Below are 51364 nucleotides of genomic sequence, written 5' to 3' on the forward strand. Positions count from 1 at the left end.
AGGGCCATTGGAAAAAACAAACCTCACCACTATGGCGTAAAAAATGTTTAACATGTCAATCGTCAGCTTTTAGACTTAGCCCACCACTTATCTCGGCCTCACCCCAATCATAAAAGTGTTTTATTATACCCTTCCCTTCCCCCACACAGCTATGTTGTTTGTAACATTGCAACACTTGATATACTCTGGCATACAGCACAGGAAAATCGTTTGGTTTATCAAAACCAGACCACAACCAATCACACTCCGGATTGTATTTCTTCTTCGCTCCTCGGCCAAGCTCTGCCTTTTGCTTAATTGTGCCAAACGATTTACACTCACGCCAACTCGCAATACAAGTCTCTCGCATTAACTAATTCGCAGATTAATTCCTTTCAATGAATTAAAATAAAATGTTGAGAAACTTGCACGGTTTCTCAAAACCAGACCACAACCAATCACAACTCCACCGCCTTTGTGGATGAAGTGGATGAGCGCACTGTGAACCCACCAGCTTCTAGGCCACAGCCGACATCAGTAGTGACTTACATTAGAAATGGTCGTAGCCAGTTTCACGACCAATATTGTTCAAATATTATTTTTTAGTTAGATCGTGTAAATATAAATGTGTCGTTAACCCACCACCACCTGAAACAGCCAATTGGTAATTAGTTACTACTTCAGCTCACCGTTTGTGTGTCCAAAGAGTAAATTCACAACATTTACAATTTGAGTACTCTGACGTTTCGCTGGTAATTACATCCAGCACTCGCTATTTCTCCATCAAACTGCACTGACCATCGTACAGTGTGGTAAAGTATGGCCAGACAACCCTCATGACTATCACAGCACACGACGCTTGAGAGAACCTGTCTGAGTAACTTACTGTTGCTGGACAATTGGTACTTATGGGCGGGCATCTCGAGCTGTGCGCTGCAGCAATTGTGATGTAATAAAACACATGGGGCGATTTCCAGGAAGGCCAATAATTGATCCTCTGTGAAAAAAACTCAACGAAGAAATCTAGATGACGCCGGGCTTTCACTGAAATGAATCAGAGCCAATCGAATTGCCGCTGATTACAATGTCTTTGTGGGTTAATTGTGATATGGACATATTGGTGGTACACCGGTGTAGCATAACACACCAGTGCTCATGAAACTGTTTAAAATCTAAATTTGAATTAGCAAATCTGTTTATCCTTCTTTAATTGACACTGTCGTCAAGTTTGACGTGATTCGAAGGTTGATCCAGTCTGCTGAGACTTAATTTTTTTTTAAAGGTCAATATGCACCATTGATTTTGGTCCGGGGCACACGAGTTTTTGGGCCGAGGAGGAGGGCGAGCACCTGGAGCAACAGCAATAGCAGCAGCTTTCTTGCGTTGCCTTACGAGCCTGAGGTGGGACTGCAGCATCATCTTCGTCATTGTCTTGAACTACCGATGCCACAGTTCGCCAAGAAAATATTCCGGAAACGATTCGAGGAACCGTCTGACCAAGTCTAGGCCACGAGTGAAATCTGCCTTTGGAACACGGAGCAGCCAATCGTCATCAGGCTGGGTGATGCTATACGGCCACAGACTGTGAAGCTTCGTGTTCAGCTGCTTATAACATTCGTCTTTCGACTGCTTTAACATAACGAGAACTAATTTTGATGCACCAAGCAAGATTTTCTGACTGGGGTTCCCAATTTACTGCAGTTTAAAACTCTGAAATAATTTTTAAGGGGACCTAAAGTTCATTAAAACACAAAAAACGATCCGATGTTTACACGAAATGCAATCGCAAACTTATAGGAATTGATATCATAATAATTGCGCATATGGTGAAATATAAAAATCAAAAGGTGATCAACTATAACGCAGCAAAGACACAAAATTATCGCCCCAACACCCCAATCATTCAGCTAATTTTTTCGTCTCTTCCCTCCCTGGCCTCCTTCACTAAGCTTTGTACTTTGTACAATCTGACAAATGAGTAACCCTAGCACTGCTCACAGAACAATGGTCCATGGCTTTCAATCATTACCAGACTCGTGTACGGCAATAATTGGGCTGCTACATGGAGCAATTCCTTTTGTTTTTATAAATCCAACACCACAGAAATTAACCCAGCTACTACTTGATGTCAACTGCTGGCCGTGACTTGCTACTGATATCTTAACCAGTCATACATGTACACAAACAAGCACACGTAATGGGACATCTGCACATACAGACGTTGAACGCATTAATCCGTCGGCTTTTAGGCTTAGACCTCCACTTGCAATCTCATCTCGCGCCGACCATAACATTGCTTTATTACCCTTCCCTTTCCCTGAGCCAGCTGTGTACTTTGTAACATCTTACAAATGAGTAACCTGTTAGTGTGGACGAATACTTTCGCGCTTGGGTGAGCAGGGGTGACCAAGGTTACATTATGTAAGGGTGGGTGAGTGGTTATGGGGGGGAAATCACCCATAACCCCCATTTCCGGAAGCCAAGGCGCCACAAAGTCTGGCTTTGAAAGTGGGCAGAGCACGAGTTGGCCAGTCAGCGCAAGCCAGTTGGCGTAGTGTAAGGGGTAGTCGACAGGGTTTTGAGTGATAGGTAGAAGGAATTATGTAATAATATAAGAACATTTTAATGTTACTGCGTTCTGTTCGGGACGTGCTGCACGAGCCAAGTTGATTGATGGAGGCTGTGAGGGTGGGAATAAATGTCTGTATTAAAGTGAGCGCCACCCGTGTACATGGGCGGTGTGTTCGAGGTTCGCCGGGGGTGGTCTGCGTTCGCCAGGGCAACGGGGGGGGGGCTCCCACAGGGGGCCAGCCTTTGCGAGGAGCCGCTTTCATATGGGCGACTCAGTGACCGGGACTGTTGCTGTAATGGGTCGTTGCGGGCACTGCTGCAGTTATGTGGGTGGGCCGGTGTATGGTGCTGCTGAGTTTCCGAGCACTATTGGAAGCTTCAAAAACAAGTTTGGAGACTGCCGTTACATACTCTGTGCTTCTGCTGCGTTGTATTGCCACCCAAGAGTAAAGCATGCGTGAGGGTTGGTGCGAACAGTCGGCACGTTTTTGTATCTGTTTCTCGCCATGGTGTTCTGTGATTGTCAACACGCGGGGGCACTGTGTCAATAAGCTGGTGAACTACATGATTATGTACATGTGTGCTGTTACTGTTGCCGAGAGTTTTTAAGAGGTGGTTGTACTTTGTTGTCAGGAAAGTATTATCCACCACAGTTGGTTCATGTCCTTGTGCAAAGTGCATCAATAGTGCATAACTAACCAAGGCATAGTTAATAAATTCCATATCTTGTTAAAATTATATGTTTTCTGGATCTAATTATTGCCTATCTTTCTGTTGCTGTTAAAGCAAATTTCAAAATCTGCGTTGCTGCCCTATAAAGTATTGAGGAAATTCCATGGGAGAGAAAATGGATCCTAACTCTTCTCTCTCTCATATTAAAACAAATATCAACCCTGACACCCTGCGCAGCATAATGGTCCATGGCATTGAATTATAAGCAAACTTGTGTACGACAACGAATGAGCCGCGACATGGAGAAATGTGTTTGGTTGTATAAACCCAAACAAACTAAACATAATCTGGCCACTTGATGTCAATTGCTGGCCATGACTTGCTATTGATATCTGGACCAGTCTTTCCTGTACACAAACAAGCACACATATTGAGGCATCTGCGCGTAAAGATGTTAAACATGTTTATCGTCAGCTTTTAGACTTATACCTCCACTTACAGTCTCATCTCGGCCTTGCTCCGACAATAACATTGCTTCATTCTCCTTCACAAAACCCAGATATGTACTTTGTAACATTCCATCTCTTGATATAACCTGGCACACACCACAGGACAAACATCTGTAACCTTAAACCAATTGCAGACTCGTGTATGACGACGAATTGGGACTAAATATGGATGAACTCGTTTGGTTTCTCAAATCCAGACCACAACCAATCACAACTCCATTACATTTGTGGATGAAGTGGCTGAATGCACCATAAACCTACTGGCTTCCCAGCCACAGCCAACATCAGTGGTGACTGACATCTAAACCAGTCGTCGTCCCCATCGCTCCCTATCCCTGCATTAACCCGCATTGACCAGCATCCAGCGTGGTGAGATATGGCCGGACATCAACCACGACCGACAAGGCACAGGGAGTTTGAGAGAACCTTTCTGAGTCTCCAGCTATTGCTGGCCGTTTGGTGTGGTGGGTGGCCATATGGAGTCCATTCGCAAGGATTGTAGTCTTATTTCCTAATTCTAAACCAAACTAACTGGTGTAGTCAAAGATGATTGCACTCATAATGGTATGGTAACAATAAAACGATTTAATAATAATAAAACACGTGAACAACCACAAAGAATGGTTCACTCCAACTCACGCCACAGCTCTGCCCTCAGCCGAAAAAGGCGGGAAGAGAATGGCTCCGCCCCTTTTTCCATGACGACAAATGTAAGTTGGCTACAGGTTTGTCAAGTGAACACAAAGTACAGATCCAATTTACTACTACTTCAGCACCACCGGTTGTGTATTAGAAAGCAGACCCATACCATTTACATTTGAGTACGACGTTTCACCAGTGATTACAACTAGCATCATCAGGCGATTGGCAGAAGTTTGAAAATGTTTTTCAGTTCAAAATAACGGAAGGTGATGTCATCACTGTGCACCTACAGGTGCGATATACCGAAGGGGTTATTGTGTTGGTATAAATTGTAGTAAATTATGTTAATATGACATTATACATGTATAGTGTAATAGCGCCGTCTGTTGTTCAGCAACAGCAACTGCGGTGGACGAGCAGTACACATGCCGGTTAGCATATACGCGGGTGTGTTGGTAGGGCGGATGAACTGGGGCAAAGGTCATAAAGACCCCGTCTGGAAGCCCCTGGAACCCGCTAGTGGGTTCGAGAAGAGAGGTGCATCCAGGGCAGAGCCAGGCCGCACCGGGCAGCATAAAAGCAACGGAAAGTGGAAGCTCGTGGCTGCCGGTTGTGGGGAAGTGGACTCGTCTCATCGTCGCTGTCGTCTTCGCCACCTTCGTCACTGCCTTCTTCGCTAGATATTGCGCGGCCGGATAGTTGTTGGCTGTCTCGGTCGGCGCCTCGGAGTAACACAGTCAGGGTTGTGTCAAGGCTAGGCTAGACAACTTGGGAGAAACGAGGGCGAATCTGTGAACCTAAAAGTGTTGAATAAAGAAGGTGCCTCCTCAAGAACCTTGTCTCCCGCTCCACTGACACTACAACTGGTGTCAAAAATGGGGTACGAAAGAGCCCACCTTTGGTGTCTTTGAAGGATGGGAGCAGCAGAACATTTGTCCCTCTGGCAGCCCCGGGACCCAGTTACGAAGCCTGTGGGCAGCAGCGGGAGAGCGGCTGCGGAATGGCAGGAGAGCGGCTATGCATCAGCGGGAGAGCGGCAACGCATCAGTGAGAAAGCGGCTGCACATTGGCGGGAGAACGGGGCGCGATTTTCTACGGTCATGCGTCGACCACGTGGCATGGCCGGCGCATCGAGGAGAGTGTGGGGATGGCGCAGGAGGTGCGCAGCAGCCAGCGGTGCAGAGAGGAGTCACGGGGAAACCCTGGCTGGAGTTTCCATCGGAGTGGGAGCGGAGGAGCCCGGGATGGAGACCATGCACATGTTGGGTGCCATTTTGCCCATGGAGGGCCTGGCATGGCCGGTGGGCACCATTCTAAGGAGAGCGCGGGACTGCGTGGGAGGAGCACAGGTGTCGGCGGCAATGCAAGGGGCCATTTTTGGCCTGCCACAAGACGCCTGCATGAGGTTTCTCCAGAGGAAGCGAGGGGAGGCCAAGCCACCCTATGCTTTCCGAGAGGCGCTGCTGGTGCTGGGACAGAAGGCATACCCTCAGATGAGTGAGTGGGCACTCGACTCCCTGGCAGTAGAAAGGCTGATGGTGCTGACACAGGAGTTGTAGATCACCTTGCCCTTCGCCGATGACGCGGGGATCTTGTCCCTAAAGGTATCCCAAGAAATTCAGGTCTACGAGGGCCACCAGCATTAGCCAAAAGTATAAGCTGGGCCATTGCGGCTGGAGGACATGATGGCTGTGGTGGCTGGCCGGGGGATGTGTGGAAGAAGGTCTCCGCGGGTAGATTGGCAACTGGGGCAGCCCCCTCCACCCTGGGCTCCCACGGCCGAATGTTTCAGGTGTGGTCAGTCGGGCCACATCACCATAGTGTGCCGGGGTGTTACGGGGGTGCTGGCCGTACCACCGACATCCTCTGACCCGCCAGCAATGTCTTCCCAAGCTCCGCCGGATCCAAGTCTCTGATATTTTCCGAGACCACCATGTGCGAAATGTCGGGGACTGGATCCGAGGGGGGGGCTACGGGGGAATCCACGGAGGGGCCATGCCCTTTAGGCCATTCCGCCACGCCAGGGGTGACTGGTGCCAGGGACCAGCTCACGCGAGCAACGTCCAGTAAAGGCGGACTCTGCCTTGCAATGTGGGATTCGGGGGGGGGAGAATTGCGCAAATTGCTGTGTTGCATGTTGTCAGCTTGCGGGAGGCGCTGCGGTTGTGTTGCATGGTGATGGTCCGCGGAAGGTGCCGCGATTGGGCTGTATGGTCACGGAAAAGGTTTCGACCAATGTTTATTGTTGGGGGTTGGTTCATGGTGAGTTGTGTTGATGGTGTTCATCGAGGTTAGGGGTTGCTCTGTCTGTCCACCCGCTCGCTGTTGCTAGGATTTCAGTCGGGACGACTGTTTTTTTTTAACAAAGGGAGCGGGTGATGTAGTGTAATAACGCCGTCTGTTGTCCAGCAACGGCAACTGCGGTGGACGAGCAGTACACACGCTGGTGAGCATATACGTGGCTGTGTCGGCAGGGCAGGGGAACTGGGGCAAGGGTCATTGAGATCCCGTCTGGAAGCCCCTGGAACCCGCTAGTGGGTTCGTGAAGGAGGCGTGGCCAGGGCAGAGCCAGGCTGCGCCAGCCAGAATAAAAGCAGCGGATAGCAGGAGCTTGTGGCTGCCGGTTCTGGGAAGTGGACTCATCTCGTCGTCGCTGTCGTCTTCGCCGCTTTTGTAGCTGCCGTCTTTCATAGATATTGCGTGACCGGATAGCTGTTGGCTGTCTCGGTCGGCGCCGTCGGTGTTCCACAGTTAGGTTTGTGTCAAGGCTAGTCTAGACGACTTAGGATAAATGAGGGCAAACCTGTGAACCCGAAAGTGTTGAATAAAGAAGGTGCTACCTCAAGAACCTTGTCTCCCACTCTGCTGACACTACACATGTAACAGGTTGGGTTAGTCACAGTTAATCAACATACTGAGATTATTCGTTACATTAAATGGTCGACAGTAATGGATTTACACTGTACACACGCACACACCGAAAAACACACAAACACATGTACACACACCTCAACACAGAAAAAAATACGTGTACACACACCTCTACATACAAACACACATGTAAACACACGTGTATACAACAACAACCATTCGCCACTAAGTGGTGGTGACGTCACCACGATGCTTGTGCCAGGCTAGGTGCACGTTGAGGCCACGTGAAGTGTCGAACGCCCGCTGGCAGGAGGTTACAGGGCAGACCCAGGTGCCACGGGTCGACTGACTGAGACGACTGGTTGATGTACCACCTGTGCCCCTTACTGTCCCAACTTTCTGTGATTTAGTCACCCGGCGCTATGCTCATTGTTGTCCTCCCCACTTCGTTGTTGTTGGAGGTGCGTTTTCCTCCAACTGCCCAGTAGCGTCCTTCACTGAGGCCAATCTTGACACCGATGGTACCAGTCATCGGCAAGTCCACTCAGCTCCACATCCTCCTGTACTACATCACTCCATCTCTTCCCTAGCCGTGCCGTACCTAGTTTAGCCCCCTTGATCAGGCCGAACAAAATCTGTTTAGAGTGGATGGTGGTTGTATGTATGCTAATCGTAGGTGTGTGGGTGAGTGGGTAGGTGGGCGAGTGGGTTAGTGTGTGGGTGAAAGGGTTAGTGTGTGGGTGAGTGGTTGAGTGAGTGTGTGGGTGAGTAGGTGAGTATATATGTTCAACTTATTTCGCAGCGTACAAAGCCACTCGTGCTAATCAAAGGTGCGAGTGAGTGAGTGGGTGGTGGTGGTGGAGGTTAAGTGAGTGGGGGGTTATTTGGTGAGAGGGGAGATAGATGGGCAGGAGGATGGCGTGAAGGGTGGGCGAGCAGGCGGTGAGGGAGGGCTGTAGGAAGGGTGGCTGGGAGGGCGTGCGGTTGAGTGGTTGGGTCACAGCGAACAACCCCTGGCTAAACGAACATCGTCGTTCATTTAAGCTCATTATCTGTATGACTTTCACTGTATTATGTAAAACAGAGATTTTAAATCTTCAATCTTCATAACATTAAAAATATATATTCATCACCTATTGTTAATGTTAACATTTTACATCCTGGACTCGCTGAGTTTGGCGGATTCTATATATATTGAAAACATGTATTTTACCAGGCAGCTCTTTTCAGAAGCGACTTGGCCACAAATGATAGCTCAACGACGTGGTTTATTACGTGACCAATTATAGCAGCCAAACACTGTCTAAACGCACGTTTCTAAGTGTGGCGGGGGAGGGGGGAGGGAAATTGGAGGACCCGGAGACAAATTCAAGCCACCACGGTGAGAGAGACAAGCAAACTCCAAGTACACGTACAGGCGTCAGGGCCGGGATCGAACCGACGCCCTCCTGTATACCAGGCGAGGTAGTTAACATCTTCCAGCCACCGCGACGAGATGTAAAAAAATCACAGCAGAACAACGAACAAGGAAACGAGCTGACTTCACCTGCAACTAAATTATGAACACCACGAGACGCGCCCTGGAATGTTGCACGCGGCAGCCCGTACTCACCTGTGTAGACGTGGCGTCACATTCACACACACACAGTGTCAAGGTTAAAGAGTCGCAATTGATTTATTTTTACAAAAACCCCACGGTAACCATGAAAACAGTGATGATTTGTCCTACAGACTGGTTACACCCGCTTGGCTGAGGCTGTGTTTTTCCACTGTAAACCTCACCGTGTAAATTCTTATTAAAGATTTAAAATAATAAATAGGCTATCGCGACCAATATTATCCATAAAACGTGTTTTGGGGGTAGATCGCTTAAATATGAAAGTGTCGTAAAACTCACCACCACCCGACACAACCAATGAGTAAGGTTTGTCACGTAAACAAAATAAGTAATATTTAAAAATACTTTTTTTTAAACATGCTCTAATGAAATGTACCCTTCTCGTAATGGCAGAACTCGACGACTCCAGGAAGTGGCCCCGAAGCTTGCCACAACGTAAGAGACCGTGGTGATTTACATCCAGTTGAGCGTGGACAATTAGACCCAAGCCGAAACATAACATGTAAAAAATTATGTTTAAAAATACTTGTTTTTACAGAGTATAGTATTGTCATCAGTATGACGTAAGTACTGTATACCAAGTTTGCAGTCGATACCACATTGGGAAGTGGGTTAAAATTGAGTTACAAGATTTGAGGATACGACAACAACAGAGCGAGTTAAATAAAAGCGTGTATTAATAATAAAAACATTCTGGCGAGAGTGAGGCTGTGCATTTTGCCCAGCAAACCACACAGCTGTCAGTTTGTATTCAAGGTTTAACAAAAAAAGATTCCCCTAAACCAGGGGGTTCAGAAACCAAAACAAGGAGAGACATTTTTTCTTATTTTTTACAATTCAGTAAGTTAATATTTCAAGAGCCGCAATGCAACGTGGTGTGAGTACGAGACACGGTGGTGGTCCTTGATAAATAAGAACGTGGTGAGTACGAGAGACCGTGCTGGTGGTGGTGCTTGATGAATAAAAACGTCTCACGAAGCAGCCGTCCCTCAAAGAGCCGCACGCCGCTACGGAGCTGCAGGTTGCCGACCCCGTGCCCTGAACCAACTGGCGTGACCGTCAAGTAATAATAATTTGAGTAGTATAGTTTTATTATGTTATTATAATAATTTAATTATTATGTAATTGGAAATGGATAATAATAAAATGATTTGGCGTTTTTTTCATGTATTAATAACTTCATTATAATTAAATAACTGTTTAATACTGACACCTAAACAATAATTAAATAATAAATGGCTGTGCTATAATACTTTTACGCTAATAATGCAAGAATAGTATTTTAATAATTAAATAATACATTTCTACTGATTACATAATCATTCAGTAATGGTAATATAATAATTAACATTTACAAAGCGCCCTTAAATAATCGCTCTCGGGGTGCTATGCATGCTAAGTCAGAAAATAGTGAACATCACCCAAGGAAAGAAGTGAGAAGGAGATTTGAACATCACTAAAGGGAGAAAGCCATTTTACACAGAGACGGCTTTAGTGGAGATGTGAAGATGAGCAGCGTCTCGGAAGTCCCCTTGACCTCGAAGGGCAACGAGTTGCAGAGTTTAGGTGCCATAATTGCCAACGCACCTCCATGTGTGTAGCCTGGAGACGGTGGGACAGTGAGGAATGCACAAGCTGAGGATCTTGACGATCTTGATGGAATATTCGTGGCTGAAGGAGATCATGAATGTAGGAAGGAGCAAGTCCATTTAATTTATTGGTTCTTTCGGTAAAGTCACGTAACTTTACCGAAAGAACCAAAAAATAATAAAAATAAAACAATTATTTTATTATGTTTTATGTTTTATTATTTTATTACTTCCCTTCTACGTGACTTTACCGAAAGAACCAAGAAGGTGAATCCCTGCAGTCACGAAAGCTTTAAATCGAAAAAGTCCGTTTAAGGCGAAGGCGAGTTGGTTGGAGCTGCCTTTTTCTCGTTTGTGTCATTGCCTCTTCCTTCTGCAAGGATTTGTTTTTACACTTTGCAGTTCTTACTTGGTCTCATTATCTTCATCAGAATATCTGCGAAACGGGTTTATTCCTGGGTGAGATGTTCCCCCTGGTTAATGGCGGCTGGTGAGTAGTGTGTGTGGATGGTGAGTAGTGTGTGTGGATGGTGAGTAGTGTGTGTGGATGGTGAGTGGTGAGTAGTGTGTGTGGATGGTGAGTGGTGAGTAATGTGTGTGGATGGTGAGTAGTGTGTGTGGATTCTGAGTAGTGTGTGGATGTTGAGTGGTGAGTAGTGTGTGTGAATGGTGAGTGGTGAGTAGTGTGTGTGTGCATATGCGATGGTGAGTAGTGTGTGTGGATGGTGAGTAGTTTGTGGATGGTGAGTGGTGAGTAGTGTGTGTGGATGGTGAGTGGTGAGTAGTGTGTGTGTGCATATGAGATGGTGAGTAATATTTGTGAATATCGGCTGGTTTGTCGTGTGTAGATGGTGAGTGGTGAGTATTTGTATCAGTGCTCGCAGACAGACAAGAAACAAGGATGTAAAATTACTTTACACGGGGTTACAAACCTCACGAGGTACCCCCATGGAATGTGCTCAGATGTTTAAGGAATGTAAAAACAAGCCCCGCATCACAAACACACAACGCTGTCTAGATGTACCTGTAGATTCGCGCCCTTGGCTTTAACAAGTACCAGCGTGTGTCACGCTAACGCTCATTATTTCCCGCCTGTTGATTGGCCAAAACAACATTTACAATCGGGGATGTTTACACGAAAAAAAAGTGTTTCTGTATTTAAAAGTTTAAATACAATAACATGTTTAAAACATACTTTAAAGTTGAATTACAATTGAATACAATTATTTGTCTTGCGATGACCCACGGAGAGAGAAACCATGACCAACCACAGGGGTGATTGAATGCCATTATTTCACAATGTCACGAATAAAACTTTACCCTATTCCGTCGATTCAAATTGTTATGTAATTATTGTATAATAACACTTACAGTGATTTTATCATGCTGTGTCTTGCTTTGTTTTTTATGTTTTAAAGTAAAAGTTAATGCGATATTGTTGATATCCCCCCCTTCCCGCTGAGTGAGTGGTACATTCCGAACAACCCAACAGCTACGGTGAGCAATGTGGATTAAAGCAGATGCCGGTAACGCGATTTGTTATTATCACATATGTTAATTTGGCATCTTTGAACTGACGTACATCAGAATCGGAATATTTATACTGCAGGAGGAATCCGATGACATGTAAAGCTCTTTGTAACAGATGTCCAGTAGGGGCACGGGGTAAGAACGTTACAACAAACAGTACACAAACATGATAGTAGCTCAAGTACAAGGAAAGTTAACACATCACCATAACACACCTAACAGTATTCTTAGGTTATTTCGGTAAAATCACGTAGGTAAAAAATTAAAAATTAATAAAAGTAAAATAAAATAAAAAAAACACGACGTTTCGGAGGCAACACAAGCATCCGTCTTGCCTCCGAAACGTCGTGATTTTTATTTCATTTTTTATTTTACTTTTAATAATTATAATTTTTTACCTACGTGACTTTACCGAAAAAACTTAAGAATATGAATCCTTGCAGTCACGAAAGCTTCAAATCTAGAACACCTAACAGTAGTTTAACACGTAAAGCTTTCGCGACCAATATCCATTATACAGTTTTAATGGCGGTTAACCATCTAACCCAATCAACCTGCATTATGGACATCTACAGTATATATATAAATATAAAAGTTAGTAGTTCCCTGCGTCTTGTTGACATTCGGGTGATTGCCACAAAGTGCTTTGCTTTATCCACCGCTTTCTTTGTTGTCGGAGTGCAGCGACGACTTCGCCTTGGCTCCGTGTCGCCATGGACTGCGTCTGTAGCGCGTTGTGGCGAACGGCGTGCGAGTGGTGCAGCTCGTTGACGCACAGCAGCTGCTGCTGTTGTTGTTGTTGTTGTACAACATTAATGGTTGACGCCTCATCAATGTCTCTTTCAATTCACTAGGCGCGATTTATCACCGATGTGACTTTTTACTTTGACGATATCATTCAAAGCTTTCGTGACTGCAGGAATCCATACTCTTTGGTTGTTTCGGTAAAACATATCTACGTGACTTAGAACCAAGGAGTTTACTTCTCATCATTTTCTCACAATAACCTCGCCGTTGACTGTTTACAGCTCAGATCTAGCACATGGTGTGGGTATGCAGAGCTGTCAACCCCTTGTCAGTGCCCTACTTTATTACGGACAAGGAAGCCAACATTACTTAGCACGAGGTTACAAACCTCACGAGACACTCCGTGGAAATGCGCTCAGGTGGTCAAGGTCACAGACACGAGCTTCGTATCGCACACAGCTGTCCAGACGCACCGTGAGACACGTGACATGGTCGGCTTTGACCACTTCCAGACGGGAGCCAGGTCCACTTGCTACGCTCTCAGTGGGAACTACGCTCGCCACGACTCTCAGTGGCTTCTCACCGATAGCCGCTCGCTGTGGCTGAGAGACGCTGTGGCTGAGAGACGCTGTCCCTGGAGCGCACACGGCGGCGACGAACCAAGACACGAATCGACTCTCACCTGCCTAGACAGGAGCGTTGCATTCACACCGCGGTGTTGGGTTTACAGGTCGCGATTTCTACAAAACCCAGAGTGGCCAGGCAAACGGTGATGGTTTGTCCCTTGGACTGATGTCGTCGGCTATGGTGAGGCTCTGTGGGTTTCTGCACCAAAACCGTACCTTGCAAAAAATTTGTATTAAAGTTTCTTTTTTAAGTATGTTGTCTCTTTCATTGCCATTTATTTCAAATAAAGATTGCCATTTATTTGTTCATGATTTATTTGAGCATAATAGTTTAAAATTGTCTATAAAAAGATTAGACTTAATATTGTTAATTATTTGACAAATTATCTCCCAACTTCACGTGTAAATGAGTGGGGGATCAGATGGGAGGGTAGGAGGGTGATCATGTGGGTGGTTGAGCAGGTGTGTGTGTGTAGGTGGAGATTGGTGTTGTAGTGGTTAGTGCGCTGTGCTATGAACCTGCCTATCCAAGTTCAATTCCTACTCATGGCCACCAACACCAATGACCATTGTCTGAACCGGTCATGGGCCTCCCTTAGGTCGATTCAGCCTCAAATGAGTACCTGGTGTAGAGTATAAATATCACCACTCGAGATACAAAGGCGGCAGGGCTTCGTGCTGGCCATCCATCCACTCGTGTGCCGTGCCGGCCTTCATAGATGCTCGCTAACAGGACTTGCCCAACAGTATGTTCAGGCTATACGGAGGATCTTTGCCTTTGTGCGGGTGGGTGAGTGAGCGGGTGTGCAGGTGATCAGGTGGGAGAGAGATTAGACGGAAATGGGCGCTTGAAAATGCATGAGGTGGGCAGCTGGGAGGGTGGCAGGATGGGCAGGTGTATGGCCGAGCAGGTGTGGGCAGGTGTGGGCAGGTGGGAGGGAGGTCTCTGTAGACGGCTGGGGGGTAGTAGGTTAGGGAGTGGCAGGTGTCAAGGAGGAGAGTGTTGGGTGCAGGTAAGTGGGTGGTGGTCATCCTTACCAAGCGTAGTCATTATCATCATCGTGCTCTTCATCATCATCCATCAGTCAGGATCCATTCATCATCCTAGCTCATGATGACGAGGAACAAGCAAACTGACTGAGAGTGCAGCATAAAATAACACGAGATGCGCCATGGAATGTGGCCCAAGGCTACAGACAGCACTTACCTATGAAGGCGTAAGCTGTAGATTTACTAACTGTGCCATGGTTTAATATCCGTTAATATAACATCTATACAAACAAAACAACAGCAACCATCCCAAAAAAAACATGTTTACACAAGTCAGTCTCAGCTATGAGAGAGTCACATTCACGGCCTGGATGACAATCTTAACAATAGATTTTCAGATTTTATTTTTTATTCACCGAGAACACATTGACCCTTGACCCACAATACAATGTGATTACAATTCACAGGTAACCCAGAACACAATCAAGTCTATGTATATTTACACGATCTAACCCAATAAACCTTTATCATTGATAATATTGGTGGCGAAAGCCTACGTGTTAAAGTCGATTTGTTTAACTAGGTGAGAACTCAAGAGACCAGGATGAGTCTCGGTTGCATGGAGTGATGATAATGATGCTGATGCTGCTGCTGATGATGATTCTGTTACTGCTGATAATGATTCTATCATTATTGATGCTAGTTCTACTCCTGATGCTGATTAAGATAATGATGGAGCTACTGCTGTTGATGCTGTTGCTCCTGTTACTATTTTTTCTGCTGATGATACTTCTGCTGATGCTGATGATCGAGTCGAGTTGAATTGAAATTTAACGAGGTGAGAACTCAGGAGATCAGGATGAGTCTCATTGACAAGAGTGACCTGGGTCACAACAATGAAAAAAGCAAAACAAGTCAAACCGATGCTAGCAATGAAGCAAATAGAAAGCTCACGCACAGCCCAGAAGACAATGCGATTCGCGTTAACATAATTACACAACTGGTACGATATAATCAACGCGTCTCAAATCATCTACGCGTTGCTAAACAGCCTGAAACTCGAGGTTGGGTTCACACCGGATTGGTGTCTCATGTTCAAGAGGGGCGCTGCGGTGGCTCGGAGATGTAAACTCCCTCGCCTGGTATGAAGGAGGTCGTGGGTTGGATTACGACCCTGAAAGCTGCTGTATATTTGGAGTTTGCGTTGTCTCTATTCCTGTAATAACACACAGTGTCTCTGTGTTATTAATGCGTGTTGAGACAATATTAGTCGTGTTGTAGTGTAAGGTAAATCTTCTCTAGATATACATCAGGCGCTTAATAACTTTAACCCACTTCAAAGTCAAAACACAGTTCCCATTTTTGTCAGCAGAAGCGTTATCCCATGAATCGAAGGTTGTGGCTTCAGGTCCAAGTCTGAGAGCAGATAATTAAAATATTAATAAAACAAATCTTTACGAATATTGGTGGCGAAAGACCTCCTACTACTACTAGGTGTTAAATGGCTTCTCTCTATGCCCTGTAAAATAAAACTAGTTTGGGTGGGGGGGGGGGGGGGTCATTCGACCCCTGGTTATAACAAAAATGTTTTAGCCCAGTGACGCTCAGCACACACCACGAGTAGTCCCCCCAAGTGATGCAATCCCATTCCCACCGCGGGTTTATCGCCCAACGAGCGAGTGACCACGAGGGGGACGGCGCGCGTCATCCCGCAGCGTCACGTGACGCGTGTTCCCAGCACGCCCGCGGTGGAACTCCGCCCTCTCGGCGTTGAGCGCCACGCGGAGCGCGGTGCGAGGGACGATGACGTCAGAGAGAACCTTGGCTCCCCCCGCGCTCCCCCACCAGTGCGCTAACCACTGCACCACCGCTCCACCCCACACTACGCACATGCCCCTCTATACACTAAAGACAAAGATACCCTGTGTAGCCTTAACAGACTGTTGGGGCAAGTGCTGTTAGTAGCGAGTAGCACCTATGAAGTCCGGCACTGTGGCACACGAGGAGGTCGGTGACCAGCATCACGCCCGACCCGCCTTTGTCTCCCCAGTGGCGATGTTTGCACATCGCAGCAGGTACTCATTTGAGGCTCAGTCGACCTAGGGGAGAGCCTGGACCGATTCCGATCATCATCACTGGTGTTGGTGAACCGGTCATGGGCCTCCCCTAGGTCGACTCAGCCTGAAATAAGCATAACCCGTAAAAACAAAGTTTTTCACTTTAAATCTTTTATATGCGTGGCGGCTAGAGTCCTCTCGTCTTCTGGCTTGAGATGGCTGCCACCTATGGGTCAGATGATTGTCTGCAGTATTAAACAATTGGTAATTAAATATTTAATTTGTTTTCCCTAAACAGTGTAAAATTTTGGAAAAAAATTTTCACGAACATTAATTGTCTCGCACAACGAGTCTGTGTGCAAAATGTCAGCTCGATTGGATCACGGGAAGTGGGTTAAAAAAACGACGAAAGGTTTGCACGGTCGTAAGCAAGCAAGCAAGCGAACTTAATTTAAAGGATTTAAAAAGAGTTCCTGGTACGGTGTGTAAACATCACCACTGGGAGACAAAGGCGGCCGGGCGTGGTGTTGGCCACCCACCCCCTAGTGTGCTGTGCCGGCCTTCATAGGGGCCGTCCATAAATGACGTCACGCAATTTTTTACCCCCCCCCCCCCCCTTCGTCACACGGCGTCACAAAAAGTCAGACCCCCCCTCAAATATGACGTCACAAAGCTATGCCCCCCCCCCCAAGAAAATAAAACATGCCTCAAATAGCTTTAAACTATTGTCATTGTAGTGCATATTTAATGTGGTGCTGCACTCTGATGTTGTAGGATAAAACATGTATTAAAAAGTCTATTTAATTAAGTAGAACGTGTTGTCTATATTTATTTAATGTTGCGCATTTTGACGTGACGTCACATTTCTCACCCCCCCCCCTACGTGTGTGACGTCATTTATGGACGGCAGCATAGGTGCTCGCTAACAGCACTTGCCCCAACAGTCTGTTAAAGCTGCACGGGGGATCTGTGTCTTTGTGCGCGTGAGTCTGCGTTGTGCCCATTTATCTGCGCTGCTCACACTCCGTGCTCTCAGGACGCACGACTCCGATCCAGAATCCTCACTGAGTCACCAACAACACCACCCACATACAGTGCGGGGTAGAGCGGTTGACTAAACGAGTGGTGGACGGAGTGCAGCAGCTCCATGGAGTCGGCGCGGTAAAACGACAGCAGCCCCGCCTCCCAGTGCAGGTGACACCCGACTCTCCGGAGAGGATCCCTCACCGGCACTGAGGTCAATACACCACCATGACGCACGTAGCAGCTGTTGTTATAGTTCCATAAAACCCAGGATGAGTCGTTCCCTCCCAGCCTGCACTCTTTACCACTCCCTTTCCGTGCGATCGTCCCGTACGCGACTCCAACCTCACACCACCCCGCCGCACCCCCCACGTCCACCTCCCAGTAGTGCTGACCCGACGAGAAGCTCTCGGAGCACAGGGCTTGGTCCCAGTAATCAAAGCGGTGCGGGTGATCGGGGCGACCCTGGGAGACAGCGGTCAGCGTCACCGTCCTGAGGTTCGAGGAAATCTGGAGGAGGTTGTGGGCCGAGTTTGGGTCCACAGTCGGTGAGCGTCCATCTGCAGTAACGATAATCACAGTAACCGTGTAACAACAGCACCACTATAACAACAGCACTCGTGCACTAACATGCACGTACACTGCAATAGAGCAATTCATAATGAGCTTTGTTATACAATGTTGTAATGCGTAGCTATCGGTGTGATGACATGTAACGGGCACTTTGTTAATCCACTGCTGGATGAGGGCCTCCCTACACCGTGCGGGTCGCGGGGGATATTTGACCATACTTCACCACGCCGGTCACCGCGTGTTGGTGAAGGCAGGTGGCGCAGCTGGCGAGATCACAGAAGTACAGTACAGCGGTGCGTTTGTCTGCCCCGCCATCTACATTTTTAAAAGTCGAGCTTCAGTTCAATATTCACTGTGTAATAGATGTAAAACATGTGATGATACCATCAAAATGTGAACTGCTCTATATATTCTAATGCAAGGCTAAAAACTTAAAATGTATGAATTGCTTTCAACATGTATTTGTTAAAAATTTTAATTTAAATAGAACGATCAAACATGGAGCAATTGTAAAGTTTTTTCGGTAAAGTCGCGAAGGTAAAATAATAATATAAAATAATAATAAAATACTATTAATAAAATAATAATAAAATAAAACACTACTAAAATAATAATAGCGCCACAATAATAATAATAAAATAATAATAAAATAATTTTTGAATAATAGTAATAAAATAAAAAATTCTTATACAACAACAATAATAAAATAAAATAATAATAAATTACTCTTGATAAAGTAATAATAAAATAATAATATGTTCTTTTTTATAATAAAATAATATTGACTAAATAATAATAATAAAAAGTAGTATTAACTAATAAAGATAAAAATAATAATAATAAAATTAACTAATAATAAAATATTAATAATATAAAGTGATACAGTAAATTTAGCTGTGACGGTCCCACCTGAAGACGGAGACTTGTGTTGCCTCCGAAACGTCGTGATTTAATTGAGTTATTTTCATTTATTATTTATTATTTTAACCTACGTGACTTTACCGAAACAAACTAAGAGTATGAATCATTGCAGTCACGAAAGCTTCAAATCTAGAATTAATTGTTAAGTTAAATCAATAAAGTTCTAATAATAAAAAATAAAACACTTTTCAAAAATCGCAGCTTTTGCGATTTGCTAATCGCATTGTTTCAAATTGCGACTTCGATTTGAAATCGATTCATCGTTCAGCCCCCTGTGCGGTAGTGCCCATGGGAGGCAGTGGATCACAGCAGCAGCAGCGGCGTGGATATCAACACCGCCGCAGCGTCTCTGTGTGTGTACAACAAACACAAACATCTCCCGTGTGTCACCTTTCACAGGCTGTAGGGGCAAGTGGTGTTGGTGAGCACCTGTGAAGGCCGGCACGGCACACGAGATGGGTGTGATAGTGTAGTGATGTACACTCGTGTGTGTGTGTGATAGTGTAGTGATGTACAATCGTGTGTGAGTGATAGTGTAGTGATGTACAATCGTGTGTGTGTGTGATAGTGTAGTGATGTACACTCGTGTGTGTGTGTGTGATAGTGTCGTAATGTACACTCGTGTGTGTGTGTGGTAGTGTCGTGATGTACACTCGTGTGTGTGTGATAGTGTAGTGATGTACACTCGTGTGTGTGTGTGTGATAGTGTAGTGATGTACACTCGTGTGTGTGTGATAGTGTAGTGATGTACACTCGTGTGTGTGTGTGATAGTGTAGTGATTTACACTCGTGTGTGTGATAGTGTAGTGATGTACACTCGTGTGTGAGATAGTGTAGTGATGTACACTGGTGTGCGTGTGTGATAGTGTAGTGATGTACACTCGTGTGTGTGTGTGTTAGTGTAGTGATGTACACTCGTGTGTGTGATAGTGTAGTGATGTACACTCGTGTGTGTGTGATAGTGTAGTGATGTACACTCGTGTGTGTGTGTGATTTTGTAGTGATGTACACTCGTGTGTGTGTGTGATTTTGTAGTGATGTACACTCGTGTGTGTGTGTGTGATAATGTAGTGATGTACACCCGTGTGTGTCTGTGTGATAGTGTAGTGATGTACACTCGTGTGTGTGATGATGTAGTGATGTACACTCGTGTGTGTGTGTGTGTGATAGTGTAGTGATGTACACTCGTGTGTGTGTGATAGTTTCGTGGTGTACACTCGTGGGTGTGTGTGATAGTGTAGTGATGTACACTCGTGTGTGTGTGTGATAGTGTAGTGATGTACACTCGTGTGTGTGTGTGATAGTGTAGTGATGTACATTCGTGTGTGTGTGATAGTGTAGTGATGTACACTGTGTGTGTGTGATAGTGTAGTGATGTACACTCGTGTGTGAGTGATAGTGTAGTGATGTACACTGTGTGTGTGTGATAGTGTAGTGATGTACACTAGTGTGTGTGTGTGATAGTGTAGTGATGTACACTAGTGTGTGTGTGTGATAGTGTAGTGATGTACACTCGTGTGTGTGTGTGATAATGTAGTGATGTACACCCGTGTGTGTCTGTGTGATAGTGTAGTGATGTATACTCGTGTGTGTGTGTGTGATAGTGTAGTGATGTATACTCGTGTGTGTGTGTGATAGTGTAGTGATGTACACGTGTGTGTGTGTGATAGTGGAGTGATGTACACGTGTGTGTGTGTGATAGTGTAGTGATGTACACGTGTGTGTGTGTGATAGTGTAGTGATGTACTCGTGTGTGTGTGTGATAGTGTAGTGATGTACACTGTGTGTGTGATAGTGTAGTGATGTACCCTCTGTGTGTGTGATAGTGTAGTGATGTCCACTCGTGTGTGATAGTGTAGTGATGTACACTCGTGTGTGTGATAGTGTAGTGATGTACACTCGTGTGTGTTAGTGTAGTGATGTACACTCGTGTGTGTGTGTGATAGTGTAGTGATGTACACTCGTGTGTGTGTGTGTGTGATTGTGTAGTCATGTACCCTCGTGTTAGTGTAGTGATGTACACTCGTGTGTGTGTGATAGTGTAGTGATGTACACCCGTGTGTGTGTGTGTGTGAAAGTGTAGTGATGTCCACTCGTGTGTGTGTGTGTGATAGTGTAGTGATGTACACTCGTGTGTGTGTGTGATAGTGTAGTGATGTACACTCGTGTGTGTGTGTGATAGTGTAGTGATGTACACTCGTGTGTGTGTGTGATTTTGTAGTGATGTACACTCGTGTGTGTGTGATAATGTAGTGATGTACACCCGTGTGTGTCTGTGTGATAGTGTAGTGATGTACATAAGTGGGTGTGTGATGGTGTAGTGATGTACACTCGTGTGTGTGTGTGTGATAGTGTAGTGATGTATACTCGTGTGTGTGATAGTGTAGTGATGTACACGTGTGTGTGTGTGATAGTGTAGTGATGTACACTGTGTGTGTGATAGTGGAGTGATGTACACGTGTGTGTGTGTGATAGTGTAGTGATGTACACGTGTGTGTGTGTGATAGTGTAGTGATGTACACGTGTGTGTGTGTGATAGTGTAGTGATGTACTCGTGTGTGTGTGTGATAGTGTAGTGATGTACACTGTGTGTGTGATAGTGTAGTGATGTACCCTCTGTGTGTGTGATAGTGTAGTGATGTCCACTCGTGTGTGATAGTGTAGTGATGTACACTCGTGTGTGTGATAGTTTAATGATGTACACTCGTGTGTGTTAGTGTAGTGATGTACACTCGTGTGTGTGTGTGATTGTGTAGTGATGTACACTCGTGTGTGTGATGGTGTTGTGATGTACACTCGTGTGTGTGATGGTGTTGTGATGTACACTCGTGTGTGTGATAGTGTAGTGATGTCCACTCGTGTGTGTGTGTGTGTGATAGTGTAGTGATGTACACTCGTGTGTGTGATAGTGTAGTGATGTACACTCGTGTGTGTGATAGTGTAGTGATGTACACTCGTGTGTGTGTGTGTTTGTGATTGTGTAGTCATGTACCCTCGTGTTAGTGTAGTGATGTACACTCGTGTGTGTGATAGTGTAGTGATGTATACTCGTGTGTGTGTTTGATAGTGTAGTGATGTACACTCGTGTGTGTGATGGTGTTGTGATGTACACTCGTGTGTGTGATGGTGTTGTGATGTACACTCGTGTGTGTGTGATAGTGTAGTGATGTACACTCGTGTGTGTGATAGTGTAGTGATGTACACTCGTGTGTGTGTGATAGTGTAGTGATGTACACTCGTGTGTGTGTGTGTGTGATAATGTTGTGATGTACACTCGTGTTTGTGATAGTGTAGTGATGTACACCCGTGTGTGTGATAGTGTAGTGATGTACACTCGTGTGTGTGTGATAGTGTAGTGATTTACACTCGTGTGTGTGTGTGTGATAGTGTTGTGATGTACACTCGTGTGTGTGTATGATAGTGTAGTGATGTACAGTCGTGTGTGTGTGTGATAGTGTAGTGATGTACACTCGTGTGTGTGTGTGATAGTGTTGTGATGTTTACTCGTGTGTGTGTGTGTGATAGTGTAGTGATGTACACTCGTGTGTGTGTGTGTGTGTGTTATAGTGTAGTGATGACTGCGGTGTGTAAACATCGCCACTGGGGAGACAAAGGCGGTCGGGCGTGGTGCTGGCCACCCACCCCTTCATAGGAGCTCGCTAACCGCACTTGCCCCAACAGTCTGTTAAGGCCATACGAGGGATATCTGTCTATATCACTGTGTCGGTATTTATTGATTCGTGTTCTTTTCTAAATTACTTGTTGTTGCCCGTGTAGTGATTTAGGTTATGCCTTGGACTGGCTGTCGAATAAACACTAAAGTTTCCTTAGATTCTGAGAGCTTCAGGCTGTAACACTGAACCCTAAGAATTTTAAACGTGTCTGAGTCTGGATCTCTCAGCCTCAAGTACTCTAATAATGAAATCCTAAGAATCTTCGGCGTAATCGCGTGTGTGTAAAACACCCTCGCACGCAGGATAGCAACAGCTTCCTCACTTGATCGTACACACACGTGTGGTGTTAATACAGCCCATGTAAGAGTGATGTACACTCGTGTGTGTGCAGTGCCAGATTATCCTAGTAGTAAAAGTAGCTACAAATGCTACGGGCCCGGACACTTTCGAGGGCCCCGCGCTAAATGCTTTCAAGCTATCAATTCCACTTCAGTGATTCTGCACTTGCTCTATTACTATAGTACTATACTGCCTTCAACTTTTATGAACGACTGGGTGTTTAAGGTTAGCGATTTGTCGTATTATCTAGCTGTTTTCGGAAATGAAAATATTAAATTACTTTACTATGCAAGTTAAACATTTGTATTTTAATATTTACGTGTATATTTTTTATTTAGATACTCTTTATAACATATGCTACAGGCTCCGCACAAGCTTAATCCGGCACTGCACACGTGTGGTGCTAATAGAGGCAATGTAAGAGTGATGTACACTCATCTGTGTGTGTGCTATATATTAATGTATAGGTATATTGATACATGTTTTATTGTAATTACTTTTTTGCCTGTGTAGTGCTTTGCACGGCCAACCAAGCGTAAGCGTTGCTCTGGCTTTCCGATAAACATCTGAATATTAACACAGAATCCTAAAGGTGCCTTTGATTCTGAGAGAGTGTCAGGCATTAACAATAAACCCCAAGAATATTTAAAGTGTCTTGAGTCTGGATCTCCCAGCCTCAAGATAAGCTACGAATGGACCCATCTGTTACATTGGAATGGACACTTCGCCCATTCCTTATTCATCATTTTTAAATGAATCAGAATGTTCACGATTTTACTGAGAGGCTCTCATCCCTTATCAATTTCTCGTGTAATAACACGTGATATAACAGCCACACTTGACCTCTATGAGCAAGTGTGGGGGAGAGCAAGTGGGAGTGCTATTGGACATCTGAACTTGACAATGAAAAGCAGCAGAGCGTGTGTCCAACCAGGGAAAGTTTTCAATCAGTGCAGTGGCACCTATTGTCTTAAATTGTTCAGATCCATGAACACCGACAAATTCTGACAAATCTTCCGATAAGCACAGTTGGCTTAGTATTTTGCAAAATAATTTCAACATATATACACATACATAGTGACTCACAGACACCCAGCCGCATATAGACCCGCAGATACTCATAGATTAGCACGGTTGGCTACGTACGGTGCAAAATAAGTTCAACATGCATACATATGTAGAGGAGTAGTATGGAGACATGACGTCATGCGCGCGGTGAGGCACGATGATGTCATGTCACCTCGGGGTACTTAAGGGGGATCGGGTGACGAAAGCAGGGTCGTTGTTGGAGCCCGGGATGGAGAATGTCTGAAGAGATAGCCAGGGTTAGGGCTGAGAGAAGTCTGCAAGAGCCGGCTAGGTTTACGTGGAGTGCTGCTCTCCTCGGTCGGGCAGTGTTGGTGGAGCCCCCGTCCCAACTCGAGTGAGAGAGCCAAGAGATAGCCAAGGCTAGCAGCAGATAGAGCCAGAGGTCCGCGTGAAGGGCCGAGTGTAGAGACACCTACCTCTCGTGTGTAGTGTTAACCCCTTGTGTTAATAAACTGGCGTAAGTCCTTAGTAGCAATTCAGCCTCCCGAGTCTTCATACACCACACAACACATACAAATTACATTTAACTAAAGCTGAAAAGTGCGCCAATAAGGATGGAGAAGTACACACTTGTAATATAACTGACAGACAGAAACGGGAGCCCGTGCAGAAGGGAACACATGCAAATTAGATAGCATAATTATAAGCTAATAAGAAAACTACGTAAAAAAAACTTGCATTCATCAATAAGATTACCTTAAAAGGACAAATATAGTAGTGAACATGTATAAATATGCGTGTGCTCTGAATAATCTGTTGAGTTGTTTTGTTATTTGTGATTGTGCACCAATGCCGACGCAGCACCAGCATCACCAAACCATTTGGTAAGTAAACAAAAGTAGGGGCGCTAGAGAATGGCTTGATGCACAAGAGATTAGTGCCCGAAAGATGTGGTCACTACTTGAGTATATTGGCACTACTGATAACAAGAGGAAAGTGGAAAAAATTATGAAATATGCAGTGGACACCTACTTCGGGCTATCTGCCAATGGATCGTGATGATGATAGACTCATAGAGACTCAGAGAATCAGTGATCCATAGAGACTCACAGATCCAGAGTTGTATGGAGAGCGAAATATACTCATTGAGACTCGTAGATACCAATTGAAACTCGTAGAGATCGATAGGGATTCATAGAGACTCATAGAGGAAGACATATCACAGAATGAGAAAAGAGATTGGTGCCAGAAAGATGTGGCACTATGAGAATATTGGCACAAGACAGAGGAAAGTGGAAACAAATGACGGAATTTGCAGTAGATACCTACTACGGGCTATCTGCCCATCGATCGTGATGATGATGGTGAGGAGCGCTCAGGCGAGACACATCGCCAGAACGGACGAGGTCTGGTGGTCGACGCTAATGATGGAGCGGCAGCCAATGGTGAGTGCTCGCCCGAGAGATGGAGCGACGATGTGAGCGCATTAAGCCACGGCGCTCTAGATATGTAAAATGAGATGTGGAGTAGCTACATTATGACTTGTGGTGGCATTCATCCAACAGTGGATAGATCATGGACGATGAGGGTGTTGATGTCATTATTCCCGTGAGACAGAAGCTGAGTTATCTACGTTATTGAGCTCCACTCTACCTCCGCCACTGATATCGATGCCCTCACCCCTGGTTGAGAGTGAATTGAGTGCCATGAGTGGTGAGGGTTGGGTTTGTTGTTCAGTCATTGGAGACTAAGCTAAGGCTAGACTCATCGCACTTGAGGACATTGGCTATCCTGGATAGGAGTTAGAAATGGGGCTTGGACCCAGGGCCCTGCTATTTGGGCTTGGCTGTTTCAACAGCACAGGCCTCCCCTTTACACTGAGCCAGGTTTGATGAACTCATTTGGGGAATGATGATGATGAATAGGATACCATCTGCCACTAGCAAAAACAAATAGATGTCTTCTAAACCTGCTTGCATGTATTTGTATGTGTGTCTAGCCTTTGGTCTGTCTCCTTGGCACAGTAGGGGGCACAGGTGGTACATCGGCCAGTCACTTCAGTCAGTCGACCCATGGCACCTGGGTTTGTCCTGTGACCTGTCAGCGGGCGTTCGACACTTCACGTGGCCTTAACGTGCACATAGCCTGCCACTAGCACCGTGGTGAAGTAACCACCACTTAGTGACAAATGGCGATTGCTGTTGTCTCCTTCTATATGTCTGTGTATGACCTCTGATTAGCACGGTTGGCTCTGTACAGTGGAAAATAAGTTGAACATACATACGTATATTGGCAGTGTGAATGTGAACTCACATGGTGCAGACAGCTTGAGCTTCTCAATGACTCCACTCAGCCAGCTCACGTCACCCAAAGTCAAGTCACTCGGAGGAGCGGGCGGTGGGGGGCGCTCAGTCCTAAGCACACGGGCGCGTGTCAACACGTAAACAACAAACAGTGCAGACACAGCACTGATACAGCACAGGGTAGATGACTTTAGGCAGAATCCTGCAGGAGGTGGGCTAGGTAATGTTTAAGTTTATTTAGATTTGTTACACGATTGGTCGCGCTTAGCCAGTTGCCCGGCTATCTTACAAAGGAGATCCGGGGTGCGTTAGCACGGCAACAACGAAACAAAAACGTCAACGTTGCAGAGAACGAGTACAGGGTCCTTAAGGAATATTGCACAACTATGGACAGAGGAAGATGAATGCGTTTGAAGCACACAATAAATATATACACAGACACGGTGAGACAGGGAGAAGACACTGAAATACTTGCGCTCAGCCACTATGTTGCTAAACTCTGCAATAATATCCTCCCCCTGAATTTAGGTGGCAATAGCCATTCTTACGTAAAGATCTTATACAATGGACTCTGCCACCATGGGGTACAGCTTAGATATGCAGTAGCAGAAACCAATATTAGTAGAGACCAACATAGGAGGTTGAACAAAGACATGGACACAGGAGACACAAAGACCTAGCGAGAGAGAGAGAGAGACACAGACAGACAGACAGACATGGGGATAGACACAGCAACACTCGCCGATACATTTCTGGGTTCTTCAAATCCCTCTCTTACTAACGCATTCACATGGTGAGCAAACCCAGCCTCAACCTGTGTTCGTGCACTAAGGTACCTCTCTGTCTTCTTCATATGGCCCTGTGGAAGAAAAAAGGGACAGGGATTGATAAATAATATAAGATAAATTTAACCATAGATAGACAGGAGTGATCAGAGTGTATTATTGTATTGATGTAAAACACGATGAGAATAGTAGGCAGGGGAAGAGCATTCATGGGATGGTGACCAAAAGGAGTAAATTGCGAGGGTATTGAAAGAGATATTGGATAATAAACAACTTGTTGACAATGTGTTAATGTGATGAAGATGCACACATAATCTGTCTTTGTGGGTTAATCACTTCTTTTGTTATCAGTACGTGTGCTGTATGGATAACACGTTTTTCTTCTGATTCCGATGACGTATGTGTACGTCGTAACTTTATCAGCACTAAGGCTTCCACAATGCCATGCAGGAGGGCGTTTGGCACAGTTTGGCGCCCACAATCGCAGAGTGCGGTCGAGTCGCTACCGTTTCTGCGGTGACTACAATGTGTTTTAAAACAAAGGCGCCATGCCTCTCTGAATAAAATGTACGCTAATTGCTTGCGTGTTCCGATATTAATTGGTGAACGGAACCCACACTGCAACTTGCAGACATCTGAGAACGGGAAAGGGTTAAACCACCGTATGGTAGGACACTTCATTTCTCTTTCTCCTTTCCTCACACTAAACGTCCTTGAAATGTCCTTGCTTGGTCTCTATTTCCAAGTTCGAATCTGTCAGTAGCCAGTCACTTTTGTTCCAAACCTTGTGGCCTGTGCTCAGCAACCGTGGTTGAACACACACACACATAGATGTGTTAATATACGTGAACCCTTTAGCCAGGAGTTTCTCTACTGCTGAGGGCTCTGTCAAACTGGGACACTCGCCCTGGCTCCGCGAGTGCTCTACCTGCAAGAACGTGAGTGAGTCCCTCTCCTCCTGCAGAGCGCGCAGGCGCGTGGCTGCTGCCTGGAGCTCGCTGATCTTGTGCTCGTAATGAGTGATGTTCTCCTCGATCCGGGACAGCAGCTCGCGCCCCTTCACGTCCACGCGGTCCAGAGCTGCCCTCTCGTCCTCATTCAGCGTCGCCCTCATGCGGGTGAACTCACCTGCGATGCGAACCTTGGTCTGGGCCATGGAATCCTGCAAAGGGCGTGTGATGGATTCTATCAATTAACTTTTTCAGAGTGGAGGTAGGTTTGCTACTTTTTCCACAGACTGAACCCAGGCATATGTATTAGTTGGCCCAGGTTTATCTAAACCATGCAGTATAGTGAAGTTCAAGCCAATACGACCACATTCTTTTACAAATCAATTCCTGGTTTAACACGTAGGCTTTCGCGACCAATATCATCCATGAGAGGTTTTTTTGGGTTAGATCGTGTAAATATAAAAATGTGTCGTTAAAACCCGCCACAACCCGACAGAGCCAACTCGTAAGGGTTGTCACGTAAACAGAACATGCCAATTCGTCACTAGTACGGCACGCCGGTGTGTTGTGTAGTGTATAGTAGTATAGTGTAATATACTAGTACAGCACACTGGTGTGTTGGAGAGCCAAGCCACAACATTTACAATCTGACTACGACGTTTCGCCAGCAATTACAACTAGCTTCATCAGGCGACATCCAGATTTGTGGAGAAGTCCACCTGTTTCGTTCCTTATATAGAGGCGTAGATGTGGTGACGACACTTCTGCGCTCTTGCGCAAAGTGGGGTGGCAGGGGATTAAAGATGCCAACGTACATTATGCATGCGCATTATGCGAGCCCTTTGATCTTGTCCTCCATTGTGTGAATTGGCATGTTCCGTTTACGTGACAACCCTTACTAGTTGGCTGTGTCGGGTGGTGGCGGGTTTTAACGACACACTAATATATTTACGCGATTTAACCAAAAAAAATCTCTATTAAGAAATAAATTCCTACCACCCGAACACGGAAGCCAACTCCCAAGCTGTGCAAGTCAAACCTGGGAAGTTGTCAACCCTAATGAGGAGGGAGTTGACCAGCGCAACTAAGTATGGCCACACTAGCGTCAATGGTAAGCACGATGTTGGAAAGCCTTCATCCAGAGGTGTATTGATAATGATCTGCAAATTATTAATACAATCGATAAGCACACAAGTCGCCTACTTAAGAGATCTGTCTGCATTTGGTAATGCATAATTTTAGCACCATTGATTCAGTACATGCAAACTCTGGACCTGCTTTGACATGGAGAATCCCATTAGCAGTGTCAGGCTCGCTTGAATCAATGCTATATGATGCATGAACCTCTCCAGAGTTTCCTGTACTGAATCAATACTTCTTAAATTATGTACTCTCAGTTTGTGGGGCTGATGGGATTTGTAAAGTTTCTTACGTGCATAATTTTGACATAGAGACATATCTGAAGATATAGTGTCTGCTTATCTGTTTGTATTAATATTCTCCACAACATGGTTATTTTGTGTAAATTATTAATACCACCAGGTGACTTGGTGCCCTACAAATAAACAGGTTTAAATCTCAATAACTTATATATTGTGTCTGCTTTATAGTGGTTCCTGCATTCCCTGTTGTGACGAACATTGTGTACAAATTGACAGTGGACAATAATAATTGTACTATGGGGACCTCATTTGCCAGTAAAAATATGATAATTGGTTCTTTACCCTTCTATCTGGCAACAAAACTGACACCTTTTTACAAGGAGTCATGTTTGCATAGACCGCAATACCTGCAGTCATAAATACAAACAAAAGACATAACTCTGATAATGTGCACTGTCCTTGATGTTGATTGGTCCACACCCGAGACAGCTTTCCTTCGAGCCTAGTCTCATATGGGTTGGACCAGATGACGCCAAAAGGCGCACAACTCAAGGACAATGCACCATCAGAGTATGAGAGCTCGGGGCAAGCATCTACGTGCCTGTGCCTGACACCATCGCAATCATTGAAGACTTGGTTCATCAAGGACTGAATGCTGGGGTACCCCCCCTGGTGAGACACTGCTTAACCAATACATACTTCACCTGGAATGGAACCTTCTACAAGCAAATTGAGGGCACCCCAATGGGCTCTCCCCTATCTCCGGTTGTAGCCAACATCTTCATGGAGAAATTTGAGACGGACGCCATCCAGACTGCCACTCTACGCCCGACCTTATGGAAGAGGTACGTAGACGACACTTTTGTCATCTGGCCACATGGCCGGCCTGCTCTAGACCAATTTCTCGACCACATCAATTCCATACACCCAGCCATCAGATTCACCATGGAAGTCGAAAATGATGGCAAGCTACCCTTTTTGGATGTCCTAATCAAAAGGAGACCTGATGGTTCAATGAGCCACTCTGTCTACAGGAAAGCCACCCACACGGATGCTTATCTAAAACCGGATTCCCACCACCATCCATCCCAGAAGAATTCCCTCATCAAGACTCTATATCATAGAGCCCAATGCATCTCCGACCATGAACACATTTCCAGTGAACTCAAACACGTACGCCAAGCTCTTAAGGCTAATGGTTACTCCGACTACACAATCCGCAAAGCCATCACTCCAACCATCAAGAAGGATCCTGTTGAGGAGCCTTTCAAGACAATCACCTTACCCTACATTGCTGGGGTCACAAAAAAGATCTCCAAAATCCTGATTAAACACAAGATCCAGGTCCGATTCAACACAGTACATAAAATCCGTGATCTGGTCCCGTCTGTAAAAGATGTGGTTCCAGACATACAGTACCCTGGCGTCTACAAACTAAGTTCCCTCTGTGGTAGCAGTTACATTGGAGAAACCAAACGACATGTCTCGGACCGCATCCGTGAACATAAGGCAGACCTGAAACACGGTAGGACAAACACCTCAGCCGTGGCAGATCACTGTTACAATTCAGTGGGCTCACATGACATTGACTTCTCCAAGACAGAGGTTCTCTGCAAGCCATCTGGCTATCATGAGAGATTCGTTCATGAGGCGATCCACATATACAAACACAGAGACAATTTCAACCGAGAAGATGGATTCTGGCTTAGCAATCATTGGAAGGACGTAATAAACCATTTCGGATCTTAACTGATTGTGTTCACGTTTACGGTGACTTTCAGACCACGTTCCACTCACTGGCATGGTGCAGTGTGCAGAGTAATGTATGGTGTCGTAATTGTACAGTAAACATATAGCAGTATGATACACAATAGGGTGGGTAGAATAATACATAGTGTTATATTAAAATGGATAAGGCAGCAACTGCAGCAGCAGCAGCAAGTGCAGCAGCAGCAGCAGCAAGTGCAGCAGCAGCAGCAAGTGCAGCAGCAGCAGCAACTGCAGCAGCAGCAGCAACTGCAGCAGCAGCAGAAACTGCAGCAGCAGCAGCAGCAACTGCTGCAGCAGCAGTAACTGCAGCTCCCTTTGATGCTGTTAATCCTGCATAATGCACATGCATATGCAGTACTAATCACATTCCTGCATTTCCCATAAATATGCTAAATTCCTTTTGATATGCAAATTCCTTTGTCAATGCGCCCAGCTTATATATATGCTCCAAGCTCGTGTGCTGTTTCATTCAGACTCTGTCGCCTCGACGGACCTGGTTTTCACCTGAGGACGGCTGCTTGCGTTGTGGCCGAAACGTCGTGAGAATTGTTTTATTATGTTTTATTTTTATTATTTTATTACTTCCCTTCTACGTGACTTTACCGAAAGAACCAAGAAGATGAATCCCTGCAGTCACGAAAGCTTTAAATCGAAATTTAACCGCCTCTACGGGGAGGGTTTCCACATAACTTTGAGATCCTTCAACAAGCTCCGGGATAAGAAGGCTCAGCTAATCGAGTCTCTCACCTTTCTGAAGAGATGCCGCGACTCTAAGGTAATACCAAACGCATTTACACTAACATCTGCTGCTGTAACTTCTTCTAATGCGAAACAAATTCTGTCTAGAACTAGTTTAGCTCTTATCTCAGAGAAAATCAGACTTACGCGCACCGAACTAGATCAGTTAGACAAGACACTCTACAAATCACACTTATCTTTGAGTGTAACAATGTCCACATCGGATTGGGAACATGTGGAAAAAATGACTGCCTCTTCAGCTGCCGCTATGTCGACTAAATGTAAGGACAACTTGATTTCCAAATTCAACCGCCTCTCAAACAAGAAACCGGACCCACACATTGAAAAGCTAGATGTTAACAAAGTCGTAATTAATCGCAGTAACAGTCCTATTTCTGAAGGTTTGAAATCCGTTTTAGCTAAAGGACTAAACTTTGCAGTCACACCTAGACACATACCAGTTAATGATATAATTGCTCGAGTAGATGTAGCTCTCAAGGGCTTGAGTCACATCGCTGCAGACGTAGCAAGATCTGAAATCTCTGTAACCCTAAAAAACGCTAAGATGCCAGCTAGCAACATCAGCAAAGATGAGCGTTTTGAATTAGCTCAATTAAAAAAGAAGGATGACATTGTCATCCTCTCAGCCGACAAAGGCAATGCCACTGTCATCATGGACAAAATAGAATACAACAACAAAATTCAAGAACTACTCAACGATGGCAGCTATACAAAAATAAAAAGAGACCCCACCAACAGCCTCGTCTCCAAAACCAACAACATCATTTCTGCTTCAACCGCATTAATTGATCAGACCAAACAGTTCTCGTTGAAACCTTCTGCAGCCAGGCCACCAAGATTGTACGGCTTGCCAAAGATACATAAAGAAGATACACCTCTTCGTCCCATTGTCTCTACTATCAACTCCCCCACTTACAAACTGGCTCGTTTTTTGTCCGAAATCCTACGGCCTTTCACTGGAAAAACCACCTCTGCAGTACTAAACTCTACTGACCTGGTATCGACAATCAAGGGGATTGCCCTGTCCCCAGACGACCTGCTTGTCAGTTTTGATGTGGTTTCCTTGTTCACCAAGGTGCCTGTGCCTGACACCATCGCAATCATTGAAGACTTGGTTCATCAAGGACTGAATGCTGGGGTACCCCCCCTGGTGAGACACTGCTTAACCAATACATACTTCACCTGGAATGGAACCTTCTACAAGCAAATTGAGGGCACCCCAATGGGCTCTCCCCTATCTCCGGTTGTAGCCAACATCTTCATGGAGAAATTTGAGACGGACGCCATCCAGACTGCCACTCTACGCCCGACCTTATGGAAGAGGTACGTAGACGACACTTTTGTCATCTGGCCACATGGCCGGCCTGCTCTAGACCAATTTCTCGACCACATCAATTCCATACACCCAGCCATCAGATTCACCATGGAAGTCGAAAATGATGGCAAGCTACCCTTTTTGGATGTCCTAATCAAAAGGAGACCTGATGGTTCAATGAGCCACTCTGTCTACAGGAAAGCCACCCACACGGATGCTTATCTAAAACCGGATTCCCACCACCATCCATCCCAGAAGAATTCCCTCATCAAGACTCTATATCATAGAGCCCAATGCATCTCCGACCATGAACACATTTCCAGTGAACTCAAACACGTACGCCAAGCTCTTAAGGCTAATGGTTACTCCGACTACACAATCCGCAAAGCCATCACTCCAACCATCAAGAAGGATCCTGTTGAGGAGCCTTTCAAGACAATCACCTTACCCTACATTGCTGGGGTCACAAAAAAGATCTCCAAAATCCTGATTAAACACAAGATCCAGGTCCGATTCAACACAGTACATAAAATCCGTGATCTGGTCCCGTCTGTAAAAGATGTGGTTCCAGACATACAGTACCCTGGCGTCTACAAACTAAGTTGCCTCTGTGGTAGCAGTTACATTGGAGAAACCAAACGACATGTCTCGGACCGCATCCGTGAACATAAGGCAGACCTGAAACACGGTAGGACAAACACCTCAGCCGTGGCAGATCACTGTTACAATTCAGTGGGCTCACATGACATTGACTTCTCCAAGACAGAGGTTCTCTGCAAGCCATCTGGCTATCATGAGAGATTCGTTCATGAGGCGATCCACATATACAAACACAGAGACAATTTCAACCGAGAAGATGGATTCTGGCTTAGCAATCATTGGAAGGACATAATAAACCATTTCGGATCTTAACTGATTGTGTTCACGTTTACGGTGACTTTCAGACCACGTTTCACTCACTGGCATGGTGCAGTGTGCAGAGTAATGTATGGTGTCGTAATTGTACAGTAAACATATAGCAGTATGATACACATTAGGGTGGGTAGAATAATACATAGTGTTATATTAAAATGGATAAGGCAGCAACTGCAGCAGCAGCAGCAAGTGCAGCAGCAGCAGCAAGTGCAGCAGCAGCAGCAAGTGCAGCAGCAGCAGCAACTGCAGCAGCAGCAGCAACTGCAGCAGCAGCAGAAACTGCAGCAGCAGCGGCAACTGCTGCAGCAGCAGTAACTGCAGCTCCCTTTGATGCTGTTAATCCTGCATAATGCACATGCATATGCAGTACTAATCACATTCCTGCATTTCCCATAAATATGCTAAATTCCTTTTGATATGCAAATTCCTTTGTCAATGCGCCCAGCTTATATATATGCTCCAAGCTCGTGTGCTGTTTCATTCAGACTCTGTCGCCTCGACGGACCTGGTTTTCACCTGAGGACGGCTGCTTGCGTTGTGGCCGAAACGTCGTGAGAATTGTTTTATTATGTTTTATTTTTATTATTTTATTACTTCCCTTCTACGTGACTTTACCGAAAGAACCAAGAAGATGAGGTCCCCATAGTGTAGATGTTTGCCCCGAGCTCTCATACTCTGATGGTGCATTGTCTTTGAGTTGTGCGCCTTTTGGCGTCTTCTGGTCCAACCCATGTGAGACTAGGCTCGAAGGAAAGCTGTCTCGGGTGTGGACCAATCAACATCAAGGACAGTGCACATTATCAGAGTTATGTCTTTTGTTTGTATTTATGACTGCAGGTATTGCGGTCTATGCAAACATGACTCCTTGTAAAAAGGTGTCAGTTTTGTTGCCAGATAGAAGGGTAAAGAACCAATTATCATATTTTTACTGGCAAATGAGGTCCCCATAGTGTAGATGTTTGCCCCGAGCTCTCATACTCTGATGGTGCATTGTCTTTGAGTTGTGCGCCTTTTGGCGTCTTCTGGTCCAACCCATGTGAGACTAGGCTCGAAGGAAAGCTGTCTCGGGTGTGGACCAATCAACATCAAGGACAGTGCACATTATCAGAGTTATGTCTTTTGTTTGTATTTATGACTGCAGGTATTGCGGTCTATGCAAACATGACTCCTTGTAAAATGTGTCAGTTTTGTTGCCAGATAGAAGGGTAAAGAACCAATTATAATAATAATTGTATTTTATTGTTTTCTGGGAGATAGTTTATGAGTGTGCGAGAGATCACCATACGGGTAGAGCATATTTACAGGAGGGGGAGGGGCTTCGACGTGGAGAGCCAAGACCACGAGACCCACAATTTTGCGAAGAAGAATTGAACGGGAGCGACGTTCGTTTCCAGGAAACTTGTCCAGAAAAGAGCTTAAAAGGCGTCAGACAGATGGAACATCATCTCACTGCAGTCCACTTACACTCGGAGGGTAGTAAATAAATACAAATAAATAAACACACTGATGTGCAATACACAGAACGAGTGCATATCTATCCTCATAGCCTTTCAGGAGTGCGGAGACACGACACCAACTCAGGTCTGTGTCTGGTGGACAAGAACTTTCAGGCAGGACCAGGCGAGACTCCACGGAGTGGGACCATGCTGGGAAGAAGCACCTGAGTTGACACCGTGGGAGCAATCGGCGAGAGAGCCAAGGCGGAGGAGTACTCGTGGGAAGGGGAGTCTCATCTCCGCTGAGTTTCCAGCCCCTGTTGGAGGTGCAACTTTAAATGACTGGTGGGTGGAATAGTCTCAGAGAGAATCTGTTCTGTGGGAGAGCTACTGGGTGCCACGGTGGCGAGATGTTAACCACCTCGCCGGGTTTGCAGGACATCGTGGGTTGATCCTGACTCTGACGCCTACTGTATATTTGGAGACTGAGTATTCCGTGGATTTTTATCTGGGTCCTCTGGGTTTTCCCTCCACATTTAGAATCAACATCACGCATTTATAGTATTTGGCTGCAATAATTGCCTACGTGATAAGCCAATTCGTTGGACTATCATTTATGATAGCCAGGTAACTTCTGAAAAAAGGGGTTTATAGCTCAGTAGCCCCTAACCTGGTAAAATATAAACATAGATTCGGTTAATAAAAATAACCCATCCTCTCTAACTGCATGCTCTATGAGATGTAAGAACTCTGTATAGTATTTTTAAGAAAACACTCTTACTGCACACTGCCGTGAGTGCACGACCATATGATGGTGTACTCTAGGTGAACACATGCATTCTGATCGGGTGAACCTGTGGTCAGTATTGTCCCTGCTGACCAAGGAGAGTTGTGACCCGGTGATGTTATTGCGAGTAGCACGCTATTTGATTACCACACCCTGCTGGGTAGTTGTTGAGGATCGGGTAATACAATTCTGAAGCCTACGAAGCGTGGCAGTGCATGTCAGATCGCTCTACCCCAACCCACAAGTTGCACAACCTGAACCACATTCCAATATCCGCTCCATTTCGTAACGCCAGGCATAGCTCTTCAAGGTCGCATCTCGCGTTGTAAAATTTAACCGCCGATTTCTAGTAATATTTTGATCCTAATTGTATTTGTTTTATTTGTTGGTTTTTAATCTAATGCAGTCGTTGCACCATACTGTGCTTGTTTATCTCACCCATTGCAAGTCATTTGAATTATCCTGAAAAATGCGTTGCAGTCTCACGAGATATGAACTTTTTTTATAAATGTTGCATTTGTTTAAATATACATTTCAAGCACTCATAGCCATAACACTGCAATATCCTGCACCGTTTTTACACATTGACTCAAGACTAACAAAATTTCACTTGGATCTACGGAATTTTCCTCACAGGGAGAGTCACAGACTCCACGCAGGGTGGAGGATCACAGGGTCACAGAGCCCATATGTGTTACCTGCACGTCCTTGCGAGCGGCCTTCATCTGTCCCACGGACACCTCCGCCTTCTTCCTCTTCTCCTCCACCCCTCGCGTCTCCTCTTCGACTCCACTCTGCAAGAGACGAAGTCACCAGAGGAGTCTCCACTCCCTGAGCGGCCCCCTCTCCGCCCCACTCCATACTGAACCCTCCACAGTGATGGCCAGGAAGCCAACCTCGACTGAATGAACAGTCTGAAAGGCAAGCGACAGTGAAGAGGGAATTGGCCCACACTGATGATTTACATCCCACGTCGTTATGCCCAGTGGCTATCAGCTCTAGTTGTATCATTGGTTTGCAACTGAGTGGTTCTCACTCTTTGTATGGAGGCCTCACCTTCCGTGTTTCGTGCTCTTTCTCCAGCGTGATAACCTGATGACTGATGTGGTCTCCTGCGATGGTGCAGACCATGCAGGCCAGGCGCTCGTCCTGTTTGCAGAAGAACCTGTAAGGGTCTCCATGCTGTTGGCATCTTCGCTCCTCCAGGCTGACAATGGGAGCCACCAGGACGTGGTCCATCAATCTCGGATTGGTCAGGTGAGGTTTCAGGTGGGACTCGCACAGGGACATCTCACACCTGAGGCAGGTCTTCACTGCAGGAGTCTCCCCATCATCGCAGGTGTCACAGAAGACAACTCCGGCCATCCTTTCTGCAACTCTGAGCTGCTCCACCAGGTTGGTGAGCGCCACGTTCCTCTTCAGCTGGGGTCGCTCAGGGAAGGCCGCTCGGCACTGCGGGCAGATGAAGCTGCTCGCTCTCTCCCAGGCACCGTCCAGACACCGGAGGCAGAATGAGTGTCCGCAGCTCAGCGTGGAAGGGCAGTCAAACGTGCCGAGGCAGATGGGGCAGCTCAGCTCACTGTCTACACAATCACTGGGAGACTCGCTCGCCATGGCCCATGGCTTCACTCGCACTCAGTCGCTCGCCGCGGCTCACGGAGGAGCTATCGCAGCAGTTGCTCACACAGCGGAGACGAACAAGGAAATGGACATGACCTATAGTTAAGTTATAAATACCTCAAGACACGGCTTGGAATGTTCCACACGGCGGCCGCGCTCACCTGTGTAGACGTGGCGTTAGTCACACACTGTGTTAGCTAAAACTGATTAAAACGGTTGGCTACGTACGGTGTGGAGGAAGTTCAACATGCATACATAGCTTTGAACGGTCTCAAGTGATATAATATTTGTAGAAACAAAACCCAGCAGCAGCACTAGCCAGGCACACCGCCATAATGGTTTGTCCCACAGGCTGATTGAGTGTGCATTGCCACAGTGGAACCGCTCCATGTACAAACATTCAGATTTAATCTTAACTTTTTTCCATCCCTGGTTTTATCCATTTTTTTCTTGCAAGGCCTGCTTGTTGAAGCTTCGCAGTCTGTAGTCGTCTTCCACCTTTATCAGCTAATATTTTAACTACTGCCTTTGTGCGTCCTCTGTTCATCTGTCAAATATGTTTTAGTTTTTTTTATTCCTACCAACCCGTTTTTTCTGGGTGGACTGTGGTTGTATGTATGTTGAACTTTTTTCACACCGTACGTAGTCAGCCGTGCTAATCGGAGGTGTGTGGGTGAGTGGGTGCGTGTGTAGGTCGGTGAGTCGGTGAGTGGGTGTGTGGGTGAGTATGTATGTTGAACTTATTTCAGTGTACGCAGCTACTCGTGCTAATCGAAGGTGCGAGAGAGTGGTGGTGGAGGTTGAGTGAGTGGGGGGGGGTTATTTGCTGAGAGGGGAGACAGATGGGCAGGATGATGGGGTGTAGGATGGTTGAGCAGGCGGTGAGGTAGGGAGGGAGGGAGGGTGGCCGGGAGGGCGTGCGGATGAGTGATTGGGTACCTGGGTGGGTGGACTCACGCATTACCACAGCGAACAGCTCCTGGTTGAATAAACATCCTTGTTCATTTAGGTTCACTGTCTGTATGACTTTCACCGTCCATTTTCCTATTATGCATAACAAAAGTCGAGGATTAAAATCTTAATAACCTATAACATATATTCGTCACCTATTGTTAATGTTAATATTTTACATCCTGGACTCGCTGAGTTTCGACGATTCTATAATTTGTTTTATTTTATTTTACCAGGTAAGGCTCACTGAGGTAAAAGCTTTTTCAGAAGCGACCTGGCCACAAACGATAGCTCACAGACGTGGCTTGTTACGTAGACATTTCTAGCAGGCAAACATTTTAAACGCAATTTTCTAAGTGTGAAGGGAATAATCGGAGGATCCGGAGAAAAATGCACGCGACCACGGGGAGAGAGAATGCAAACTCCAAGTACACGTACAGGCGTCAGTTTTGGGATAGACCCCACGACCTCCTGTATGCCAGGCGAGGTAGTAAACATCTTCCAGCCACCGCAGCGAGATGTAAAAAAAAATCACAGAGCAGCGACATCGAACAAGGAAACGACCTGACTTCACCTGCAGCTAAATTATGAACACCACGAGACGCGTCCTAAAATGTTGCACGCGGCAGCCCGAACTCACCTGTGTCGACGTGGCGTTACATTCTCACACACACAGTGTCAAGGTTAAAGAGTCGCAATTGATATATTTTTACAAAAACCCCACGGTTACCATGAAAACGGTGATGGTTTGTCCTATAGACTGGTTACACAGGTTTGGCTGAGGCTGGGGTTTTCCACTGTAAACCGCAACGTGTAAATTCTTATTAAATATTTAAAATTATAAGTAGGCTTTTGCGACCAATATTATCCATACAACGTGTTTTTGGGGTAGATCGCGAAAATGTAAAACTGTCGTTAAACTTTTGACCACCCAATACAACCAATGAGTAAAGTTTGTCACGTAAACAAAAAAAAATCCTGCTCGCGTGAGGCTGTGCGTTTTTCCCAGCAAACCACACAGCTGTCAGTTCGTATTCAAGGTTTACAAAAAAACGATTCCCCTAAACCGGGGGGGGGGGGGGGGTCGCCAACCAAAACAACAAGGAGAGACATTTTTTCTCATTTTTTTACAAACCCGTAAGTAAAATAAACACCAACCCACTCATTATTTCAAGAGCCGCAATGCAACGTGGTGTGAGTACGAGAGACGGTAGTGCTGGTCCTTGATAAATAAAAACGTGGTGTGCGTACGAGAGACCGTGGTGGTGGTCGTTGATGAATAAAAACGTAGTGCGAGCTCACTGTCTACATCAAGTTTCAAGTTTCATTTATTAGGTATCGCCCTGTGAGCCATTCGGCTCTTGAATCGGGTGCAACCGCAACAAACAAAAAACAAAAACATGAACAAGAAAACATCTTCAAGTGACTATGTGCAAACAGAAAATCCAAGAAAAAACAGCAAAATATTGCAGAAAAAACACCATACACCAACACTGTGTGCAAAAATCCTAGTGGGATGCAAGTCAAACAACAACAACCACAAGACAACTTAGATTAAGGCCATCAGTCTAACTCTGTACTACTGTAATAAACGACTCCGTCAGGCACTGCTGGACTCCGCTTGTCTTTTATTTAGGTTCTTCTCCGCACCCCACTGGTCTCCTCCACGGACCAGCGTCGTCTCTCGCCGCGCGCCCCACGCACGCTCCGTGTGGCCCGCACTCGCTGGTGGCCGCTCCGCTCTCTCCGCGTGCCCCGCACTCGCTGCCAGCCACACCGCTCGTTCCGTGTGCCCCGCACACTCCGCTAGTCACTCACTAGCCACGTGTGCCCCGCACACTCTGCTAGTCACTCACTAGCCCCGTGTGCCCCGCACACTCTGCTAGCCCCTCACACACCGCTAGCCCCATGCTACCCCACGCACGCTTCTCTCACGTGCCCCGCACGCTCCTCTGTCAGCTCCTTCCTCTCGCGTGACCCGCACGCCCATCAGCCACGTGGCTGATGGCGCAGCGACCACCCAACGTGGTCCCGCTTCTTCACTCCATCAACTGGCCCTGATCTCTTCCGGGCTCCCTCCTATAACCTCTCTCCCACGTGACCCTGACTCCTCCCTTCCGGATCGTCACATCCGGCCTTCCCATTTACGCTCGCATTACATGACCCCCCCCCCCCCCTGATGAAAAATCCAGCCGTCCCGGCTGCAATAGGATCAAATAATGCGAGCGAAGGCATCACAATCAGGAATCACCCCAGACACAATGGAGAGTATAACAACAAACACAATTAATGAAAGGGAAGGGATCTGGATCCGGTACGGAACACCGGCCCGTCTTCCGCGCAACAAGCAAAAAATAATTAAGGAATGGAAAGCAATACACAACAACGGTAACCGACACGCAAGAATGGCCGACGCACATAAACCAGGAATGCGGTGTCTTAGAGCGTGTCCGTGTTGGTGGTCCATCTGCCTGGCTCAAGTCCAACTTCAGAGAGCAACTGGTAGAGCAGGAGTGACGAACAGATGCTCCACTCCCCCTTCAAGTCCACATCCGGTTAGCACAACCGGTGACACCCAGTGTGGCAGGCGCCGAAAATCTGTGACGAGAAGGAGAACCAAACCCCCTGAGGCACAGCACAACGAAACGCACATCCGCATGTCGTACACGACAGCCACCCGGCTCCCAGGGTAGTGGAGATGATCTAAATCCGCCCCGTGTAAGGAGAACCGCAATAAATACCCAAAATAGACGCGATGGATGCCCCAGTATTTACATTTTAACTAAAAAAAATATTATTTACACATGACTACAAAAATTTTCCTGCTCTTGCCCATCAACAGTCCTCCCTTGAGGACCAGCACAGACATCTCACGTACACAACATCTACTCACTGTCACTCTCAACACAGCCCCCAGCAGCACACCCTCGCGTGGAGAGAGCCACGCTCCCCAGCGGCAACATTTAATTTGCCTTCGCCCTCACCGTGGTCGTCCAACCACAGCAACGTCCACTGGCCATACACTCGGCCAGTGCATTTTCGGGGACGAGGCAATGGCACATCGCAACGACTCAGCCACGCTCCATCCCGTACTATCCCATCACCAATCGACACACCCCAGCATCTTATAGTCTGACGCTTTACAGACAAGGGAAGGTTCATCCCTTGGCAAGGCCAGACCCCATCGACCCCCCACGGGGCAATGTTCCCTACCCAATATCTTGGCGATATGGAGTCGCACTCCCCTACACGCATTCTGAACAAATTAGGCTTACTATCACCAATAGGCTGAACCTGCTGTCTAGCATGTGTCCTCACTGCCGTCCTAGCAATCACCCCGGACCCGTCGCATTCCGCTAACCTAGGCCATATTCCATTCGCTTGAACCCCCACAATATCCACAAACCCCCGAATAGGATCTGCAGGACTAGTTCCCCTATACATTCAATAACGTCATAACCCAGAGCGGAACAAGTCCGCGGCCCTTCCCGCTGGAGGACCCGCAAGGGGAATCCACGCCCCATGCTAGCCAGGTCTCCCCGTTCACTGCAACGTAGCGGAACCTCTACTCCTGATTTCCGTGAGCTCCCAGCCCTCCAGGTTAACAGTCTGCCACCGCATGACGGAACCCCGACTCCCCGAGCCATATGAGCACACGGCCAATTAGTTTGAGACATACCACGGAGTGTCTCGCTTCCGGGCTGCCAGGTCAGCCATCGGCCATAGGCCCATGTGACCACAACTCGTTCATCACCCACTCAACAATGGCAGGCGTATACTGGTGAAATATTTGCCCCAGAATAGAACCCAGCCAGCATCTCAGTCCCAAAATGCTGGTGCAATGACAGGCTTCCCCTTAGTCAGACACGGGCCACTATGCGCCCGTTACCCCGATGGGCGCCAACACGCCAGCATTGCGCACAACACGCAATGCACGCACACAAGTTAGAGCGCAACACCAGAGTCAAGGGATGAGATCCATTAACCGCATCCCCTCAAAATGGCGGCGTCACGCGCAAAGCGCCCCACCGAGGTTTTCCCGCGTGCGCTCAAAATGGCGGCCCCCTGCGCTGAGCGCATCCCCGCGAATTCCCGCACGCGCTCAAAATGGCGGCCCCATGCGCCGAGTGCATCCCCGCGATTTCCCGCGCGCGGTCAAAATGGCGGCCCCATGCGCCGAGCGCATCCCCGCGATTTCCCGCGCGCCCTCAAAATGGCGGCCCCATGCGCCGAGTGCATCCCCGCGATTTCCCGCGCTAGCCAAAATGGCGGCCCAACGTGCGACCACTTCGGCAGTTTTTCCCGTGCGTGCACCCCAGCTGCCCCTTGCTGGGGGTCACAACACACATCCCCTGTCACGTTTTAACAACCCCCAATGATACGACGCATAGCCACAGCTCGCTGCGCACAGCAGTCATATCGGGGGAATTTTTAACCCATAGTTGACCAAGACACATTGCTCATACACACCAACTCGCAATGCAACCCCTGGCCGCACGCAATCAACGGAAAGAGCGACGCCACTTGGCGGTAATTTACGGCCCCATCACCCTTGACGGCAGAGCCACCAACAACGCCCTCATCCCTCAACACTCGCAATTTCCTATGAACACACATGCAAGCTCGTGTGCACGAACACCCATACAACCAAAAATTAGGGTCCCCCACGAATCCACCAATTTCCGAACAGGTACGCACAACTAATAACAATCCCGAACCCAATGGTCAAACAATGCACCGCACTCCGTATCCGTACAGAAAGACAGTCTATACAGTACGTGCAGTCAGCATATCGCGATTACAAGCAGCAAAGTTCCACACAGGTCGTACATTATGCACAATCGCGAGCAGAGCTGCAGGCAGACACACACCGTTAACCCTGTCGTACCTTGCAGCAAAAAAAATCATCAAAATAACCACGTCGCACACGGCAACCCACGGGATGGTAACAGCGCGGGACACTCGACGCAACCGAATTAATAATTAACTTCGCCATCAAGATAACATCCCCATGCCGCAACGCATAAACACTATTTGACAAAGAGCAAACACAAGCAGACAGCGCGTCCATCCTCACACACACACGCGCAGCCCGACCCGCGCTCCGCATGCTCGAGACATAACAAACAATCGCACCCCGGCACAAGCAAGATGGGTGAGGTGTGTGTTAGGGCCGGGTGCATATCGTCACGACTTGCCCGGGGCTGCAGCGAGCAGAGGACGGCAGGGTGGTGACTTGAGATGCCTCGAACAACTCGGACGGTGAGCGCGGCGTCCTCCGCGACTGCTCCGGTGTCTCGCACACGAGCCAGGACGGGGGTGCTCCCGCCCCGGCAGCAGCAGCGTCGGCGTCCTCTCTTTGCGGCTCCTTCCCGCAAAACAGCTGCTCAGCAGCAGGATGCACACCACGCGGCGCCTCCGAGATGGCAGCGCACGGCCGCCTCTCCGCCGCGATGCTCAAGATGGCGGCGGCCTGCCACGTGGTCGCTGGAGGACGTGTGCCGGTGGGTTACGCTTTTTCAAGTTCTCGGCCATCTTCCTCGATGTTATTTTGCCTTGACAAAGTCCACTAATTCTCACGACGTTTCGGCCACAACGCAAGCAGCCGTCCTCAGGTGGAGAACAGGTCTGTCGAGAAGACAGACCTGACCAAGAAGATGAATCCCTGCAGTCACGAAAGCTTTAAGGTGAGGTTTTTGTGAGAAAATGATGAGAAGTAAACTCCTTGGTTCTTTCGGTAAAGTCACGTAGATATTTTTTTACCGAAACAACCAAAGAGTATGGAGGCCTGCAGCCATGAAAGCTTCAAATCAAGAATTACGTCGTCAAAGTAAAAAAGTCACATCGGCGATAAAATCACGCGTAGTGAATTGAAAGAGACATTGATGAGGCGATTTTAATTTTTTTTTATTTTATAAATTTTAATTTTTTACCTACGTGACTTTACCGAAAAAAACCTAAGAATACTGTTAGGTGTGTTGTGGTGATGTGTTAACATTCCTTGTACTTGCGCTACTATCATGTTTGTGTACTGTTTGTTGTTGTAACGTTCTTACCCCGTGCCCCTACTGAACATCTGTTACAAAGAGCTTTACAGGTCATCGGATTCCTCCTGCAGTATAAATATTCCTAATTCTGATGTACGTCAGTCCAAAGATGCCAAATTAACATATGTGATAATAACAAATCGCGTTACCGGTATCTGCTGTGATCCACCACCATCAGCGAGTGGGAACGCGAAGCAGACTGTCATCTCCTCAACACGAGAGAGTTGGCTTGCCTGCTGCCCAGCACCACCAGTGAACGGGAGCTCTGCGAGGTACGTCCATCCTGCTGCACCCCCTGCGAGCTGGAGCACAGAGCGTGGTCAGCTAATCCACTGGACTTCGTGTACTTCTGGCTGCTCCATTGTACGCCCCGCCTGCGTGGTTCTGCACGCCCGTGTACGCACTCAGCGAGTGTTTACACGGGCGTGTTTGCATCCGCTACGTACAGGGAAGTGCTTGCTGATAGCGTGGAGCTTGGACAACGACACCTCGACTTGCTGCTCAGGGCAGCTGAGCCGCTGATTGGAGTCCATCCGAATCCGGGCCCCTTCATCCGCACCATCGTTGCAGCACGGGCTGATATAATAGGGCTACGACATGCACCATCTCTTCATCATCTGCACCTGCAACCCGCACTCCTGAGGACGCTCTGTGTCCTTGGGCTTCTCCGAGGCCAACGTCGGAGACCGCATCGGCACCGTGGTTGCAGAGGTGGCAGGGGCCGCCGTTCACAGGTCGACCTCGAACCAGCCAACTCCTCTGTTCCCTCGACGCCTCACCTGCACGGATCTTCACATCTACCTTCACATATCCGCCTCGGTCTGCTCAACGCACGCTCCATCACCAATAAATCAGCCCTGATTCACGATACCATCTCGGACCACCACATCGACCTTTTGCTCATCACTGAGACCTGGTGCAGGCAAGACTCCCCGCCAGCTATCTCTCTGGAAGTTGCGCCCCCAGGATACAAGGTTCTACATAAACCTCGCGCAACTAACCAGCGGGGTGGTGGCTTAGCGGTCGTTTACAATGCTCACTTGAAAATTAAAGAGCTCCATCTACCAATGGCTCAGGCCACATTCGAGGTCCAGTCCGTATCCCTTACTACTAACAACGAGTGCTTTAACATTATTTCCATCTATCGCCCTCCAGATGGCAGCATCAACACCTTCGTAAATGAGCTTTCGAAATTCCTAAATCTGATTCCTAACCCATCTCACAGGCTCGTGCTTACAGGCGACTTCAATTGCCCCGGCAATACCCCAGCCTCCATCGATAGTCACCTTGAGTCAACTTTGGCCTGCCATAACCTGGTCATCACAAACTCAGGCCCCACCAGAGCTTCGTCAACAAACGTTGAGAGCATGCTCAACCTGGTTCTGGAACCTAACCAGCACCGACGCATCACTGCACTGGGAGTTTTCCAAACTGGTTACTCCAACCACCGCCTTATACTTTCTTCCCTCCATTTTCCGAAGCCAATCACCATCAAATTCACCCGCAACTTGCGTAATTTTAAGGGTATCGAATTTTCTGCTTTTCGTCACCTCCTTGCAAACTCGCTTTCAATGTTATCCCCATCATCGGATCCAACCGTCTGCGCTCTCCAACTAGAAGCTGACATGAGGGCGGCGCTGGACAAACTAGCTCCATTAAAATCACGAACCGCTAGGCAGTCTTCTCACGACACTCACTGGCTCTCAAGAGATGCCATCATTGCTAAGCGAACCAGGAGGCGTCTTGAACGTATCGCATCCCGCAGTGGTCTACCTGCTGATCGACTTGCTTACAGAGTCGCCTGCAGGAAAACTAACAAACTGATCCTTGTCTCACGTTCCTCCCACATTGAGGAACGCATCAAAAAAGCAACCGGAAACCCGCGCATTCTATGGAAAACTCTCAAAGATCTTCTCCATCCTGGTAGCACCATGGTCCCTCACCTTATCGATCCCCTTGCCTCACTGAAACTTGCCACCTCTTTTAATACTTACTTCAACAACAAGCTAATCGCCGTCGCAAACTCGTGCACGTCTACTGACACATTGCACCATTGTACCCCGCTCATGGTACCTAAAATTGTAAGCACTAACCCAGACACTCTTCTAACTATGCTAAAGCCTGTGTCTACAAAAGACGTTTTCGCTTTAATTGAATCACTTCCTTTGAAGTCATCTTCACTCGACGTGCTCCCAGGTTCCTTGTTCAAGCAATGTGCTCCGGAACTCGCCATCATGATCAGGAACATCGCAAATGCCTCCTTCTCTTCGGGGTGTTTTCCGTCCAACCTCAAATCTGGCCTGGTTTCTCCCTTGTTAAAGAAACCAAATCTAGATCCGGATGACCCATCTAGTTATCGTCCCATCACTAACCTCTCGAACCTCTCTAAACTCCTTGAACGACTAGCCCTCGCCCAGCTACAACCACACGTCACCTCCTCCGCAAACTACTGCAACTTCCAGTCAGCTTACCGTCAAAACTATTCCACAGAAACAGCACTCACTAGGGTGCTCGATGACATTTTAACGATCGTTGATTCCGGCTCAACTGTTGCACTTGTAAGTCTGGACATTTCGTCAGCCTTCGACACCATCAACCATTCGCTCCTTACTTCCCTCCTTGAATCCGACTTCGGTATATGCGGCTCAGCACTCAAGTGGATAGCTTCGTACCTTTCTGACCGGCAATCCTCAGTCAGGGTGGGCATGTCCACATCGCCTGAAACAAGAGCATTATGCGGGGTTCCCCAGGGCTCTGTTCTAGGTCCCCTGCTCTTCACAGCCTACACTTCCCCGATCGGCCGACTCATTGCAAGCTTCGGTGTTAAGCATCACTCATACGCGGATGACACGATTCTATTCACCGCCATCGATTCTAGCAATGCATCTGGATTCGAGAGGCTCTCGGAATGTACCACCGCCGTGCAACAATGGTTCACTGCACACAACCTAGCCCTTAATCCGAAAAAGTCAGTGGCCATCATGTTAGGTACCAAGCAACGTCTCAATTCAGCAGCACTCCCCACACACATACACATCTTCGGTCATAGCATCAAGTTCACCAACCACTTCAGCTACCTCGGTGTCATCCTAGATTCAACTTTATCCTTTGACCGTCAAACCAACCATATCATCAGCTCATGTAACTTTCACCTGAAGGCTCTTAGACACATACGTCCTCTCATCTCTACTGAAATTGCCAACACTTTGGCATGTTGCATAGTTGGGTCTCGCCTTGACTATTGTAACTCCGTCCTTGTCCGGACCTCCGCTGGCAACCTAAGGAAGCTTCAAAGACTACAAAATAACCTAGCACGCGTCGTCATTGCCCACACTCATCCCCGCCTCGACTCACTAGCTCGTCTCCGCGCTCTCAACTGGCTCCCCATTGCCAGTAGGGTCACATACAAGACCGCCTGCCTCTGCCACAATGCCTTCATATCCGCCTGCCCGCCGTACCTTTCTTCATTACTGACAACTTGCAGCTCAGCACGCGGCAGATGCCTGCGCAGCGCGACTCACGACCTCCTCTCAATACCAAGATCCAGGATGGTCATGTCTACGCGCCGCTTCTCGGTGGCAGCCCCAACAGTCTGGAACGATATCCCTCTGCACATTCGCAGCATCACCTCAATCGCCTCCTTCAAGAGACACTTAAAAACTCACCTCTACAATCATGCTTTTGAGCGACTCTGAGCTTGGCTCCGCGCCTCTGAGTTGCGGCCACTACGTCTGCAAATTTGCGCGCGTTACAAATTGTACTATTATTATTATTGCTCACCGTAGCTGTTGGGCTGTTCGGAATGTACCACTCACTCAGCGGGAAGGGGGGGGGGGTAGAAACAATTTCGCATTAACTTTTACTTTAAAACATATACATACAAAGCAAGTCAAAGCATGATAAAATCACTGTAACCGTTATTATACAATAATTAACAAATTACAACTTGAATCGACGAAATATGGTAAAGTTTTAGTCGTAAAATTGTTAAATTATGGAATAAAATCACCCCTGTGGTTGATAATGGTTTCTCTCTCCGTGGGTCATTGCAAGACAAATTAATGTAAGTCAGCATGATAAAATCCCTGTAACTGTTATAATACAATTATTAACAAATTCCAATTTGAATCGACGGATGATGGTGAAGTTGTATTCGTAACATTATCCATTTCCAATTACATAATAGTTAAATTAATATAACAACATTATTAAATTATTATTATTATTTGACGCTCACGCCATTTGGTTCAGGGCACGCGGTCGTCAACTTGCAGCTCCGTAGCAGCGTGCGGCTCTTTGAGGGACGGCTGCTTCGTGAGACGTTTTTATTTATCACGCACCACCACCATCTCTCGTACTCACACCACGTTCTTATTTATCAAGGACCACCACCACCGTGTCTCGTACTCACACCACGTTCTTATTTATCAAGGACCACCACCGTCTCTCGTACTCACACCACGTTTTTACTTATCAACGACCACTACCGTGTCTTGTACTCACACCACGTTGCATTGCGGCTCTTGAAATAATGAGTTGGTTGGATTCTATTTTAATTACCGAATTGTAAAAAATGAGAAAAAATGTCTCTCCTTGTTGTTTTGGTTGGTGACCCCCCTGGTTTAGGGGAATCTTTTCTTGTTAAACCTTGAATACGAACTGACAGCTGTGTGGTTTGCTGGGCAAAACGCACAGCCTCACCCTAGCGGGAATGTTTTTTATTATTATTGTTACACGCTTTTATTGAACTCACTGTTGTTGTTGTCGTATCCTCAAATCTTTTAACTTAATTTTAACCCACTTCCCAATGTGGTATCGACTGCAAACTTGGTATACTTACGTCATACTGATGACAATACTATACTCTATAAAAAAAGTATTTTTTAAACATAAATTTTTACATGTTATGTTTCGGCTTTGGTCTAATTGTCCAAGCATAACTAACGTTGGCTGTAAATCACCACGGTCCCTTACGTTGTGGCAAGCTTCGGGGCCACTTCCTGGAGTCGTCGAGTTCTGCCATTACGAGTATGGTACAATTTCGATTTAAAGCTTTCGTGACTGCAGGGATTCATCTTCTTGGTTCTTTCAGTAAAGTCATCAAGTAGAAGGGAAGTAATAAAATAATAAAAATGAAACATAATAAAAAAATTAAAATGAAACATAATAAAATAATAAAATTAAAACATAATTAAATAATAAAAATAAAACATAATAAAATAATAAAAATAAAACATAATAAAATAGTAAAAATAAAACATAATAAAATAATAAAAATAAAACATAACATTTCGATTTAAAGCTTTCGTGACTGCAGGGATTCATCTTCTTGGTTCTTTCGGTAAAGTCACGTAGAAGGGAAATAATAAAATAATAAAAATAAAACATAATAAAATACAGTTCTCACGACGTTTCGGCCACAACGCAAGCAGCCGAGGCGACAGTGTCTGACGCTGTCGCCTCGGCTGCTTGCGTTGTGGCCGAAACGTCGTGAGAATTATTTTGTAATGTTTTATTTTTATTATTTTATTACTTCCCTTCTACGTGACTTTACCGAAAGAACCAAGAAGAGTATGGTACATTTCATTAAAGCGTGTTTAAAAAAAAATATTTTTTAAATATTACTTATTTTGTTTACGTGACAAATTTTACTCATTGGTTGTGTCGGGTGGTGGCGAGTTTTACGACACTTTTATATTTAAGCGATCTAACCCAAAAACACGTTTTATGGATAATATTGATCGCGATAGCCTACTTATGATTTTAAATCTTTAATACAAATTTACACGGTGAGGTTTACAGTGGAAAAACACAGCCTCACCCAAGCGGGTGTAACCAGTCTATAGGACAAACCATCACCGTTTTCATGGTTGCCGTGGGGTTTTTGCAAAAAATATATCAATTGCGACTCTTTAACCTTGACACTGTGTGTGTGAATGTGACGCCACGTCTACACAGGTGAGTACGGGCTGCCGCGTGCAACATTCCAGGGCGCGTCTCGTGATGTTTATAATTTAGCTGCAGGTGAAGTCAGCTCGTTTCCTTGTTCGTTGTCGCTGCTCTGTGATTTTTTTTCATCTCGCTGCGGTGGCTGGAAGATGTTAACTACCTCGCCTGGTATACAGGAGGTCGTGGGGTCGGTCCCAACCCTGACGCCTGTACATGTACTTGGAGTTTGATTGTCTCTCTCCCCGTAGTCGCGTGAATTTGTCTCCGGGTTCTCTTTTTTTTCCCTCCACACTTAAAAACTTGCGTTTAGAGTGTTTGTCTGCTAGAAATGTCCACGTAATAAGCCACGTCTGTGAGCTATCAATTGTTGCCAGGTCGCTTCTGAAGAGCTATAAACCTCAGTGTGCCTTACCTGGTAAAATAAAAATAGGATTT

At 46.5% G+C, this 51364-nt stretch overlaps 1 protein-coding gene across 1 annotated transcript; it reads right to left on the reverse strand.

Moving 5' to 3' along the window:
* Window positions 1-17405: 17405 nt before the first annotated feature.
* LOC133359568 (E3 ubiquitin/ISG15 ligase TRIM25-like) lies at window positions 17406-38025 on the reverse strand. Its single transcript, XM_061578012.1, has 6 exons — window positions 37419-38025; window positions 37061-37156; window positions 27977-28210; window positions 27100-27122; window positions 26274-26374; window positions 17406-17984 (listed from the first exon to the last, which is right to left on the reverse strand). The coding sequence occupies exons 1-6, from the start codon at window positions 37974-37976 to the stop codon at window positions 17434-17436; spliced, it is 1563 nt and encodes a 520-aa protein (XP_061433996.1). The 5' UTR covers window positions 37977-38025; the 3' UTR covers window positions 17406-17433.
* Between the last annotated feature and the right edge of the window lie 13339 nt (window positions 38026-51364).

This window comes from Lethenteron reissneri, chromosome 65, assembly GCF_015708825.2.
Source record: "Lethenteron reissneri isolate LAM-NWPU_2019-01 chromosome 65, ASM1570882v1, whole genome shotgun sequence".
Taxonomy (NCBI): domain Eukaryota; kingdom Metazoa; phylum Chordata; class Hyperoartia; order Petromyzontiformes; family Petromyzontidae; genus Lethenteron; species Lethenteron reissneri.

Bases quoted from the DNA above. Each gene is read 5' to 3' on its own strand.
- LOC133359568 (XM_061578012.1), bottom strand. From the start codon at position 37,976: ATGGCGAGCGAGTCTCCCAGTGATTGTGTAGACAGTGAGCTGAGCTGC. The intron at 26,375-27,099 runs GTACCTTAGTGC...CCGTGTGCTTAG, and splicing joins CATATGAAGAAGACAGAGAG to GACTGAGCGCCCCCCACCGC. The intron at 17,985-26,273 runs GTGAGTTCACAT...TCGTTACTGCAG, and splicing joins GCTCAAGCTGTCTGCACCAT to ATGGACGCTCACCGACTGTG.